Here is a 72,089-nt window from a genome sequence, read left to right as displayed (position 1 = left end):
GAAGTCAATGCTAAGGGAAACCGTGAGAATGGAGCCAAGAGTATAAAGGCATTCCTTGTACTTTCTGAACATTTTTTTCCTGAAAACCTAAAACTACTCTAAAAAAATTAAATCTATTAAAATTTCAAAATAAAAAATTATTTAGAGATCATTTTGGGGCAGCATAGGCCACAGATAGTTGAATTCTAAAATTTGGAGCATAAGTTTCAATATACTTCAGAATTTAGAAGGAATCTGGAGATTCTCTAGTCATGTCCAACTATTTGTGGCCCCAAGGGCTATAGCCTGCCAGGCTCCTCTGCCAATGGAATATTCCAGGCAAGAATACTGGAGTGGGGTGCCATTTCCTACTTCGGGGGATCTTCCTGACCCAGGGATAAAATCTATGTCTCATATCTCCTGCATTGACAGGCAGATTCTTTACCACTAGCTCCACTTGGGAAGCCCAGGTTTAAGTATGACTTTGTTAACTTCAGAACCTCAAACTCAGGAAGTTTAATACCTGTCCCCATGGCCACAAAACAGGCAAATGGGAGAACCTGGCTTTGGACTCAGTTTACTTGACGTGTAGCTCATAACACTCTTCAGTACACTGACTGTACTTGTAAAAGACTCAAGGATACAACTCAAAGGTTGAGGTCTTTTGAACAGCAGTGAAAATGTAAGTGTACATTTCCCATGTGATTTTTGGTTTGCCAGGAATGGTCCATAGTTTGAAAACATGCTCACAGACAACTACAAACACTGTCAGGGGCTTTTGATGTGCCTCCTATAAAGAAATACACTCAGAGAAAGGTAGAACCTACTTATTTGATTGATTCACTGAAGACTATCTGAGCTACAGTATTGCATTTTGAGGGGGATGAGAGAAGGAGTAGTTATGAACAGTTCCTAACTTGTTTTTCAAGATCTAGTATCTGTGTAGATTTTTGTAATTTGGCAGATCCTGTATCTGGACATGACAAATTTCAGCTGGAAAAATATGTTGTGAAAAATCTTTCAGATGTCACATCACAACTGGGGCCTCTGCTAAATCCAAAGTGCAGCTGGACCATATTATTACATAGTTATTTTATTTGCATTCCTGACCCCTAAGGAGTAAGTGGATTTCCATCTGGTATATTATATCATTCTTCTTCTGTGATGAGGGTAAGCATTTTTTAAAAGTTATACTAACAGCATAACTGAATTAAACACTATTAATCAATTATTTGAAATAATATTATTCATTATTAACTTAGCAAGGAACTGGGAAACCAACTGTATCTCAAAACAGAATTAATATTTGAATTTGATCACTGTTAAATAACTTTGTACAGTTAAAGTTCAGCATTAAAGACAAATTAAATATATTTTATTCAAGGGGCTTTTTAAAATAATATATCTTTAAAGTATCTATAATCTGTTTAGCATCATGTGACTTCTTCAGAGTCTCAAAGTTGGTCATTGTCTAACTCTTGAGCAAAACCCGAGGCTTTCCCTGAGTTAGAAGACAGCAGAGTTCATATTACCAGAAAAGAAAGAGAGAGAAAGGAACAGAGACAAAGAAAAGAGAAAAGAATGAATTTCTCACATAAATTATGATTTACATAAAGATTCTCATATCTGTTATGTAATTTCTACTCAAGAGCAGGGCAAATATTCATATACTAATATCACAGATAATAGCATGGCCACCCAGTAAGGTGAAGAGAGCTCTCTGAGCTGGTGGAGTCAGACTGATCTCAATCTTCTGCTTTAAATTATATCCAGCTACTTTAAAGCAAGAGAGGAAAGACATTCTGAAAATGTGCTTTCTGTTCAATCATACGCCATTCCAGAACCTTATTCCCCTGAGAGACTGTGATGGAACAGTGTGAAATCACCAACTATTTCCCATGAAAGAAGTTCCTAAATTAAATGTACTGGTAGAAAGGGCAACTACTGACAAGTATCTTATATTTGATAAATTGACCCTCTTCTATTTGGAAAAAGGTTAAAAACTACTTGTGTTCCAAAGTGTGTTTTGGGGAGAGAAAAACGTGGTGGTGGTCTGGGTGCTGATACCGGAAATGACTCAGTAGAATCACACAGCTATGCCTGCACCTTTTCTTCACATCAGAGCACTCTTGGCAATGATTTTCCACGATGAGGCCAGGTTGAGAAGGCTTCCAGTATAGGGAAGTTCTGTGGACTTCTGACCTCAAGACCTTGGATTTGAAAGAATTCCACATGGCTGAGGGAGAGAGAGGACTGCTCTGGCGTCCAGAGCAGCGGGGGCTCCAAGAAGGCCACAGCTGTATCCTGGATGGGATAGAGCAAGTGTTTGCTTGGCAAGCAGGCCCAAATTGTCACAATTCATGAGGAGACGTGGGACCTCAGGAGATGGTTAAATTTAATGTCATGCTGGCTATCCTCTTTTTACTATCTTTACCCTGTCCTAAGCCCCAGTGGGCTGTCCCCTATGGACCTCCTTATGGTGTTTCCTTCATCTCTGGCTTTCACTGGATCTGACAAATGAGAGTAATTTGCCAGGCAGAGGAAGAATTGAATCCCTTCACCTTTCTCCCCACTAACTGTGGCTGGTTCAGTGGCTGTGTGTCTCTGCCTCTACCGCCACGCTTATTCAGAGACCCTCCATCCCCAAGGCTACAGATTTCCCTGGACTCTGATGATACCAGTCCGTTCCCTCTTCCCTACAGGGCTGGTCATTGCTTGCGACTTGTTAGGGATAATCAATCATTCTCTCTACTTTAACTCCTGAACACACCTCTGTCCGTTCCTTCATTATGAAGTCTTTTCCAATTCAATACTTTGGATGTGTTGTTGCTGCTCAAAACTTAATATAAGGTAGTAATAATAGCTAATGAGTATGACTATATACCAAATATTATATTAGAAGTAAAAATGAGATAAAATTTTATAATAAATATCTGAGGCTGATACACATTATTCACAAATAAATACTAGAAAAGTTGATTGGTTTCACCAAGGTCATGCATCTCAAATGGATGAACCAGTATTCAAGCTCTGATTTTCTGACTCCAGAGTTTAGTTTCTTATTTATTATGTGATCTATATTGTAAATCATCACACCCTCTAGCAAATTATCAGAAGAATCTATGTGTAAAAGCTTTAGAAAATTTCGTAGTTGAAAAAATCAAATGAAGTCTGGTTTTCCAAATTATATTTCCAAAAGGGTAAAATTTCCACATTCTGCTTAACTATTACAGCATAAGATGATACAGCAAGTATTCATACTTGCTAAGCCAACAGTGTATATTTTCACATGTGGAAATTCTGGTTTTAACATTAGCTACGTGGTAGTAAGATGCCTATATAAATCTGTCCAACAACAAAGTGAATGATACAACATCTGTCACTGTTTTTCCTCAGAAACACCAATAGCTCTGCAGCCTAATCCCAAAGAGACAGACTGATCTCATCCTGCATTTGATGTCCTGAGAAATATCTACTGATCTATAAAACTTTTCGCCAGCTGCAACAGAGAAAATCTGTCAGTTGTTTAGTAAGTGTTGTAGTTGGCTTTGCAATGGGAGCCTAATAATACTGGAGAGTATCCTGTCCACAATTTTTTTTTTTAATCAAGCAAAATTTTGTCTTGCCGACTTACAGGGGTTATGATATTCAGACAGTCAGAGTTATGCCAAAGTATGTTACTGTCAAAAGCTACAAGGATGAATTCATGTTGGGGTTACAGAAGTAAAAGTTATGGCTCTACACCTGAGTTGGTATTATTTATTATAAGTTTCAGGCAGTTCATCTTTTTTGGTTACGTTATTCTATATCAGGGAAAAATAGAAATATTAGCTTTGAGAGTTACAGGGACACAGTTGAATTCCATTCTTCTATACTGCTGATTTAAAAACATGAATGCTCTTTTCAAAGCTAAATTTGGTCTTATTCATGTTACCTTATATTTCTCTCAAGAAAATAAAAGCTAATTGAATGTATAAATGAAGGGACCAATTAGTGAATGAAAAAATCAGACACCTCTTAGACTGAAAATTATTTGCTGAGGGCTGGTTAATATAAAATTACCTATACAATATTTTACAATTTCTAGTTTACTTGATTCTCCTCTTACTCATAAAACAGTAGGAGAGAATTTCACAATTATTGAACATCTTTTATGTGTGGGATGTAGCTAATGAAATTATTTAAACTTTAAAATAATTATAGTATGAGGAAAAGGTGACTTATGGTTAAGAGTAAGGAAGGCCTTATGGAGAAGGCAATGGCACCCCACTCCAGTACTCTTGCCTGGAAAATCCCATGGACAGAGGAGCCTGGTAGGCTGCAGTCCATGGGGTTGCGAAGAGTCAGACATGACTGAGCGACTTCACTTTCACTTTTCACTTTTATACATTGGAGAAGGAAATGGCAATCCACTCCAGTGATCTTGCCTGGAGAATCCCAGGCATAGGGTTGCACAGAGTTGGACACGACTGAAGTGACTTAGCAGTACCAAAGTATCAGATCTATGTTTGAGTCCCAGCTGGTGATTTGAGTAGATCCAGAACTTCTACAAAGAAGGGATATTAAATGTTTATGAGGGTCACAAATAAAACATCTTATATACATAGGAGATAAATTGATAGGATAGATATGCCAATTTTATTGCCAATAAAAACTGTATTGGAAGATGTGGCTTAGGATAATGACCAAATAGGTTTGGGAAAGTCTTTTGTTCTTTATATACACCCTCAAACTCTCTTGAGACATTAGCATAGTCCATCAAAAGAAAAATTGAGGTCTACTGAGGCAAACCCCGCAATAAACTGTGTGAAATTCTGAAAGAGATGGGAATACCAGGCCATCTGACCTGCCTCTTGAGAAACCTGTATGCAGGTCAGGAAGCAACAGTTAGAACTGGACATGGAACAACAGACTGGTTCCAAATAGGAAAAGAAGTACATCAAGGCTGTCTATTGTCACTCTGCTTATTTAACTTATATGCAGAGTACATCATTAGAAATGCTGGGCTGGAAGAAGCACAAGCTGGAATCAACATTGCCAGGAGAATTATCAATAACCTCAGAGATGCAGATGACACCAACCTTATGGCAGAAAGTGAAGAGGAACTAAGAAGCCTCTTGATGAAAGTGAAAGAGGAGAGTGAAAAAGTTGGCTTAAAACTCAACATTCAGAAAACTAAGATTATGGCACCCAGTCCCATCACTTCATGGCAAATAGATGGGGAAACAGTGGATGACTTAATTTTTCTGGGCTCCAAAATCACTGCAGATGGTGATTGCAGCCATGAAATTAAAAGACGCTTACTCCTTGGAAGGAAAGTTATGACCAACCTAGACAGCATATTAAAAAGCAGAGACATTACTTTGCCAACAAATGTCCATCTAGTCAAGGTATGGTTTTTCCAGTGGTCATGTATGGATGTGAGAGTTAGACTGTGAAGAAAGCTGAGTGCCAAAAAATTGATGCTTTTGAACTGTGGTGTTGGAGAAGACTCTTGAGAGTCCCTTGGACTGCAAGGAGATCCACCCAGTCCATCCTAAAGGAGATCAGTCCTTGGTGTTCATTGGAAGGACTGGTGCTAAAGCTGAAACTCCAATACTTTGGCCACCTCATGTGAAGTGTTGGCTCATTGGAAAAGACCCTGATGCTGGGAGGGACTCAGGACAGGAGAAGAAGGGGAACACAGAGGATGAAATGGCTGGATGACTTCACCGACTCAATGGACGTGAGTTTGAGTAGACTCCGGGAGTTGGTGATGGACAGGGAGGCCTGGCGTGCTGCGATTCATGGGGTTGCAAAGAGTTGGACACGACTGAGCGACTGAAATGAAGTGAACTGAAGTGAACTGAACTGAGGCAAACCCACTTATCAGTACTTGCTGCTGCTTGTGGGTCTGGAATAAGAGTGGAAGGAAACGGAATGAATAGAGCAGCACTCCCCATTGCCTATGAACTGAGAGTCATTTATCTCCATCTAGTTGAGCACAGTGGAGAAGGCAATGGCACCCCACACCAGTACTCTTGCCTGGACAATCCCATGGACAGAGGAGCCTGGTAGGCTGTGGCCTATGGGATCACTAAGAGTTGGACACGACTGAGTGACTTCACTTTCACTTTTCACTTTCATGCATTGGAGAAGGAAATGGCAACCTACTCCAGTGTTCTTGTCTGGAGAATCCCAGGGATGGGGGAACCTGATGGGCTGCCATCTATGGGATCGCACAGAGTTGGGCACGACTGAAGCGACTTAGCAGCAGCAGTAGTTGAGCACAGGGGCTTCCCTCGTGGCTCAGGGGTAAAGAATCTGCCTGTCAATGCAGGAGACATAGTTTCAGTCCTGGGGTTGGGAAGATTCCCTGGAGAAGAAAAATGGCAACTCACTCCAGTATTCTTGCCTGGGAAATTCTATGGACAGAGGAGCCTGGTGGGCTAGAGTCCATGGTGGTCACAAAAGGGTCAAACCTGACTTAGCAACAACAACATGCAATTGAGCACAATGCCAGACACAGCCTGTGGTGTTTAATAAGCAATAGCACTACTGAAAGGCACAAATGTTCTGATTTTTCCATTCTAACCTAGGGTCTTCAGAAAGGAATATGGCCCCACTGACATCTTCATTTTAGACCAATGAGACCATTTCAGATTTCTAACCTCCAGAATGGTAAGATAACAAATTTGTGTTGTTTCAAGCCATTTGATTCGTGGTCATTTGTTACAGCAGCGATAGAGCACTAATAGAGACGTGAAAGGCAAACCCTTTTTGCCCACACCACACTCTTCTGTAGCTAACTGAACAAGAACTGAATCAAAGGCTAGTATCTAAGGGCTGGATTAGAAGGGGACATGGCAAGAATTCCAGTTGTGCAGGAGTGGCAAGAAAGATACATCTTGATGAAAATGGGTTGCTTGCCACCAATATACTTTGAGAAATATTCTATAGGAGGCTTTGGTGAAAAGACAATGGAAGAGTCAACCTTTTTACCTCAGTGACATGCTGGCTTTCGGGGACTCTGAATAAAATGACAAAGGCAGAGAATTTCTATAACATTTTTTTCATGAATACATTGTGCTTCATAGGCAATTTTAAACCACACTGTCATTCTGTGGCTCTGTCAGTAAAAACTGGTTACCAAAATACAGATTGCTCCAACGCAAAAGAACTCCAAAGTAACGTATCATGTCCATTTAACTCTACCTTTTAATCTAGCACTAAACCAAAACCTTTTGTGAAGAAATCCAACAGTAAGACTAACTTATTCTATTTTAGAAACTAGTAAAAATGACTATTAATAGTTTAGGCTAATTATGGTCTTCAGGACATAAGCTGACCTTTTGAAGTAGAGCTGCCTTGTGTCTGTTCCCCTGAGTTGAAATTGTACTTTTTATTTGGGTTCTGCCTGGAAAGGAACCAGCACCAAGCAGAGAACATAAAGCATCATGGGCTTCGGGTGTGAGAGCTTTAAGAAACTGTAAATTACATGAATCAAACTTGGTCTCTTCAAAGCAATTTACAGTAATGCATTAGAACTTTATAGAAGTTTATCTGTATACAATTCTTTCCACTGCTTCTTTAAAACCAGTTTGTGGGAGATGTTTGGCTATACATTGATCCAGAATTCTGGATCCTCATGTTTTCTTTTGCTCACTCACCCTTCCCCAGCCACCGTTGCCTCTCCTTGCTGTCTGGAAGCTAAAATTTGGAAAGAATTTCAAAGGGCTTCTGCCCTCCAAGACCCCTACCTCTGTTCTCAGACAAAACATGGACTTCCAGGACGGCAATTTAAAGATCTGACTTATGAAACACATCTGGAACACACTCATCTATGAAATGGAAATTCCCTGAAGTGAGTGAGCACATGTGATTAGTGATAAATATTTTCTTATGTATTCATTCACAGACTAACTTGCAAAATTTTGAGCAATCATCCAGGAAAAACACAAGCAGGGTAAATAAAGGTGGTGTTAATAAATAGGAGACGTTGTTTTCACAAATTCACAGCTATTTTGGAAAAACTGAAATCTGAATATGGATGGTCCCCTGACTCCAGGAACATCTCACTCCAGATATTGCCCATGGGTATTTTTAGGTCTTTTAACATGAATTTCATGTTTTAAAAGGCTTACCTTACAAATTTTGTATGTGAAAAAAAAAAGAGCAGCTGAGTAAATTTACTGTTATCTTCTGCATTTAAATTTAAGTTCAAGTGAAAACATGAATTAATGCATCTGTCCAAATACCTAAGGGCTTCCCAGGTGGCTCAGTGGTAAAGAATCTTCTTGCCAGTGCAGGAGATACGAGTTCAATCCCTGGGTCCAGAAGATCCCCTGGAGGAGGAAATGGCAACCCACTCCAGTATCTTGCCTGAAGAATCCTATGGACGGAGGAGCCTGGTGGGTTACAGTCCACAGGGTCGCAAAAGAGTCGGACATCACTGAGTGACTGAGATACCCACACACACACCCCAGATACATAAATTATGTGTCTCCGTGATTAATAGGCTCACACAAACATCATGTTCAGCTCACACAAACATCATGGGGAAATGGATTTCTTTTAGAGAACAATCAGGTTTAGTTAATAATTATTTACAAAATTAAGCAATGAGGGAAAAAGACAACCAATTGGTAAGAAATACGGAAACCTCAAGTTAATAGCTTAAATAATATACAATATTATGCTCAAAACAGTATTATAAAAATTTTAACCCATCAGTTTTTGTGTTCCTTCAATGAAAACATAAAATTTCAAAAATAGAAATTTTACATATGCATGAATAAATATATTCCTTCTCTTTATGCTTTCTTATATAAAACGCAAAACTCATCATGGGGATAAGATGTATGGTAAGACTATTTGGTTATAGAGTTGACATTCACAACTTTTCAAATTTTGACTTTTTATACTATTTCCAAATGTAGTCATAGATATCATAGAACTACAGGGATGAAATTTAAAGGAAATCAAGGTCATATATCTTTGAAAACATAGCTGATTTCAAATCCTATTTTCATGTATCTTACTTTTTAAAATAGGGACTTCCCTCATTACTCAGCAGTAAAGAATCTGTCTGCAATGCAGGAGACACTGGAGGCACAGATTTGATCCCTGGGCTGGGCCGATCACCCAGAGGAGGAAATGGTAACCCAACTCCAGTAATCTTGCTGGGAAAATCCCATGGACAGAGAAGCCTGGTGGGCTATAGTCCATAGGGTCACAAAGAGTCAGACATGACTGAGCAACTGAACACACACACACTTGTTAAAATGTTATCCTTTAAAATGAAAGGGATATTGGTCTCTATTAAACAAAATAAGACAGTAAAGAAACATATTCTAGATGAAAGGATAAGATAAAACCCAAAAAACAACTAAGTGAAGTGAACATAGGGAGTTAGACTGTTGATTAGTTGAGGAGAAAGTTCTGTCATTTCCTGAGGTAAAAAATATACAGGGAACACTTGAGCAGGTGAATAATGATAAATTCAGTTTTCAGCATGCTGAGATTGAGGTACCTATGGACATCCCAGAAGGAATGTTCAGTAGAAAGAGGAATATAAAATTATAGAGTATACATCTGGATCAAATAGCTGGACTCCAGTGTAGGGTTAGCCAAGCCAGGGTACATGGCTCAAATCCAGCCCCCTTCTTAATTTTGTAATTGAAATTTCATTATCATGCAATGATGTTATTTATTTACACATGGCTATAGCTGCTTTTGCTCTACAATACCAGAGCTGAACAGTTAAAACAGAGATTTATGGCTCACAAAGCAAAAATATTTAACTTTACCTAGAAAAAATTTGCTAACTTCTGCTCTAGAGCAGAAATCTATAATAAATACACATTCCTCAACACAATGTGTGAATGAATGCATTCATTTGATCAATTAGAAAACATTATTTATTAAAAACTATCTATGTGCTAGACATTAGGGTAACAAATGAGATATGGAAATTCTTCAGTAAAAGTAATAATTCAGCATTTTAAAAAATACTTGCAAGTATAATTGTGATAAGAAAAAAGATAATATTAAAGACATTTTGCTTTTCTTCCAAGGTATTACAAGAAGAATATCTTACCAAGACAAATATTTGACTTTGGCCAGTTTTGACAGTTTTCAACAATTTTGTTTAGGTTCATGCAAATTTTCTACTGGAATGTCACATGATACTGTCTTCTCTGTCATTTCTCCCATCATTCAACATGAACACATAACTCCAGAAACAAGAAAATGCTTCCAGACTGACACCTATGAAACTCCAAAGGAGCTTCCAGCACAAGCAGACCAATGATGAGGTGGTTTGAAGAGAAGACTCTTCTCAGCATACCCATAACTGCAGTAAAGAAAGTAGCCATTCATTCATTCAGCCATTTAGTCATCTACCCATTCACTTAGAACATATTTTTGAGGCACCTATTATTTACCAAGCACTGTCTTGGCCCTGAATATATAAAAGTGAACAAAGTAATCATTCTAGGAACTAATGTACTTATTGATCTAACTGAGCAAACTATGTTTCACGGAGTTCTGAGGGGATATAATGGTAAAGTTGAAATAATTGGATGGGAAATTGAACAAATGTATTAACCTCTACTTTTCACCAAATCCCATAAAAATGTTAATAAAAATGTCAACATCAAAAAAGGACAATGAAAACAAGATCTAAGACTACAACAATAGAAATTTAGAAACTAGAAAGAAAGGCACGGTTCACTCACCTAAAAGAACTAAGACATTTCCAGTTTCACCAATAACATGTAAAAAGCTTAGAAATATCTGCTATTACAATTTTAAAAAAATATATTAATGACTTTTCTTGAACTCATCAGAAAATGCAGGTTTCAGGGAAAATACTACAATGGATTTGTTGTCATTTATTTTCTCTGTCATGTCTGACTCTTCGACCCCGTGGACTATAGCCTGCTGGGTTCCTCTGTCCATGGGATTTCACAAGCAAGAATACTGGAGTGGGTTGCCATTTCCTTAGACAGGTAAATTCAGGGATTTGCAGCTGGAATCTGCTAACTAGGGCAGAAGCAGAGGTAGCCATAAACTAATTGCTGTTTCTTGTTCAGTCACTAAGTCATGTCTGACTTTTTGCAGCTTCCCTGTCCTTCACTATCTCCCGGAGTTTGCTCATAGGTATGTCCATTGAGTTGGTGACGCCATTCAACCATCCCATCCTCTCTCACTCCCTTCTCCTCCTGCCCTCAATCTTTCCCAGCATCAGGGCCAACATCTAAGTAGTAATTTTGTGGTTTAGCATGAAAATGAGAAATGGTTAGGTTTTGAGGTCTTAGGGGATCTTTTGTGAGTTTTACCTCTAGAAACTCTACCAGGTTTCAGTTGAGGATCTGGTGAAGATCCCCTCAGGGCCCTGGAATGGGAAGGGGATGTGTAATCTTTGTTTAATATACCACAAAAAGCAAGAAAAAATAGTCTAAAGAGATAAAGGAAGCTTCAGAACTAGACTCAGATGTTAAAATCATCACAGGGGATTTTTAAAAACTCTTGACAAAATATTATGAGCTCTATTTTTAAAAATTAATGTGCAAGAACACTTGTAAAGTAAGCACACAGCTACAAATTCTGAGGAAGAATTCGAAGGAAATGCTAGAAATCCCCAACCCTATAATAGACATTAAGAATGTCTATGATAAGTTCATCAATAAACTAGATAAATCTGAGGAAAGAGTCAGTGAGCTTGAGGACAGATCAATATAAACTTCCCAAAATGAAATTCAAAAAGAAGGAAAAAAACCCAAAAAATCCCCAAAACCAGAACATCCAAAAACTGTGGAATAATGTCAAAAGATATAACATACTCAAAACTGGCATACCACAATAAGAAAGGAATATTTGAAGTAATAATGGCTGAGAAGCTCCCAAACTTTATGATAGACACCAAACCACACATCCAGGAAAGTCAGAACAAAAGTAAGTACCAAAACACTACTTCCACACTCATAATATTTAGAAACCCTAATCCTCCAAAATAAAGAGAGAAAGCTAGAAAAAAAAAAATCTTAAAAGAATCCAGAGAAGGGGAAATGCACCTTACCTGCAGAGGAACAAAGATACAATGGACATTTTGTCAGAAATTATGTAAGAAAGAAGGTAGGATAAATCTTCAGTATTGAAAGAAAAATGAAAAGAACCAGCCAAGAATTCTGTATCCAGAAAGATTACTCTCTAAAGTGAAAGAGAAATATAAAAGATTCCTAAGACAAAGAAAAAATGAATGAAATCATCATTAGCATAGTGTGAGTGAGTCGCTCATTCATGTCTGACTCTTTGCTACCCCATGGACTATACAATCTATGCAATTTTCCAGGCCAGAATACTGGAGTGGGTAGCTTTTCCCTTCTCCAGGGTATCTTCCCAACCCAGGAATCAAACCCAGGTCTCCTGCATTACAGGTGGATTTTTTACCAGCTAAGCCTCAAGGGAAGCCCAAGAATACTGGAGTGGGTAGCCTATCCCTTCTCCAGTGGATCTTCCTTACCCAGGGATCCAACCGGGGTCTCCTGCATTGCAGGTGGATTCTTTATTAACTGAGCTATGAGGGAAGCCCCATTAGTAGCATACCTGTATGCAAAAAATGTTAAAAAAAATTTTCTTTAATCAGAAGGAACATGATATATACAGCAAACTTGAATCTACTTAAAGGAAAAGAACATGTCGGAGAAAAATTAAAAAATAAAGATTAAAAAGTATTTTTCTTATTCTTATTTAATGTAAAAGATAACTGCATTTCAAGTAATAAAAGTAACAGTGTTCTGTGTGAGTATAGGGGATGTCACAATGTCACAGAGAGAAGAGAGAGGAATTGGAAATATTCTGTTGGTACAGTGAAGTGGTCTAGTATTTTAACAAAAATTACATTAATTAAAAATGTATATTGGGGGGCTTAGCAGAAGGAAGATGATATAGGCCACAAACTTGAATCTCTTAAAGGAAAAGAACATGTCAGAGAAAAAGAAAAAAGATTAAAAATATTTTATTTTTCTTATTCTTATTTAATATAAAAGATAACTGTATTTCAAGTAATAATAGTAACAATGTTCTGTGTGAGTATAGCCTTTGGATAGATAGTGAATGACAGCAATGTCACAGGGAGAAGAAAGAGGGATTGGAAATATTCTGTTGCTACAAGTGAAATGGTCTAGTATCATTTTAATAACAATTAGATTAATTAAAAATGTATATTGGGAGGCTTCCTTGATGGCTCAGTAGTAAAAAAAATCTACTTGCCAAGGCAGGAAACTTGGCAATCCATGATCCTGGAAGACCCCACATGCCATGGGGCAACTAAGCCCATGCATCACAACAACTGAGCCTATGCTCTAAGGCCCAGGAGCCCCGACTACTGAGCCCATGTGCTATAACTACTGAAGCCCACGTGACCTAGAGTCTGTGCTCAGAAGCAAGAGGAGCCATCACAAAGAGAAGCCCCATGAGTAGCCCCCGATCACCGGAACCAGAGAAAAGCCCAAGCAGCAAGAACCCCCCAAAAAATCACAGCCATAAGTAAATAAATAAATAAAATTGTACATATATATGCATATATATATATATATATAAAGACTATCAGACAGGGTAGTTAAAAAAATGTATATTGGAAAATCTAAGGCAAATGCAACATTTAAAAAACTAATTTATGTGCTAATATATGAAGTAAAAGGGAATCATATTGGATGTTCATTTATAGCAGACAAGGCAGAAAAGGGGGAAAAAGAACAAATTCAATGAATAGAACAAAGTTACAAACATGTTAGATATTAATCCAACTATATTAAGAATAACTCTCAACATGGATGGTCAGAGCACCGTTTAAAATTGAAAGATTATAAGAATGGGTAAAAAAGTAAGGACTCAATTTATGTTGTCTGATGGAAGCCAACTTTAAAAATAAAATCTCTGATTGGTTAGAAAGGATGGAGCAATGGATATTGTGCTAACAATAATCAAAAGAAAACTAAAGTAACTGTGTCGATTCCAAATAAAGCATACTTCAGAAGAAGGAAAGTTATCATGGATAAATGGGCATTACATAATGATAAAGAAGTCAACTTTAATTTTTCTTAAATGTGTATACCTAACAAGAGTGTGTCCAAAAAAAAAAAAAAAATGAAGCAAAAACAGATAAGATGAAAGGGAGAAATAGACAAATTCACTACTGTAGCTGAAGACTTCAACACTGTTCTTTCAGCAACTGATTGATCATCAGGTAGAAAATCAGGATATATTTTATCTGGAAAACACTCTCCATAATTTGAGCCAATTGATACTTATGGACTACTTCAGCCAACAACAGCAAGATACATATCCTTCACAAGCTCACATAGAACATTCATCAAGACTGACCGCACTCTGGGAGGACATAAAATATGTCTTAACAAATTTAAGAGAATAGAAAAACACAGAGTATGCTTTCAGACCCAAAGGGATTACAGTACAAATCACACAGAAAGATAGATGTTAAATCCCCATATATTTGAAGTTAGACAGCATACTTTTTAGTAACTTTGAGGTTAAAGAAGACAAATGTTTGAGTCAAAGAAGATAATTGTTTAAAGTTACTTGAAGTGAATGAAAATATAAAGACAACTTATCAAAATTTGTGGAATGCAGTAAAAAGCAGTGATGGGAAGAAATTTATAGCATTAAGGGCATGTCTTTCATCTTGAGAAACTAGACATAATATTTTTTTAATGTTTGTGAATCTTATAAGCAGCAATTTTTTAAAAAATGATATGACAATGTCTAATTTGTATATTCTTGTAATTGTCTTACTTTAGAGCTGTTTGTAAACATGAGAAATTATAATAAAGCCTGTTATAAGCTCAATGATTGTAGCCCTTCCAAACTCATATATTGAAATCTAATTCCCAAGATTAAGAGGTGATTAAGAGGTGGGGCCTTTGAGAGTGATTAGATCATGAGGGTGATTCCCTCATGATTGGAATTAGTGCTCTTATAAATCAGGTGCCAGAGAAGGTCCCTTGCCCCTTCTGCCATGTAGGTTACAGCAAAACCACAGTCATCCATGAACGAGGAAGCAAGTTCTCACCAAATACACAATCTCTGGAATCTTGATTTTGGACATCCCAGCCACCGGAAGAGTAAGAAATAAATGTCTGTGGTTTATAAGCCATCCAGTGTCTGACGTTTGTTAGAGCAGCCTTCACAGATTAAAGCACTGTGTTTTTTTCAGCACTTACATGAAATAATTATTGAGAACCATTAGCTTTTTATGGACTTTTTTTCAGTGAAGGGATGATGCGGACATAAAATTTAAGTATTGTTGCAGATGCAGAGGAGGATTAGGGGAGAATCAGCTACCTCTTTCCTTACCCCTCAAGTGTTAGCATGCTTGAAAATCCTTGGGTTAGATTACAGTTCATCACATTTGATAGCAAAATTTTATAATATATAAACAGTCATGTATAAGTCTTTTAACTAAATTTGTGATTTTTATATACAGTTGTCCCTTGAACAGAGTGCCAGACATCCTTGAGTGTGAACTCAAGCATCACTATGAACAAAGCTAGTGGAAGTGATCGAATTCCAGCTGAGCTCTTTCAAATCCTAGAAGATGATGCTGTGAAAGTGCTGCACTCAATATGCCAGCAAATTTGGAAAACTCAGCAGTGGCCCCAGGACTGGAAAAGGTCAGTTTTCATTCCAATCCTAAAGAAAGGCAATGCCAAAGAATGTTCAAACTACAGCACAACTGCACTCATCTCACATGCTAGCAAAGTAATACTCAAAATTCTCCAAGCCAGGCTTCAACAGTACATGAACTGTGAACTTCCAGATGTTCAAGCTGGGTTTAGAAAAGGCAGAGGAACCAGAGGTCAAACTGCCTACATCTGCTGGATCATCGAAAAAGCAAGAGAGTTCCAGAAAAACATCTATTTCTGCTTTATTGACTATGCCAAGGCCTTTTTGACTGTGTAGATCACAACAAACTGTGGAAAATTCTGAAAGGGATGGGAATACCAGACCACCTGACCTGCCTCTGGAGAAATCTGTATGCAGGTCAAAAGCAATAGTTGGAACTGGACGTAGAACAATGGTCTGGTTCCAAATTGGGAAATGAGTATGTCAAGACTGTATATGGTCACCCTGTTTTTTTCACCTATATGCAGAGTACATCATGCAAAATGCCAGGCTGGATGAAGCACAAGCTAGAATCTACATTGCCAGGAGAAATTTCAATAACCTCAGATATGCAGATGACACCACACTTATGGCAGAAAGCAAAGAGGAACTAAAGAGCCTCTTAATGAAAGTGAAAAAGGAGAGTGAAAAAGTTGACTTAAAACTCAACATTCAAAAAACAAAGATCATGGCATCTGGTCCCATCACTTCATGGCAAATAGGTGGGGAAACAACGGAAACAGTGACAGACTTTATTTTCTTGGGTTTCCAAATCACTGCAGATGGTGACTGCAGCCATGAAATTAAAATACACTTGCTTCTTGGAAGAAAAGCTATGACCGACCTAGACAGCATATTAAAAAGCAGAGACATTACTTTGCTGCCAAGATCCGTTTAGTCAAAGCTATGATTTCTCCAGTAGCCATATATGGATGTGAGAGTTGGACCATAAACAAAGCTGAGCGCCGAAGAATTGATACTTTTGAACTGCGGTGCTGAAGAAGACTCTTGAGAGTCCCCTGGACTGCAAGGAGAACAAACCAGTACATCCTAAAAGAAATCAGTCCTGAATATTCATTGGAAGGAGTGATGCTGAAGCTGAAGTTCCAATACTTTGGCCACCTGATGCAAAGAACTGACTCATTTGAAAAGACCCTGATGCTGGGAAAGATTGAAAGCAGGAGGCAAAGAGGATACAGAGGTTGAGATGGTAGAATGGCATCACCAATTCAATGGACATGAGTTTGAACAAGCTCCAGAACTTGGTGATGAACAGGGAAGTTTGGCGTGCTGCAGTCCATGGGGTTGCAAATAGCTGGACACGACTAAGCGACTGAACTGTGCTGAACTGTCCTGTAAACAATAAAGGTTTGAACTCCAAGGGTCTACTTATACACGAACTTTTTTTTCAATAAATTCATATTACTTAACCACACTATCTGTGATTCATTGAATCTGCAAATGTAAAGGAAATTTGGGTAGAGAGAAACCAAGTATATGGAGGCCCCAGTAACCCTAATGTTTGCTCAAAGGTCAATTGTATCATTAATCTTTTGTAATTTGCTTACTTATGGACTTGTGTCAAATGTCCAGGTTTTTAGTTTCAATATTTTAACAATTTTTGAACAACCATGAACCTACTATGCCAGATGTCAGAAATTAAAAGTGGAAAAGTCCTGTACCTGACCTTCAATCAACTCATGGTTTAGTGAGATAAACAACTACAAAGACACTTTCAAAATAATGGAAAATGTGAACTCGATTCATATAAAAATTGTTTGCATTTTCCTATATTGTAGGTTAGGAAGCTCTTGTGGTGGATGTTGTGGGTCATTGCTCAGGTCTCCTCTTTAGTACTGAGGCACTGATTTCAGTGCTGCCAGGACTTTTGTCATCGGATGGTTCATAAGGTGGTCCTATGGTGAAGGTAATTACGTTGCACAAGGTCAAGTCCCTTCTCAGAGACGACATACACACTATCTGGCTGCTATTGGGGTACTGGAGTTCAGCAGCTTTGCTGAATTGGAGTCAAGTCTAAAGTTCACTCAGCTCCAGAGCTTTCCATCGGATCTGCCAGTATTGCAGTTGTGACCTCAACACAGTTCAACTTTTTCTGTCTTCCCTCTCTCCCTTACAAGGGTGTCTTCCCTTTCTCCCTTACAAGTGTTGTTTCTGAGATATTTTTCCAATCGACCTCATGCAAGAAAGCTTTGTCTCAGGATCTACATTCTGATGAACCTGACCTAAGGAATTTCTAAGTATAGGGATAGATAAGAGTCTTAATTGTTAAAGAAAATATAGAGGGGCAACCTTGTAAATAAGATAAGGCAATATTAAGGGAATCTATTAGACAAGTCTAAAGTTGGATTTAAGGCTTATCTGGTGGCTCAGTTAGTAAAGAATCCGACTGTACTGCAGGTGACTCATGTTTGATCCCTGGATCAGGAAGATACTCTGGAGTTGGAAATGGCAATTCATTCCAGTATTCTTGCCTAGGAAATCCAATGGACAGAGGAACCTGGCAGACTACAGTCAATGGGGTAGCAAAGTCAGACATGACTTAGTGACTAACCAACCACCACTAATGCTGGATTTACAGGGTATTAGAAGATAACATTCCAGGTAACTTTATCCAATAAGAGCATTGTAGGTAACTAATCCAGGATCCATACAGAGTAGATTTAACACAAAGAAAGTAAGACTAGTCTAGTCTTTAGATTACTGTTATTAGGAATGTCTGTGACACTGAGAAAGAGATTTGAATGACTTCACAAACATGGAAAACTAGGTACATGTTTCTGACCTGGTCCCAACAAACTAAAGGGGCCTCAGGTAGGAAAACCTCAAATATCTATATGTCAGTTATCTGTTATGGATTAATCATTGCTAATGTTAATTTTAGTATAAAGTATTGAAATTTGGTTTTAAAAGCACTGGGTAAGAGATTACTAAGTATTTTCCAAAAGAGTAAAGTCTCTTTCATTGATAGTAAGCAATGTGAATTTAAGGAGTTAACTATACTGGTTATTCACTTAAACATATTGGTAAGTCGTGTCCTACTCTTTGTGACCCCATGGACTGCAGTATACTAGATTTCCCTGTCCTTCACAATCTCCCGGAGTTTGCTCAAATTCATGTCCACTGAGTCAATGGTACCATCCAAACATCTCATCCTTTGTCACACCCTTCTCTTCCTGTCCCAAATCTTTCCCAGAATCAGGATCTTTTCCAATGAGTCACTCTTAGCCATCAGGTGGCCAAAGTGTTGGAACTTCAGTTTTAGCATCAGTCCTTCCAGTGAATATTCAGGGTTGATTTCCTTTAGGGTTGACTAGCTTGATCTCCATGCTGTCCAAGTGTCCCTCAAGAGTCTTCTCCAGCATCACAGTTTGAAAGCATCAATTCTTTGGCCCTCAGCCTCTTTACAGTCCAACTCTCTCATCCATACATGACTACTGGAAAAACCATAGTTTTGACTATATGAACCTTTGTCAGCAAAATGATGTCTCTGTTTTTTAATATGCTGTCTAGGTTTCTTTAAATATATTTTAAAAAATAACTACCATGTGGTTTTTTTAGACTTTATTATTATTTGGAATAATAGTCATTAAGTGAATAATTACTAATCAAGTAAAATTAATAATCATTGACTAAAACAGAGAAGATAGAAAGCTATGATGTCAGTAATCAACTTCCTAAATTTTGAAAATCACTGAGTTATAGGGGAAATGACAGTCTTGAAAGAAAGGAGGCAAGGTGAAAAAAAAAACAACTTTGGATAGGGAAATGGAAATAAAGAGGAACATAAGAAAGTTTAAACAGAAGAGGTTTTGCAATTCTCTGTATGGGTATCTGGGGATCATTTGTAGGGCTTTGGAGAGCAACTAGGGATAGTGAAGTCTGAACTCTGGAACGTGGTAGGGAAAGATGAAAGGACTGACATCTCCAAAATTATCAGTCTGAAAGGAGCAACTTGAACTTGATCCTGTGCCAACTACGGGTCTTTACCAGTGAAGACAGATTCTTCTAGATATTTTAGGATGTAGCATGGAAGAATTGAATGTTGTATGTCCTGGAGCTGGGGAACCTTAGACCCTATGGGGCCAAAATTCAACAACTATTTACTTAGGTTTGCCATGGGCCATGCCTGTTTAAACACAAGAAATATTGCAGTGAAACAAAGGACAAATATCCCCTCTTTGATGGAATTTTCATTCTGGTACTCACAGCTAGGAGGCCTTAGTATAAATTAAATTTGGAAGGAACTGAGCTATGATTTTTAAACTGTGAATGACAGTAACTTCACATTTCCCAAGGTAGATTTTGTCTGGTACTGATATTTTTTTCCTAAAAATCTTTGCACAGTGCTTAAATGATTTCTGCCGTTTGGAATTAAATATTTAAGAGATTTATGTTTAATTGTAACATACTCAATGTTTTAAAAAGAGATTTTAAAAGCACTTCAAATAAATAGATGCTACTCTTTCAGGAAGATATTATCTTTAGTACTTTCATAAAAATAGCTAGTTTTTGCAGAAAGTATTTCTAGTAAGACCAAGATTAAAGGTTTTATTTGGCTAGGCTGCCATGTTAGTTTAAATGTATTTTATAGTCACAAAACATACCCTTTTGTTCCTCATTTCACAGAACTGCTATGACAAGACAGATATTTTGCTAAAGCTCAGTTGCCAGCATTGAGCAAAGAACTGGAAATAAATGCTTGCTAAGGAGTGTTAGTACCATCATTCTGAATGCATTAACTGGCCTGCAAACTACATTCTCGATGTTTATAAACAAACATTTGGTGATAAGAAAGCTTCCTTGGTGAATTATTTTCTACAGATAATTAATATACCTTAATTGTCATGTTCTTGTTTGTTGCTGATTTTAATTAAAGAATGTTAGATGCCCTCAAATTACATATTTGACATAAACATAGCAAGCTTCCAGGCCCATTTATCAGGCTTAATAACTGAGTCCGGGGATTTCTTCCTGGAAGAAACCCATCCCTTGAAGCAACATTGTTCCAGCTGTTTCAGTGGCCCTGATAGTTTCTTCCCATCCCACTCTCCCTCCATTTAAATAATTTAAAAAAAAAAAAAAAAGCAAATTAAAATTTAAAAAGCTGATTTTTTTCCCCTAAAGTAAAAATTTGTTGTGATTCCACTTTGTGAGGGATCTAAAATAGGCAAATTCATGGAGCCAGTAAAACAGAGATTACTGGGGACAGGAGGGTGAAGGAAATGTAGACTTATTATTAAATGGATACAGAGCTTCTATTTGAGATGAAAAAGTTCTGGAAATGGAAAGAAGTGATGGTTGCACAGCATTGTAAGTGTACTTAATGACATTAAACTGAACACTTAAACTGTAAATACGATAAAATTCATGTTATGTATATTTTTGCTACAGTAAAAACACACCAAAAAAAAAAAAAAAGCTCTTGACACCACAGATCTGCCATAGCATCACTAAGTACTTGTTAATATAAGATTGATGCCATTAGGTTTTAATTGCCAGCTGACAACCATCAAGGTTTGCAACTACATAGATTAAAAACAAACAAAAATCTTCCCAGTATTTCCCATTCTCTCCCAGCAGCTTTCACTATGGCTTTACTCTTCTCAGACAGGTACATAATGTTCTTATCATTTAGTAGGTAGGAAACCTTTAGGAGCTGGTTTGATAGAACCAATTTGTATGACTCTTGGCCTATGGGAAGAATTAAGTACCCTGTTTCTATTTAAATTTTGTATTGTCTCAGACCACTGACTAGTTATTGAAACTGGCCTCCAGGAAAGATGTTTCAGAAGAAGCCAACCTTTTGATACAGAAAGCTCTAAAGAGATTTAAACCTGAAGGACCAAATGTGATTATGCCTCCAATTTTCTGTTTTTTCTGCCTAGGCTCATAATCATTTTAAAGTAAGCTCACACATTGGTGATTTATTGCTTTTATCAATAATATGCTCAGACATCATTCTCAAAAAAATGGGCACATAAATTATTTCTAAACAATAATATTTCTTTAAGAAGTTAAAGTGGATTAATTAAAAATAAAAAAGAATTTGTTCCCAAAAAATAAAAGCTCATGAGACTTCAATGGGAGAGCATAGCTCACTTTGTTTTAATGCTAGTATCTATCTGCATCAAAGATTTCATCTCATGAATTACTTAAAAATAACCTAAATAAGACAAATTACAAGGGATGAATTATTGCTATTGAAAGGATAATTTGAATCAAGTCAAATAATTCTTAAGGGGCTATAATTATCCCAGAAAAAATTCCTAAGCAAAGCCATTATTTTACAGTACAGACATTAGAATCGGACTTCTCATTCATTTGCCTTCTTAAATTCTGGAGGACTGTATCCTGTGGCGAAGCATTTATTTTTCCTAGGATACAAGGTAAACTCAAAGTAGAATATTTACAGACCAAATAGGTGCCCTGCATTAAGTACACTGCACAGACCTGACTTGCATTTGAATGCTCCAAACTAAACAGGACAGAAATTTCAGGCAAGAGTATGAATAAACGGCAAGACGAAGGAGAAAATTTCTTAAATTCTCAGTTTGTTCTGAAATTTGCATCGCTCGACATAAACTCACAAAGCTTATCCTACAGGACAGGTCCTGTTCTAAACCCTTTGCAAACACAGACTCATTTTATCCTTCTGTGTAATAAAGTGCGATCATTACCCTCGTGTGATAACCTGTGGTCCTTAGGGGAAATAGCATGAGGTCACACAGATAATCAGTGAGATCACAGAGCCAAGAATCAAAACCTGCGCATTCTGGCCCCAGGGCCTGTGTGTTCAACTCACAATTCAGGCATTACACATTATTCTTGTCTGTCTCATCTTCTACTTGGTTTATTTTTGCCTATACTAAATGTTTTTCTTTGCTTGAAAAGAAAGTACAGCACAGCCAAACGTTGATGGGTTTGCAGTAGCAGGTCTCATTTCCAGCAGCAATAGTTAATTAATAAGTACACAGGCTGGAGCACAGCTAGAGGGTGGTCTTTCTTTTATCTCTTTCTTTGGGGGTGGTCTTTCTTTTATCTCTTTCTTTGGTAGCTCCCACTCACTTTTGATAGGTACATCTCCAAAGGTGGTCTCACCTGTAAAATGTCACCTTTCTGCCATCATTCTGTGGGAAATAAGACTGTGCAACCCAAGGGCATTTCCCATGTGAGAATTCACAGAGAAAGGTTAGGTGTAAATCCTCTTTTTTTTTTTTAATTCCATACTTCCGATTGCATGATTTCTCCATAATTACTCACACTAAAGTTCCTATCAAGACTACTGATTATCTTAATGCCTTAAAAGTTGTATTCACATAAAATGGTTAATTTCTCATGACCTTTGCAGACATCAAGAGCTTTAGTTAATCATCTCTGCTGGTCTTTTCCATTTAAACAGGGTTCTTCTTACAGATAAAGATACAAGCAAGGAAGCTAGCTATTTTCCTGCCATTGCTTACATGACAAAGGCCATGAACAGAGCTTCTTCAAGCCCTAGTTCCAAGTTTTTAAAACTGATTATGAAAATTAGTTATGATAGTGCTTAACTGATAAGGTTATAGAGTCTCAGTTGAGTTAATGACTTTTGAGAACATACCCAGTGCCTGGCACAAAACAGATGTCTAAACATTTATCTTTAATATATCATATCAGCTTTGTGACCAGTGGCCTAAGTTTTTGCCAGCTCATTTTCTTGTTGCTAAGGTATTATTAATAATACTTTAACACTAAAGGAATAACCATCTAACTAGTTTCTTGATTCCAGTTTCATCACACTGCATACACTTGCTAGATTTGATTTGTTAAAATAAAATTGTATCATGCTGTATCTCATTCAAGTACCTTTGATGATATCCAGCTGCTAGCACAGGAAACTGGCACATAGTAATCATCAAATGAATATTTGCTGAACAAATGAATGAATAAATAAGTGCCCCAAGGCAGACTTTCAAGTCCTGTCACAGTCAGACTCTGCCCTCATTTCTTTCCTTATCTGCCTTTAGTTATTACCATAAACATGGAACATTCATTTACTGTGTGACATCCACAAGTCAGATACCAGGGTGGTTGCTGAATATTCAAGGATGAGAAAAGAGCTCAGAGCTTCTCTGAATTTAAGCCAAATTGACTGATTTATTGTCTCTTGCTTTCCCATTGCCAAGGTTTTGATAGTGCTGTTCTGCCAGCCTAAAAAGCTGCCTCTCAACTTTCACACTCTTTTTATCCTTCAAGATTCAGCTTGAACTGTTCCTCATTCTGCATTAAACACTTACCTAAGCACCCATGTGTAAGGTGATCTCTCCCCCATTCCTCTTCTGACTTGCTAAGACAATTATTTTTAATTACATCATACTTTACTTTCACCAGGAGTTATAATTATATAGCCCATTATACTTTTTCTGATACTGCAATGCTAAAATGTCATTATATATATATACACATATATAACTCTGAAATGTTATTATATATATATGTCTGTGCTTAATCTCTCAGTTGTGACCAACTCTTTGTGACCCTATGGACTGTAGGCCTCCAGGCTCCTCTGTCTATAGGATTCTCCAGGCAAAAATATTGGAGTGGGTTGCCATGCTCTCTCCCACGCGATCTTCCCAACCCAGGGATTGAACCCTTGTCTCTTGCATTGCAGGCAAATTCTCTACCAGCTGAGCTACAAGGGAAATCCATATATGTGTATATATAACTCTAAAATGATATCATATATCTATATATGTATATGTATATAGGTATATCTAATATAATATAGCTTATACCCTACCTCCTTACTGCAGTGAAAGTCCTTTGAGGTCATGCCTTTCTGTTTATTAATATCCTCTACAGGTCCTAGGATCAAAATTTTCTCCCACAGCGGTTCCTCAGTCAGTATTCGCCGATTCATTGTTTATTTAGTAGGTTACTAGACATTCAGATATTTAATATGTTGGCTTGGTGTCCCAGTACAACTTATTGATCAATACTATGAAAATAATAAATCTCTTGACTGCAATTGATAAAAGAGATGTTCCTGAACATTCAGGAGTTGAAGAAGAAAGCAACTGAATGCTTCCTTGCCATGAAAGAGAGGCACATATCTCCGTAGCTTTATCTTAATTCATCTCTTGCCCAGTCCTTGTCTCTATTCCCATTTTGCCTTCATTGTTCAGAGTAGAGACTCTTTACCTGGAGTCTCTGGATCCTTATACAGTCCTACAAATGGATTTTGTCAATTTTTAGAAGCCAGCAAAATGTCATGCATTTTAGGATTAAAAGAAAACTAGACAGTTTTTTTTACAAGTAGCAGTTTAAACCCAAGCTTATCTAACAAAAGTCCCTGTTTTTCCAGCTATATCATTTATTGCATCATATCATTTATAGGATTTCTTGAGTTGCAAGGCAGATAACATTTGTGGGCTAGGACAGGGATGTGATCCAATCACCAAACTGGTATGTCCAGGGAAAGATTTGTAACAACCACGGCCCCAGGAGTGACCACAGCAGAAGCAATGAGGGACACATATATTATTTGAGATATGCCAGGGGCAGTTCTAAATGCTTGATGTATTAGTCCTTTTTTGTTTTTAAACCTCACAGCAAATCTATAAGGTAGGTAGTACTAAGGTTAGTTATATTTTATAGATTAAAAACCTAAAACACAGAGAGGTTAAGTTACTCATATGCAAATCACAAGAACACTAAACACAGTGGTGACAGGATGGGGGAGTGGCGTAATATGGGGAAGAAGAAGAAATGTTGTTCCAGTCCATCCCGCATGCTAGGCTGGGCTGACTTCCACCTTCGCCTTCTTTCTTGACTAAAGAAGAAAAACTGTCTAGGGTGGCTAATAAAGAGCCAGACACCCATTCTAGCTGCTGACCTTACTTTGAAGAGTCAGCCTAAGAATAAACCAGTCACAGATTTGTGAAGATAATCACTTACTTCCAGACCTCTTCGAAAATAAAGGGTGTCAGAAGGAGACCTTTCGAAGTTCTGGCATTCTTCACATCTTAGTATGCAGGTACAGTTTAGACCATTTGTGTTTGATGTCAGTGGGAAAGAGTGACTAGCCCTGAAATGAACTTTGACAACATGCAGAATATAGTCACCCACTTAACTAGTGAGTTGTCAGTAGAAATCACTGTTTAAGTGGTTTTTACAGCAGATGTGGTATCTGCTCTGAATCTGAATATTTCAAATATCTGTAACTGCAGCCAAGGCTTCAGTGAACCCTACCCCCAAACATTCCAAGCCAGGATAAGTTTCAGCCTTCTCCACACATGCATGGCTTCTTGCCTCAAAATTGTTTCGTTTCCCATTTGATTGCAAGAGACCTAGATTTTGACAGTGGTCCCTATGGCATCTTTATGACTTGCTATGTGTACTTTTTGTAACTTCATTTCTTCTATCTAAAAATAGGTATGATGACAGATGTAATTTAACATCTGATTAAAGGCACAAATTTGAAATAAACTAACATTCAGTAAAGTCCTTAGGATTTTGGAGGTGAGGTTCTTACTAAAACTTAAAAGATAGAAATATTTGTTCCTCCACAAAGATAAAGTTTAAAAAGAATTGTAAAACCTGGTCACAGTTTTTAAACAAGTCTACAAAGACATGTCACTCAAAATTTTTTATTACTAATCTTCTATAACTTAAGAGTTTGAGCTTTCCTAAAATGAAGTATAGTTACAGTAAAGTAGACTAGGTACTAAAATACTTGGGTATTCACTTCTGTTGTGCTTCTTACTAGCTCTGTGAGCTCGGGCAGGTCATTGGACTTCAGTAAAATGATTTCCCTTGCCCAACTTAAACAATTGCTATGATATATATCAGAAAAAATAAAAGCTAACATTTACAGGAAGCTTAATTTCCTGGGATAACAGCAATGCTCTGAATTACATACCTTAAACCTTTGCCTCATTCCATCCTTATTTCAACATTATGAATTAGGTAATACTTTTAACCTATTTTACAGATATGGGAACTCAGGTTGAGTGTGCTGAGTTCATACAGCTTACTATCAGAGGGAAGAAACTAGATGTGAAACTTAGCCAAAACAGTTCTGTTTTATAAAATTAAGATGGTTTGTATATCAAGATAACGTGTCTTTTCCGCCTCTTCTAATTCTTCTTCTTTTTCTTTAATACCCTCTTCCCGTTCTCTTTCTCCTTTTGTCTCTCTGGTAACAATTTCTGCTGTTATTCATCATCTACACTGTAGTACTATAGTAGATTGTTTTTCTGTTCTTTTCTTTAATTTTAATTTTTATTGATTTATTTATTTTGGGGCTGTGCTGGGTGTTCTTGCTGCTCGTGGGCGTTCTCTAGTTGCGGTGAGGGCCCGGGGGCTACTCTTTGTCCTCTTATGGGGGCTTCTCACTGTCGTAGCTTCTCTTGTTGCCCAGAAGAGGCTCCAGGGTACAGAGGCTTCAGCAGTCAGCACGCGGGGGCTCAGTCGTTCTGTTTCAGGGATCCAGAGCACAGGCTCAGTAGTCCTAACGTGGACGTAGATGCGCCCCAGCATGTGGGATCTTCCTGGACCAGGGATGCAATCTATTTCTTCTACAGTGTCAAGTGAATTCTTGACCCCTGAGCCACCAGGGAAGCCCAGATTGGGTTTTGATAAAGAGTGAAGCAGACCTGGACAAAACAATAATCATCCTTAGTCAATGATCTGTCTTCATTTATGGTCGTTCATGAAAAGTTTCTTGAGAATTTACTTTGTGCTGGTTGTGGGGACACAAGTATGAAGAGGATGTGTTTTATTCCTTGAGATGAGAGATGTACATAACTAATCCTAACATGAACAAATGATTGCATGTTATGAGAATGAGATAGATGTAAGAGGAGTTCAAGAGGAAAAAGTTCATTGATTCCAGGTAAGAGGTTCATATGGCTTCCCTTGCATCACAGTTAGTAAAGAATCTGCCTGCAATGCAGGAGACCTGAGTTCAATTCCTGGGTCAGGAAGATCCCTTGGAGAAGAAAATGGCAACCCACTCCAGTCTTCTTGACTGGAGAATCCCATGGACAGAGGAGCCTAGTGGGCTATAGTCCATGTGGTTGCAAGAGTCAGATACCACTTTAGTGACTAAACCACCACCATGGGGGTCATGGATTTTGCACCAACGTCCAGGGAAAATATTTGCCTTCTTCTAAATCATCAGACTAACCAGGCATGGGGTTATTAAATGCCAAGGAGAAGAGTAGGGTAAGGTGCTAACATTATGGAGACTGGGCTTGGAAAATAAGGCAAAGTATCATGGGATAACAGCCCTACAACTTCTTCTTTAGGTAACACACTTAAAAATTTAATCCCTTCAAATTTCATCAAGGCAAAGTATATTTACTGTAGAATTGTGTACTTAGATGGCTAGAGAAGGAAAGAAGGGAGGGTGGAGAATAGAAGGGTTATCCTCTCATGTTTCACAGATGTTGATTTCAAGTTTCCACCTGGTAACAGCCTAGGGGCCAGGGCATAAAGATACAAGTCAAAACATAGAGACACGCAGAGAACTGACAGCATCCAGCAAGGGAATTACAAAAACTCAAAAAAGCTTTCACTGGTTGAATAAATATCTTTCCTTGTATTTGCACTTTCTTTTTTCTATTTACTGAATTTGGAAAGAGCCATAGACTTTATTGCCTTTTCAAATTCTGGATTATATAAAAGTATAGCCTACAAAAATAAAAATTTTCATATACAGACTAAATTAAGTTGTGATCATCTTCTAGTATCTATGTGCTTTATTTAAAAAAACACACACAACTGGTAGACAACAAGAAAGGTTTTAAACTATAAGTAAGGAAAGTAATAAATGGTGTGCTTTTCATATAAAATCGTGGCTTTCTTCCAGGGAACTTTAGAAATATGTTCAAGATATATAGAAAACCTCCATAGCATAGTACTTGAATTTTTGAATTTGCACAAATAGCCCAAGGCAAGTAAGAATCTGAATGAGTACTCATTTATTTTCATAGCCCACACTTAAAATAATTTCATTCCATTTGCCAGACTTACACATCCTGAAAGCAAAAAAAAAAAAAAAAAAAACAGCAAAAACTGTCATTTCGGAAGTATGATAAATGTGACTCATAAAGAAGACTAGAAAGAGTGGATCAAGGAGTAGGGTTGGGGGTGGGGAAATAAACCCTTTAGTTACAATTTCAGGGAAATGAATCGACACAATGAAACAAATTCCAAGTCAAGTTGCTCCACTACTATATTACAGAAGCAGTTTAGAATTTTAAGCAGATGCAAAAGGAATAAAGCATTTAAATGGGGAGAAAAAAAGGCCGATAAAGTTTCTGGCTACAATACAAGAGACATATCATTACCATATGATCTAATGTGGGTGTCAGCCGGATTGTGTTCATTGAGGGAAACCTTATTTTTTAACTGTGCTATGGAGTAGAAGCAGGAGGTTTTCAACCTAGTGACGGTCACAGAGCAGCACCTTCCCCCTCCTCCTTTCCACACCTGCAAACTCTTTTGCTTGGGCTGAATATTTAGTGTAATTACATCTCAGCTTTGAGGGCTCCTGTGGCAAATCCCCGGATTAAAAGGTATGGTTTTCAATAATTGTCCTGAACTCTGCTACAGACTAATAAAACTTTGATCAAGTTGAGAAAAAAGGAGTTATTTGGTAAGAGAAAAAGAGGAAAAAAACGTGTACTGAACTTTTAGCAATCTTTATGCAGTGTTTTAAACAAGTATTGCTTGAAAAGAGAAACTAAGTATTTCCTAAAATGGTTGTAATGCATTGTTTTAGTTCTTTCTCTCTGTTCTTTGCAAAGATGTTTCTTAGAGAAACTATAACCTAACACTGTGACTCTCTTTATTGATATATTTTGTGTTTTTACTAGTTAAATGTTTAGGAAATGTTTATAGAAAAGTATTCTAGACTGGCATGCTATTCATAGTTGGATTGTATATTTAAGAATTTATTCTCCTTCTGAATTCTTGTATATTTTAAGAACTTTTAAACTTCAGAGAAGTGAACTTTGGTGATTAGTTATAGACATCTAGTGTATATTTCTACAACTTAGAAAATAATAGAAACTGTCATCAGAGAGGTGAAAACAAACACTGACTATATTTATGCTGATTATTAAGGACCTAACTAAGATGATCTCACAGTTAGCTACATAGTTACTAAAATGTAAAGAAGAGACTCTGCCAGAATTTTTGCTGCAAATGAAATTTGTGGGTTATTTTTCTTTCTAATTTCAAAACAGGGTAACATTATGACCACTGATTAAGTGGGCTCCCAGTGATATAAATACCTGTGGCTTTTTCTTCGAATTGCTATTTTGACCAGAAAAAGAATCAGATGCCTCCTATAGTACCCATTATTGATAGATGGATACTGCTTTTACTGTTTACTTTTAACTTATTTCTATTATTATTGAGGTTTTTAATTCACCCAGTGCTGGGGCCGGGGGAGGGGGGGAGGTGGTAATTTGCTCTGGATTTATAGCTTCACTTATCTCCTGAGGTTTAAATTTTGACTTTGAAATTCACACCAAAGGTATAAATGACATCATACAAATTGATCTGAATGGTATAATTTAATGGGATGTCGTTTAAGAAACCTAAAATTATTATTTTTGATAAACACATTAAATTATGGCAATGAACTTTAGTGAAGTAGTGACATTCTTAGCAATTAGCATTTAGGAAATAGGCATACATTTTGAGAATACTTAAAATGGTTGAAATGAAATTTTAATAGTATATCATCTCATAACAGTCTCTTTGATGTCTAAATGGGCTACTGATATAGGTTTGTTTGTTTTCCTGATTATTAAGAAAGGAAGGAAATGATAAAGAGACAATCACTATCAGTAGCCTACATTAATTATTTTAAGATGCTGTGTTTTAAGTATTATGATACTAATCTAAAAGAAGTTATTTCATGGAGGAATTTGTGCAAAATACCTGGCCATATTATTTTTCCCCAGGACATTCAGGGTTAAAATGCACACCCACCCACCCACCCACCCACACACACACAAGAAAATGATAAGTAATGGAAGCTAAAAGCTGTCTGTCTGAGTTCAGATTCAACCAAAAAGAATATTGTGTAGAGAATTGGCACCATTTTAACAAGAGTAAACAAATATAAATGATAATATTCCCCTGAGCTAATATTTAATATTCTGTTTTTAGGATTAGTGAACCAGGCATTTTTTTTCCTGAAGATCAGAAACAGACATCTGCATTAATTTCTCATTGCTATTTATTAAATCTGCAATTAGTTTTGCTTCATTTTTTTCAAAAATTGTAAGACATGAAATATGCAAGGCTAGCAAACTTGTGGTAAACCGTAAACATTGCATTTTAATGTGAAACAGACAGAAAACCACTCCCTGAGATCCAGTCCAAGGGAACCCTGCCAAAACAATAGGGTCTCCTTTAAAAGGCAATGCAGTAACTGAGTGGGAATGGGTTTCCAGAGAGAATCTGATACTGAATTTAAAGGGGCAGTGTGAATAATAATCTTCGTGGTATTATTTTAAAGTCACTAGCCTGTATTGCATACTGTTGCCTTTGCTGTGCTTCAGTAATAAATATAAACTAAGGATAAAAGTGTAAGAAATTTTAAAACATTTGTTTCCCCAAAGTGGATCTAGGCAAAGATTTTTAGAATATATATTAAGGTTAGCAGGTATGAAGACTTATCTTCTCTGTATTGCTATCATTTGGATAGTGACTGGAAATAACATAATTAAAGACGATGAGACTAAAGATAATATCTACAATGTGTTTTGGGAATATTTTGAGCAGTTTTCATGGAGTTTGAAAATATATATAACAACTCAGACTGTTCTGTCCATGATCAACTACTTTTCATTATTCAGATTTATTAAGATTTTGTTACTCAGATTTGTTTAATTCACTTCAGCCATCTAAACAACCAACTCAATAACAGAGATGTATATATATCTAGAAGGGCTTGTTAAATGAATGGATAAAAATGGTACAGATGTGTTGAAATCATATTTTTATTTGTCAGTTTGTATACAAAATAATCATATTGGTAAAATTAGATAACATATGTCATATAAAAATCAGATAGGATTTTCCACATGTGTTTACTGGTTTATACAGTCCTTAAAAAGGATTCATTTGAGAAACTATCCAGAAGATCTATGTTAAAAACTGAATCATGCTTGTACCAAGTTCAGGTTTTCAATTTGGTATCTTTCTTATGCTATAAATTTTATATTGAAACAAAGATAGCCGTATTTTTAAAAATCAAACTTGGTTTCTTAGAACAAATGGAATAACTTGTATTATTAATAAATTGACGATCAACTGAGTCATTTATGGGCAAAATATTGTGCAAGGCCCCGGTACAGAACAAAGGATAATAAGACACGCCCTAAAGGAGTACATCTTCGAGTGGGGGAGCAGACCAAGCACGCAAAACAAATTACAATATAATGTGATAAGTTCTTTAAAAGAGGTAAGCAACGTGCCTTGGGAGCACAGAAGAAGGAGAACGCAGCATCCTGCCTGGATGCGCCAGAGAATACACAAGGGAAGCCCATTATCTCATTTAGCCTTTGCAACTTTCTCACAAGGTAGGTATCTGAAATGGTGATTAGCTTGGAGTGTCAGGGTTGAGGTGGGGACTGGGAGTAGAGAGAAAATGGAGAGGAATATGGCTTATTATCAGTTGGTGTCAAATCGTGCATGGTCTTATATGCAACCAAGGGGATGGAGACCTTACTGGCAAGCTGTGAGAAGTCAGCAAAGGATTTGCAGTAGAAAATCGATACAATGAAATTGAATTTTTAGAAGATGACTTGGGCAGCAGAGTGGAAGATGGCCTGGAATGGAGGAAATACTCAAGGCTGAGACTATCTGAAAGCTCTTGTTTAGGGAGTGATGAGAAGGGTCTGGACTGGGATAAATGCAGTGGGATGGAGAAATCAGATTGGCTTCCAGAGATATTTCTGAGCAGGAATTGGAGAACGCTCATGTGTACAGACAAAACTTGTTTAACTGTGGCACGGCTTGTGGCCTTGAAAATTCCAACGTGATTTATCATCGCAACAGTTTTGCAGCTTGACTATATAATCTGTGGTCTTAATTCAGACCCCAAATTCAACGAAGCGATTCAAACGCTATTTAAATTTTTCTTCATAAGTAAATAGTGCAAGTTCATCTCTACTGAACCTTATTACCTTCCAAATATATTTCTAATGTTCTGCTCCTAACAGTACATAAAATATTACTTTTTTATGCTTTTTTCTATGTGCACTCCACTTACGTAACGCATACACTAGGCAAGCCTACTCTTCTAAACCTTCCGCTTATTTCCCAGGTTCCTTGGTTGTGAAAATATACCAGAGAAATCATGAAGGCAACTATCATCCTCCTCTTGGTTGCACAAGTTTCCTGGGCTGGACCGTTTCAACAGAAAGGCTTATTTGACTTTATGCTGGAAGATGAGGCTTCTGGGATAGGCCCGGACGACCGCTTCCATGAAGTTCCTGAATTAGAGCCTATGGGCCCAGTCTGCCCCTTCCGTTGCCAGTGTCATCTGCGAGTTGTCCAGTGTTCTGATCTGGGTGAGTGGGATGCAGGCGCTCTGTCTACCTCATCTGCTTTATTCATGGGAATGGCTTCCCTGGGAGTGCAGCATTTTCAATTTCTGCAATTCCAAATGTGAGGGACAGTGCCACCTAATGAGGAGTAAGGGAAGGAGAGTAGGAGTGAAAGAAGCAACTTTGAAGCTAGGGGACTTAATTATTTTCTTTAAGTCAGAGAAGCATCACTCTGCAATCTTGGACTAAATCACTACCAAAAAAAAAAAATGTTTTTCTGAGCTTCATGGCTCCCCTTATGTAAAATAAAATTTTGAACAAATAATATCTTGTGTTCTATGATTCCAAGGAGATAGATTATTTTAAGTCTGTGATTTGCTCCCATGAAATCTTAGATATTAAGAAAACCTGGGTGATCTCTCTACTCTTGGCTTAGCCCAGATAGCAGGGTTTGAACAAAACTGTAAAGTATGCAGTGTTATCAAAAGCAAACCCAGTAAAGTTTTAGAACAAAAATTTATCTTTCAAGTACCAAAATACTCTCATAATCCCTGGGTCTTAGTTTTGCCTCTGCCTTTGGAATTTTGTAATCTAGCTGTTTATATTCTTTAGAAAGTTTCAAAGAAAATCTTTATAACTAAGTCATGGTATAAATATTCAATATGATCACGAAGCCTATATCTTTAGCCTAACACTGCAAATGCATTTTGATTTATTATCTTTCAAGAAAAATTTGGCCTGGGAATTCCAAGAGTCATATACTCAGAAGATAAATCTCCAGAAAGTTTGGAGCCCCAGCAGATGAGCGAAAGGGGAATGAATTTAGCTTACATGGCAGCTGATTCACATTCCTCTTTTCTTTTGGTTCATTTTCTTACTGGAAAGAAAAAAAGAAGGAAAAAACCTCACAGGATGATTCTGCCATGGAGCATTTCCTTATAGAATAAACTCCATAGCGTTGTAGAGTACTTATTTTAGAAATCCAATAGCTATTCAGAATATGCTTTTTAGGGGTATTTTGCAGGAAAATGTGCCACTAACTCCTAGAGCTGGAATAAACACATATAGGAACCCAGGAACACATGAAGCATGTTAAATAGTAACAGCTGCTGAAATACAAACACTTTGAGCTAGATTCTTTGATGCTAACATGTACTGTACAGTCATTTAAACCCAAATAAAAAATGTAAAGAAAGATTTTTAAAAGGCTACAGGATAATACCATTAGATTATTTAATTACTCATTCATTCAGCAGATATTTTGAGATCTTATAATGTGTCAGATCTGTTCTGGGCCCTGGGGAAAAAGCAATGAGGAAGACAAATATGGTCCCAGTTCTTGTGGGTCTGTTATTCTACTGGTGACGATTTTCCTTTTCTGAATTGTTTATTCGAGACAAAGGGGATTAGATTATTACCAAATTCTACAGAAACTTTTTTTTAGCATCTAGAGATTGTCCCCATAACTGGTTTAGACAAGATATCTAAAGAAGAGAATAAACATGTGATGGATATACTGGTAGTAAAATTTTTCAAATGTTGCAAAAATGGCTGGGGTTCTTAAGAAGTGTGATGAAAATTGAATCTCACTTTTTCTGAGAACAAGTTTAAAATGATCCATAATTACCCCTCACTACATATATTATCAACAATAGACTTGATATTTTTAAGGAAGATGGTTCCAATCACTTCACTGAAGGGTTTTTTTTTTTCCCATAAATATAGTTTTACTTTGCTTTCTTGATAAATAACTCATAAAGCTTGACTCTGATGAAAGCATTGGGACAGTTAACTAATTGTCTATCATGAAAATTTCCCAAGCCTATTGTTCAAAACTAACCAGAAAAAATGTAACCTTAGGAAACATCAAGTCATTGATGTGGCTGTTTTGTGATAGAGTTTCTTGGTTGTCCTTGAGATTGTTTTGTTTATTTTGTGTTGTTTTCAAATGAGACAGTTTTCCAAGTTATCTTTTTCTCTAAGATCCCAGAGAATACATTATTCCTTTAGGCTTACTGATCTTATTTACAGAAGTAGCTAAGATTGAAATAATGATTCATTTTGGGGAACCATGTTTGAAGAGGAGCCCTGAGTTCTAGTGAGCAATGAATGGTCTACTATAAGTTACTTTTAGTGTTTTTTAATTTCACAGATGAGTAGTTAAATATATATTTTAAAAATTGCTCATGAATTTCAAAAACAGAAAATACAATTTTTTTTAAAAGGAAAAGCAATCCACTTGCCTTTAAAGAAAAACACTGTATTCACATTTTCAATAACAACATAGCCTCTGCTCCCTGTATGATCGTGGTAAGCTGTTCAGAGTCTTAACATTTCCATCTGCAAAGAAATCACAGTCCTAAAGATCCTATTATGTGTGTGAAATACCTGGCCCATAGTAGAGGTTCAATAGGTTTTGTGTAATCATCATGTGTGACGATTACATGGAGTAAAACATGAAAGAAGCATAGGAAAAAGCAAAGAAGAAGTGGACAATCTCATTCATAGTAAAAGCATGCTTGCTAAGTCACTTCAGTAGTGTTCAACTCTTTGAAACCCTATGGACTGTAGCCTGCAAGGCTCCTCTGTCCAAGGAATTCTCCAGGCAAGAATACTGGAATGGGTTGCCATGCCCTCCTCCAGGGGATGTTCCTGACCCAGGGATCTTGCATTGTTAAGTGGTTCTTTACCACTAGCGCCACCTGGGAAGCCTAAAATAAAGGCAATGCAGTTTATTTTTTAAGTTCTCTAGCGAGCTGAGCTACTCTTGCCTGGAAAATCCCATGGATGGAGGAGCCTGGTAGGCTGCAGTCAATGGGGTCGCTAAGAGCTGGACACGACTGAGCGACTTCACTTTCACTTTTCACTTTCATGCATTGGAGAAGGAAATGGCAACCCACTCCAGGGTTCTTGCCTGGAGGATCCCAGGGACGGGGGAGCCTGGTGGGCTGCCGTCTATGGGGTCGCACAGAGTCAGACACGACTGAAGCGACTTAGCAGCAGTGAGCTGAACATGAAGCTTGAATTATTATCACTTGTTGTTCTTCAGTTGGTAAGCAAAGAAAAAATGCAGTGCACTTTGGGATAAGAAATGTGAATGCTTATCATATAAACAATTAATGTTTTCTTAAGGATTATTTTTACCAGAGCTTTTAAGGAACAGGGAGGAGCTTCAGTACTGAAGGACACTAGGGCTTTGTCATCTTATTATCCAAACAGTGTTTAATGTAAGCAAACATTTCTTATTAAAATTATCTGATTATTTTGCAGTAAGAAGTATTTCTGACAAAGTTAAACAACATATCTTTAAACAGTTCTTTTCAAAGCTGAGATGTAAAAACTGTGAAATTAAAAATGAATAATCAGCCCATGGGAAGCTTGAAGTGTTCAAGAAGACTCATTGACTATTTTAGTTCCTAGTTCCAACTTATCTAAATAGTATTATCATATGTTTTATGATATGGTGGATTGAAAAAGTAAACATATATTTTAGCCTAAGAAAGTTATGAATTCCCCATTGATAGTGACCAAATTATTTGGTTGAACTTGTATTTAACTTGTGATTTGAACCATAATTTTATGAGACACATATATTATTTTCATTATCTATCCTTTTAAGGCATAAAAATTCACTCATAATTATAGCATTTATAAAAATATCAATATAAAAATAAATGTAGGATTAGCAAATTCAGAAACCTATGGATTTCCTTAAAATAATAAGCCCACAATGTAGCTCATTCTTGTCAGATCTTTTGAAAAGATGCTTTATTTTACTACCTAGTACCTTAAGGGAAGACAGTTCCTTCCTTCCTTACTCTTTGGCCCAGCCATTCATCTTTGGATCAAGTGTCACCAAGAATCATTATTTGGTACTTTCATCTCATTTATTAAAGACAGATCATCCCTAACTGGTGAAATAAGCAGAAGTATTATTTTTTTTGACTATTCTTCCAAATTAAAGCAAAGTTTATTAAGATTTTTATTATAAACAACTTTCAAAAGATTTGAAATACCCTTAAAAACACTTGATTCTGGAAAGATCTTGGGTCACGCAGTTCAGCATCACTGAACTCAAGTTCTGCTTTACTATTTATGGTGACTCAGACAGTAACGAATCTGCCTGCAATATAGGAGACCTGGGTTCGATCCCTGGATCGGGAAGATCCCTTGGAGAAGGAAATGGCAACCCACTCCAATATTCTTGCCTGGAGAATCCCATGGACAGAGGAGCCTGGTGGGCTACAGTCCATGGGGTTGCAAAGAGATGGACACAATTGAGTGACTAACATGGAGACTGAGACCTATAACTTTGAAACTTTCAAAGCCTGTCTCCTCACTGGATAAATGGGAATATCTCTTACTTCATTAGGTAAGAATAGAAAACATTTATACAAAATATTTTTCATAGTAAATGTTATGTTCAGTTTACTACTTAAGTAAGCTAATAGCATGAGGCTATTTCTCATAATGGTCTTTATTTTTATATGAAATTAAGAAACACTAAGTATATGACTTGCTAAGCTGGATACAAAATAGCACCTTTTCTCCGCTCTCCCCCAAGGAAAGCCATATCACATACAAATATAAATAGGCAAAATATAGAAAATTGTATAATTATCAAATTAATATAATTATCAAAATAGTATTCTCCAAAGACTATTCCTCTGAACTAAATTGGTTTGGTTGAGTAGAGAACAATAAAGGGTTTGACTATTTTATAATCATAAATGATTCACGACCTATATAGTTATAAAGGCATCTTCTCTAAAGAAGATGCCAGAAGGTGGAACATTTTATTTTTCCAGGCAAAAGCATTATGAATAACTAATGTTTTTAAAATGTACCTCATAATGCAAATAATATTTTACTTGTCTAAAATCTCAGGAGAATCTACAGCCCTTTAAATTGCATAGTTTTCTTCTTTTTAAAATCATTTTGCTTCAGTTAGGAAAATTTTGTCAGTGGTCACCACTTGAGACTTAGATGCCACAGCATCTAAGGGCAAGCTGGTTTTTTAGAAGCAAATCTTATGTATGAGGTAAATGAACCATTAGACTTCTTCCATGACATCATCTTGGAAGAATAAATTAGTCCTCTTTGTCAAGGGTCAGAGAGAATGCTGGAAGCTTAGTTGCTTTCATAGTTTACGTCTAGGTTCACATCAGTAGGGATGTGGGATGACCCTCATTCAGAGTTTCAGATGCATCAAAAGGGCATCTCTAAGTCGTGGTACAAGCAGGAGGCTGTGCACAGAGCATGCCCATTGCTTGCCTAAAGCAGTTTGGGGTAGGAGTGGAGTACGACAGATCTCAGATGCAGCGAGAGGAATGCTCAGGTATGACCCAGATAACCAGCGCCTCTGACTCAAGGGGTTAAAGAGAAGGAGGAGGAAGAGAGGAGTCAGTGAAGGCCAAAGGAAGCATCTGTCTCCTTGATCTGACTGACAACTAACATATCCCTGATTTCCTTCTTAGTCCCAGAGAGGAGAAGGAGGCAGCTGTGTGGGATCAAGGCATCTGGTTAGACTGCAGCTGTGATACATTCTCCTCTGGAAGATCATCCCTGGCTCCAGAGGACAGGATGGGAATAGGTTAGCCAGAATATCAATTTCCTGGATGAAAAAGGAAATGCAGAAGACCCTCTAATCTTAATTTTCTCCTTCAAAAGAGTTGCGAGAAAATGATATATTTCTTTGAAAATAGGCACAAAGGAGAATTAACTCAGTTTGCAATCCTGTCTTAATAAAAGGAAGAAACCCTGTAGCAGCTATACTGTAAGAGTATAGACTGTAAGAGTCAATTAACCCTTGACTTAGTCTGAAGATGGTTTTCAGGCAATTTCTACAGCTTGTCTACTTCTGTGTTTTCACTGTAATCTATATTTGCCTTGATGACTATAATAATCAATTAATTACATTTAAATAGATGATAATTACTCATTATCTTTAATTATCTATTTAAATATATACTTTCAGGGACTTCCCTGGTGGTCCAGTGGTTAAGACTGTGCTTCCAAGCAGGGGGCAAGAGTTCAAACCTTGGTCTGGGAACTAAGATCTCACATGCTACACAGCATGGCCAAAAAATAAAAACAAACAAACAAAATGTAATTAGGTTGTTATATAAAAGTAAATATCTACTTTCCCTACCAGAAGAAAAGCATGGTGATAATTTATCTTTTGACCCTCCACTCCAAAAAGTGCCTTATACTTGGTAGGTTCTCAAACATCAGTAAATGCTTGATATGAATAAATTAACATGACTTAGTGCTTGAATGAGTGCTTAATTCTATTTTCTTTACTCCATCGAGCTGGAAAGAGGGTAGAACATGACTGCCTAGAAATTAGGAGTCATGAAACTGTAGTGTATCCTTTCTTAATCTTTTTGAGGATGACTATAGAACCAGGAGTAGGCTTCCCAGGTGGCTCAGGGCATAAGAATCTGCCCACAATGTGGGAGACCTGGGTTCAATCCTTGGGTCAGGAAGATCCCCTGGGGAAGCGAATGGCAACCCCCTGCATATTCTTGCCTGGAGAATTCCCTGGACAGAGGAGCCTGGCAGGCTACAGTCCAAGGAGTTGCAAAGAGTAGAACATGTCTGAACGACTGACACACACATAGAACCAGGAGTGGTTTCCCAGGTGGCTCGGGGTAAAGAGTCTGCCTGCCAATGCAGGAAATGCAAGTTTGATCCCTGGGTCATGAATATCCCCTGGAGAAGGAAATGGCAACCTGTGCCAGTATTCTTGCCTTGAAAAATCTCATGGACAGAAGAGCCTGGCAGGATACAGTCCACAGGGTCCCACACAGTTGGACACAACTGAACATACACACACACACACACAAAGAATCAGGAAACTCAAACTTTCCTTAAGTTATTTGGAAAGAGAATTAAATGAAAGGGAAGCTTTCATATTTCTGAATCTAACTGCCATCAGTGTCAAATTGCCATTTTTAAGAGAAGAGGGAAATGTGCATGCCTTTAGCAGAAACTTTTTTGATGGACCTGGGACTCCATTATATTATACTGGTCATGTGTCAAAACTAAGTGTACCACAACTGTCTTGATTATTACCTTGGAGACAGAAATATTAAAAAAAATGTTGGAAGTCAATGAGAATAAATCTCGCAGTTTGGACTCCTGCCACAGGGCAGAAAACAACAAAAAAGGCATGGTATTTTAGGACATCCTGGCCTTTGTCCAACAAAATGTTTACCAGATTGCTGAAATTTACTAGCACAACAATACCATTCATCACTGAGACAACTAGGAAAAAAATATACTTCTTATTTGCCTTTATTTCAGAAATGATTTCCTGGTAATGTCTTAAATAGAGTTTTATTTACTTTAATTAATAACCCAATTTTAAAGAAGATAAAGTTTCCTTTACTGAATTTGGAAGAGCAACTAAATAATTCAGTCTAGGTTTGAAAACAATTGTGTTTTAACAAAAGATTTAGAATTCTATTAAAGAGTGCTCATTGAAACCACTTTGTTCCTGTTACTGTTTTGAATAAATATTACCTCAAAACTTAGTGACTTAAAAATAATTTTATTTGCTCATAATTTAAGCTACAGAAAATTTGAGCAGATCTTAGAAGGGCTGCTCTCCCTTGGGGTCTTTTAGGCATTTGCAGTCAGGTGGCCATGGTTTCCCAGATGGCGCTAGTGGTAAAGAATCCACCTGCCCTGTAGGAGATATGAGAGATGTGGTTCCATCCCTGGGGCGGGAAGATCACCTGGAGGAGAGCAGAGCAACCCACTCCAGTATTCTTGCCTGGAGAGCCCCATGGACAGAGGAGCCTGGCGGGCTGCGGTCCACAGGGTCGCAGAGTCAGATGTGATTTAGCACGCATGCGTGTTGGCTGAGGCCGTAACATGGTGAGGCTGACCCAGTGTGGGTCACCTCGAGGCAGCTCACTCTAGTGACTGGCAGTTGGTGCTGCCCTCGCCTGGGAGCTCAGCTCTTCTGTCGTCTGGAGGGTCTTCAGGTGGCCTCACCAGCACAGCGGTCTCTATGTAGACAGACTCAGCTTACATGACCCCATAGTGTCCCCAGAGCAAACATCCCAGAAGAACTGGGTAGAACAGCCTTTTCTGACCTAGTTCCAAAAGTCATGCCGTGTCACCTTCACCACAGCCCCTTAGTTCTGAGAGACATCATAATCTTAAGGCCATGCCAAATTTGAAGGGAGGAGAATTTGACTCCATCTTTCAATGGGGTTGGGCAAGTGTGTATTGAATAAGAATATGTAGGATCCCGAGTTTCACAACTAAGACCTGGAGCAGCCAAATAATTAGCTTTTTTAAAAAGAAGGTATATTTTAAATGGAGGCAGGAGCTAGCCTCACAAAGGTGTGTGTGCACATATATATGTATATCTGATAATTTATATTAAAACCAAATTTCCAAATAGGTTGCAAAAACCAAATAACCGAATTTCCCTATAGGTTTCTGATTTTGACACAGACTGATAAGAACATCATCATGGAGTCTACCTGAGCAGCATTTAGGAATCAAAGACTAACTGATATTTAATGGTCCTTCCCTTTGTGAGATTCTACAAATACATAGCTAGGATTATTTCCCCTTCATATTCTTCCTGTAATTTCTGAGTGAGCTTAGTTAGCTCTCTGATGCCTTATCTAGCCCTTTCAGTATGTTATTGAGTCTGATGTCAGAACAGTTCTTGTTAGGGATACAAATAGGGATGACAGGAAAAAAAAAATAATATCCTGTTGGATACCAAGAGAATAGTCTTTTCATCTGCGTTTTGTCACTCCATTACATGAGCTTGGTCATGTCACTAAACTTTTTCTAAAAACCTTCTGAAAAAATGAAATTATCATACTGCCTTACCTATTTCATTTGATTGTTGTGAGATTAATGAGGTAACATATTTTCATTTTTTATAAATTGTAAAGCTATGCAAATATAAAGTTTTAATAATAGAATACAAATCTGTTAAGTCCCTCAAGTGAATATGAGTTTTCTAGTAATTCAGAGCTTGTAGGGTTATGATTTTAATCATTAAGATGACTCTAAGAACTAAACTGCAAAAGCCACAAACCTGATTTTTTTATGGTAAATCATCAGGGGAACGATGTATATAATTCATCCCACGCAATTTTTGTTATTATAAAATTCTAGAATGACAACATAAATAATCAAAATGATCAGCCAGTCAGATATATCATTTTTTGTCCACATTTGAAATGAACCTGCACTTTGGCACTGAACAACTGTTAAGGCAATTCTGACACTAAACACTAGAATTCACATTCAACAATGTATAAAAGTAAGGAATTAAGACTTGGACAAAGAAGCCCATGAAGTAATAATAAAATGTAGGCAGTAACTTTTTTCCAAATGAAAGGAAACGTGTCTTTTCTTCGTTAAAGAACACTAATTATCAAAGATTTGGCAGAAGTCTGACACTCCTTAATTGCATGAAATTAGCAAACTGACATTTCTGAAAATGGCAATGATCATGAGTGTATAGCGCAGTTAAATATCCTCCTACAAGGTGGCTGTTCTGTGGTTTGCTGTTTGTCACTGAAAGCACTTCATTTCTGTTATTCCTCTGTGAACTATTTCCGTAGTTAGTTCTTAGAATATATTTATGCATGTGCAGAATCACCTGCATTTTGATGTTCGAATTTATAACCTTAGCTGACCACTGAATTGGAAACTATAGACCTTTTTCCACTATCATCAGATCAGCGATAATGTGAAAAATTCTTTGGAAAGAAAGTAGAAGTTGGTGATTTCAGATACATTTTCTGTAATTTCAAGGAAATATGAAAATAGAAATATGGTTACCTTGATAATCTACCTTCATAGGCTTATGTTTGATAAAAATCAAAAAGATATCTTCCCAACCTAGTTATTATATACCCTGTTGTAATTTTCCTTTTAATTGAAAACTGTAGATTGAATTCTTTTTTCCATGAGAATTTGGCAATTTCTATCTTGTGCCTGATATATCCTCAGGCAGGGCCTGCTTAATAAATTAATGATCTTTAAAAATATTCAATAAGCCTTTATTGAATGAATGAAAGAATAATCTTCAGCACTTCAAGTTTCAGATATAATGAAGAGGTTAAAAAGCACTTCTGATTTGTTATACAATCTTAAAATATTAATATGAAAATGTATATGAATTTGAGTTAATAAAATATCATCTTATATTAATATGGGACAAAGCCAATGGAAGAAAGCAAGGCAAAAGACCTCATAATTTAATATTATCTCCATTAACATTCATCATGATAATTTACTTTAAATGCCATGCCTTTCGAATAAAGGCAATTTATCCTTATACATCTAGTGGAATGACTATGAAAATGTCTTTTTAATGCCATAGAACATTTAGTTTTTCAATGTATTTGCATTCATAAACTAAATACTCAGTTATTTAGATCCAAATTTAAAGTCTAACAGTAACTCTTTGTATAATACATTTTAGGGAAGTTACAATCACAAATTTTATTCATTTTATTCTGATTAATAGTCATAAAATTGATAGCTTTGTGAATTAAAACTGAAAGAACCATTCTCCCAAAAGTTTGAATAAATTTTCAAGTGTTGACACAACAGCATGGTTACATACTCACATAATTTTAATTTTATATGTAGATCTGCGATAGTGCTAAGTTTATCAAAAGAATATTTGATGATTTGGTTAAAGTTCTCTACTGAAAGCATGCTTATGTAGAAAGGTATAGATTTACAAATCACTCCCATTTAACACTTATCAAAGAAATGACTCTCTAAAATAAGAACAATGAGGTGAACACACTGTATACTGAGACATTTGAACCATACCTGGCAAATGATTAATTTTTCTTTTATGCAAAGGAGTAATTTACATGGGTAAATAGTGTGCTCTGTTTATGATTTTTTTTTTTAAATAAATCCTTAGACTTTGTTAGAAAAGGTAAAGCAGACATTTTAAACAACAGTTGGTATAATTCCTAGAAGAAGACAAATGTGATAGTGGAGAACTATCACAGAAACACTACTATCTCTGTAAACACATTCTTTGTGACTCTGTGGTCATATGTCCCTTTTTAATGGCTGCATGTTGCTTTTCCTCCCCTGCTAGGTCTGGACGCAGTGCCAAAAGACCTTCCTCCTGATACTGCGCTGCTGGACCTGCAAAACAACAAAATAACTGAGATCAAAGATGGAGACTTTAAGAACCTGAAGAACCTTCATGTAAGAATTGCCATTTTCTTGAGTTATAACAAGATCTGACTCAAAGTATTTTTGAAAACAAAACTTAGGTAAGGTCAAGAGTGCTCTGTGGTAATAAATAAGCACAAAAGTGTTTATTAAATTCTCTTTTTAGGGAGTGATGGAGTAAAGCATGGTATTAACCCCTAAAAATCAGAGCCAATTTTCTCACATATACCCCTATATAGGCTTCCCAGGTGGCTCAGTGGTAAAGAACCTGCCTGCCAATGCAGGAGACTTGGGTTTGATCCCTGGGCCGGGAAGATCCTCTGGAGAAGGAAATGGGAACCCATTCCAGTATTCTTGCCTGAGAAATCCCATGGACAGAGGAGCCTGGGGAGCTACATTTCATAGGGTCACAAAAGAGTCAAACATGACTGAGAGACTGACCACCAGCAGCAACGCCTATGTAGCTTTAGATACATGTAGCTTTCTAAAAGATACATTATATCTTAATCTCACATTTCGCTGATAAAAATCTTTCTCTTTCCAATACCTTTCCAGAACTTATTTCAACAATGGAACAAAATGGACTGATCTTAGTTTATTTCATTGTTCTGTTTTCTTTAGGAGGCTCAAGAGACATGGGTTTGATCCCTGGGTTGGGAAAATCCCCTGGAGGAGGGCATGGCAACCCACTCCAGTATTCTTGCCTGGAGCATTCATGGACAAAGAAGCCTGGCAGGCTGATTCTGTCCATGGGGTCACTAAGAGTCGAACACAAGTGACTGAGTGAGCATGCACGTGCTGAATTCTTATCTGTATCTGTGTGTGTATTCTGATTTTTCACTTCCCTCTAATCTATTATAAGGTAACACAGTCTACCAGTCAGGATTCCAACAGAAAAGGGATGTCACGATCAAGATAGTATGTACTTAACAACCTTCAAACAGCCAAGATGAGAAAAGCAACATTTACCCAGTAGGAGAAAATTTACCAGATTTTAAAAAGGAAGCAAAGAATTTTTCCTTGACATTTTAAGATTGTTCATGAAACAGTTAATAAAAATAATAGCACATAATAAAATGATCTTCAAATTACTGAAGTAATGTAGGCATATTATGATATAAGTAGTGAATATTATGGGCACTAATGATGAGAAAAAAAAAGACATGTTCCTACATCAGGTTACCCAGATAGTGTTTTGAGATAATATGAGACAAAAGGGTCATAGAGGATTAGCAGAATTTTGAAAGGAAGAGAAGAGTTTTCTGTGCAAGAGGAAGGAAAGGCAGAAGAAAATGATCAAGAGACAAGAATAGAAGATGGCTAAAGTGAAAGATACAGACTCCAAAATAGTGGAAGCTGAGGCCTGAGCTGGAGATGAACCCTGGACCAGTGGGATCCTTCTCCACTGACAGGACACAGGACTTGGGACCCTACTCACCTCCTCTATTTCTATGTTCTGATTTCACTGGGAGTGAGCTGATGGAGATGCCAACAAAGTTTGTTAGTGATTATTTAAACTAATTATTGAACAAGTTAAAAGAAGCAATAATAAAACAATGAATATATTAGCTTCAATAAACAAAAATATAAAATGCTTCATTTTATTTGCATAAATTTACCCTCAAGCTACTTTTTAAGAAAGGAAAAGTCTCTTGATCTCAACTTCCTGTTTGTTTAAATATTATCTTAAAAGTTTGTTTAAACTCCTCATACCTTAAATAAGAGATACCTAGCTCTGTGACCTTCTCACTAAATCTGATGTTTGTAATAATGTGTTCTTTCTTTGCCTGATCCCCACCTAAGTATGTTTTTAGGCAATTTATCATCTTGGCAATCCCTTTCTTTCTAATTTAAAGTAAATACTGAAAGAAGAGAGAGAGTTTATTAGAGCTTCTAAACATTTAGAGGATGTTAAACAGCTATTTTTCTCTTACTCTTTCATTCATGATCATTTCTATCCTTGTTATTATGCAAATAAACATCATAATTTAGCAAGGAAAGCCACCCTTGAATGAGAAGGGAGAGAAATAAAAATTTACCAAGGATTAAAATGGAAAGGATTTAAGAGAAAAATGTTGCTTTATTTCCCTCAGTCAGTTCAGTTGCTCAGTCGTGTCCAACTTTGAATTTTTTCAGTTTACAATTGCGCCTCACTATGAGCGGTACGTACGGCTTGAGAGTAGTCATATTCTTATAAATAGCATAAATATAAGCAATTATTCTATAAAATAATGGAAAGTTAAACATTATAATCCAACATTCTATGTATTTCCTTTAAATTAAAGTTTAGTTGCATTCTTGCCCAGTTGTGTCTGACTCTGCAATCCCATGGGCTGTAGCCCACCAGACTCCTCTGTCCATGGGATTTTCCAGGCAAGAATAGAAGAGTGGGTTGCCATTTCCTCCTTCAGGGAATCTTCCCAACCCAGTGATCAAATCCGTGTCTCCTGTGTCTTATGTGTTGGCAGGCAGATTCTTTACCATTGAGTCACCTGGGAAATAAATCTAGTAAAAAAAATTTTGTTTTAATTAAAGATGAACAAACATTGCCAAGAATTGATAATAGCAAACATCTGTTCTTTTTTTGGATTTAATGGATAGGTTTTTTTTTTTTTTTTTTTGATTGATTGAACGAGTCTTTAAATTCTACAGTGCTTTAATTTTCAAAAAGCCAAGCCCTTGCTTAGTCATTACTATGGGACTTCCCTGGTGGCTAAGATGGTAAAGAATCCACCTGCAATGCAGGAGTCCTGAGTTCAATCCCTGGGTTGGGAAGATACCCTGGAGAAGGGGATCCCCTGGCTACCCACTCCAGTATTCTGGCCTGGAGAATTCTATGGACTGTATAGTCCATGGGGTCTGCAAAGAGTCAGACACAACTGAGCGACTTTCACACACACATACTAAGCACTGTTTCTAATATCTTATATTCATTAACTTATTTAATTATTATAATTGTTCTAATGCAGTAGAACACTCTAGATAACACCTTAATACAGATGAGGGCACACAGGCACAGTGCGGTTATGCTATTTGCTTATCATCACACAGCAAATAATAGCCAGAGCTTGAGCTCTAAACTCAGGAGCAGTCTGGTTCAAGTCTGTGCACTTATCATTGCCTGTAAATATGAGAGTAACAATAAAATTCTTTAAAACAACTCCTGGTACAGTATGAGCCCTACATTAGTGGCTGTGGGGAAAGTTGTACATACTATTAAGTTGGATTTCAACACTTTTTCTTTCAATTTTATTGAAATATAATTAATATATAGCACTATATATCTTCACCAGGGATACCCTGATGACTCAGCCAGTAAAGAATCTGCCTGCAATGCAGCAGACCTCGGTTCAATCCCTGGGTTGGGAGGATCCCCTGGAGAAGGAAATAGCAACCCACGTCACTATTCTTGCCTGAGAAATCCATGGACAGAGGAACCTGGTGGGCTGCAGTCCATAGGGTCGCAAAGAGTCATCTGAGCGACTGACACTTTCACTTTCAAACAGCTTCAAGGAGTACAGCCTGATAACTTGGCATACATATATTGTGAAGTGATTGCCATAGTATGTTTAATTAATATCTATCGTCTCATACAGATATTAGAAAAGAAGAAAAACAAATGTTTTCTTGGTGATGAGAACTTATAGGATTTACTGTTTTAGCAATGTTCAGGCATACCATACAGCAGTGCTCACTATTGTCATTTTGTACATTACATTCCCAGTACTTATTGGTCTTAAAACTGGAAGTCTGTACCTTTTGACTACTTTCTTTGATGAAGGTGGTGAAAATGCTTTTACTCCTCCTTCACCCTATTTCTATTGCCAGTCACTTTTTCATCACCTCTCCCCTACCTACCAGGCTACATCACTTTTTCTTTAGTTATAAAGAAGTAGGTAGTTCTGATTTTTTGAGCCTGTGCTTCACTTTTAGGTTAAATGGCACTCAGGGCATTTTCTGATCCTCAAGCAACAGTGCCCCTCCTAATTTGGCTTCTCTCAGCCTGTTATCTAAATAATGATAGTCCATTTCTGCTTGTCTTTCTTCTTTTCATCAGCTGATCTCCTGAACAATATACGTGGTTTACCTTTGACTCTTTCTCTGGTTTATCTGGGCTTTGTCATTAGTCAATGTAATTAGTCCATTTTTTGCCATATCAACATTTGCCATATAATTTTATAAATTATGCTTTCCTAAATACCTATACCTGTGTATAGAACTAATGTTAGCCATTCTCAGCAGTACTAAATATACATGAGTGACTTTTTTCACATATGGATCTGTTTTATATGAAACTCTAATTTATATAGGTGTTGGAAAAGAATCTGCCTAGAAGGCAAGAAACCTGGGTTCATTTCCTGGGTCGGGAAGATTCCCTGGATAAGGGAATGGCAGCCCACTCCAGTCTTGCCTGAAGAATCCCATGGATAGAAGAGCCTGGCGGGCTAAAGTCCATGGGGTCACCAAGAGTCAGACACAACTGAGCAACTAACACTTCACTTTATATCATGATGATCAAAGCTTGAAGTTTATTTATTTTTCAGTGGAGATTCTTTTTGCTGGACTAGACCTTTTCTACAATGCTATTTGAAAGTTACTTTGCAAGAAAGCAGTCTATATACATGATTGATATTTTTAGTCCTCACAACAAGCCCCTGTAGGTGTTATTATTATTTCTGCTTTACTGAAGAAATAACTGGGGACAAATGTCACACCACCTCCAAAATATAGCAGCAGTTATTACCATAGCATACTCACTAGTAGAGACATTATCTAGTTATTATCTAGTAAAAGAAGCAATATTTTATTACCTGAAATGGCAGGTTGACTCTTCATAATAGGTTTCAACATTCAACATAAAATAAGACATATTTTTCAGACCAGGTTTAATGCATTTAATTATATCAGGCTTTCAGAATTTCCTTCCATGGATGGCAGTTAAGGACGTCCTGTGTTTATAATTAAGCATCCACCATTTTGACTGTTTTTTAATGATGCAAGTCCTCTCTTCTCTCCTCTAGCTCTGGCTTTTACTGATTTTTCTGGACATTTTGCTTATTAATATCAATTTCCTAAGACTTTAACCTTCATGTTTTTCTTTTAACTTTCTGTAATAGTTACTGAAATTTCCTAGGATTTTATTTTAATCAAACAATTCACCTGTTAGGATTAGTTAAAAAGATTATTAACTTATTATTTATAATAAGTTTTAATCAAATAATGTGGACTACATGAGAAGATACATGGGTTATTAAACTAGCTATTACCTTCCAAAAATAGTCTTACATTTTTGAGATGGAAAGTTCCCACTCTTCTTTTCCTCTTGTTCCTTTCTTGATGCTTTACATTTTCACATGTGCCTAAAAACAAACCACAATTGAAAATAGAAGTTTCTTAGATCTTGATAAAATTATCCTAAATTACTTATGATAAGTCAACAAGTTGACATAATGCAGTGTGGTCTGTATACACATAGATCATTGGAAGATAATGGAGGTGGTCCAAAAGTAGGTGTAGCAGTATCTATAGTATAACAATAATGGATTACAAGTAATTTCCTACATTAGGAGAACTTAGAAACACACATTTTAAAATTACAAAAAATTAGCATATTTGATTACATAAAACCATTATGTGCAAAATGAGCAAAAGCAGAAGGAAAATATAATGTATCCATAAATCATTTTAAAAAATACATTAAACATAAAGAAAAATGAGAAGTTTTGTGACCAAGCAATCCTTTTCCTCCAAAAAATAAAGTAAATGGTAACAAAAGAAAAGGAAATTTCTTTAACCTCTCAAGAGACAAGGTAATGCAAAGTAAAGCAAGGAGCTACAACATAATGTGTTGATTTGCAAACTTTTGGAAAATGATTATATCACATTCTGTGAGGCTACGGGATAATTTTACTCTCTTGCATTGTTGGTGATGGTATAAATTAGTGCCACCATTTTGTAGTGGATTCCATGACAACAGCCAATGAAGATGGACTTATAGGTTGAAAAGCTGACTGGAGAATGGATGTCTATGGCACTAGATTCTTTCCAGGTGACTCTAGTAATTTCAATATTTTGGAGCATTTATTGTTTAAAAATTAAATATCTGTATCTCTGTATGTATAACCTGCATTTTATCAAATTTCTCTCCCCTTTTCTCCTGATGTTCAGATTCTCATGTGCTTTTCAAGTAATCAGATCAGTATAATTTTTTTTCAATTTCTTCTAACTTTGCAGATTTCTCTGCTAGTCCCACAAATGGAATGAAATTACACACTTGCTTGACATACATATTTATGTGTGAAAGGTTCTGGAATTAAGATGTTCCTTTTGTTCACTATCTACAGACACTGATTCTCATCAACAACAAAATTAGCAAAATCAGCCCTGGGGCATTTACCCCTTTGGTGAAATTGGAACGACTTTATCTGTCCAAGAATCAGCTGAAGGAATTGCCAGAGAAAATGCCCAAAACTCTTCAGGAGCTGCGTGTCCACGAGAACGAGATCACCAAAGTGCGAAAGTCTGTGTTCAATGGATTGAACCAGATGATCGTCGTAGGTACAGATATTCTTATAGCTCTAAAACCAGGATCCAAGGTTCACCTTAAGAGATTACAAGTAAGCTTTAGCTACAGGAAGGTAAATTAGCTAGAATTACAGCTCTTAAAGCATGTAGAAATAACAGTAACTAGGCCAGGAGAAATGGGTATTGAATCTGTGCCTTACAAAATTTTTATTCTTGAACTTGAGGATCTGAAAATGTAGGAAGAAGTCTCTAGGGCTGATGCTACACTACCTACTGCAGGCCTAAGATGCAGGATGGAATTAAGCTGTGCTTAATTAGAGATATTTGGAGAATACCTTTACATTATTGGAATTTATTCTAGTCTGAACATTTATAAATCATTTGCTTTAAATAATGTGTTCTAATGTTTTTCTCTATGTGTGGTAAAATATTTGTCATATTATAATTGGCTTACAAAATGTTATATTCATATTATTTAACAGTATTTTAATATATCTTAGTAATTGCCCTATAACAAGTGTGATTTATAAACACTCACTTTTTTTGATTTCTAGGCAAACCTGTGTATGGACCTTAAGTAATTTTGTTGTTATTGTTTTTTATATTATTACTTTTTCTTAAATCATTTTTGTTGATGTTCTTGTTTTTGGTTGTTTTAATAAGGGAAACTTTTACCACATTTTGCCATCCCTTTGAGACACAAGCCCTTTACTTTCTCTTTTGTATTTTCAGACAAGTTGTTACTGATCCAAATTTTTCTTGTTGAGCAGACACTACTCTGGCTTGCAATTTCCTCAGGTTGTCCTCTAAAAGTTTTGCACTTATTGCATTTGTAGAACTTGGCACCAACCCACTGAAGAGCTCAGGCATTGAAAATGGAGCCTTTCAGGGAATGAAGAAGCTCTCCTATATTCGCATTGCTGACACTAATATAACCACCATCCCTCAAGGTGATGAAAATTCTTTTTTTTTAAATATATTTTGTTCACTTGGTATTCTTTTTTTAAAAAAATCAATTTATTTATTTTGACTGGAAGCTAATTACTTTATAATATTGTAGTGGTTTTTGCCATACATTGACTTGAATCAGCCATGGGTCTTCAAAGCAATTTGAATATCTAAATCCAAAAGCTTTGGCACTAAAGAAAACAAATGGCTTTGAAAATTTGAATGGTGACTCAAGTGGCCAACATTATTTCTAGTAAATTCTCTATCCCTTGAAGTGTTCCAGTAAAACTAGCTGGCCACTGGGCCATCCAGGCTGATTGTAGAGATGGCTAGACTCTTTCAGTTATAAAGATACTTACATCTAATGTAAGATGCAAGTTAACACACAATGATTTTAAATTATAGAACTGTGATATCATAAAGAAAAGATTACTGTTATTTTAAAAAACAGACTGCTATTTTAGTACTTTGTTTTAAAAATGATACCACGGAAGAATGTCTTAAATTGAGCCAATTTTTACTTTGAGTCTCTAATCCCATAGTGATTTCCATTGCATTTTAGGACATTCTAGTCATTACTATCTTAATAACAGGATCTACAATGGTCACGCTCTTTTAAGAGTGGTGGTTATATGTGGTAAAGAGTGTGGATTTTGGAGTCTGCTTGAGTTCAGACTGTCACTATTTGGCTGTATGATCTTGGACAAGTTATTCACCATCTATGACACATTTGTAAAATCTGTAAAGTGGTAATAATATTAGTGTCCACTTTGTTGGATTGTTTTAAAATTAAATACATAGAAAAATATCTGGCCTGTAAATAAGTAGTGGGTAACTGTTACCTTCTATTATTCATTACAAGTATTTTAAACACTCATTTAGCTTAGGCAAAGTATAAGCATGGAGACAGGGCAGTGAATAGGATATAGGCCTGCCTTCAAGAAGCTTATTGCCTCGAGCAAAGCCAGGCAAGTAAACAGCAATCATCACACAGTCACAGGGATAAGTTCACCATTCTAAGGTTTAGTCCGGAGAGGCTTTTAAGCCAACAAATCAGCAAAAATAAGTTTCTCTAATTTTCACATTTTTTCTGGTCCCTGGTATTTCAGTCACACAAAACCACCTCTGTATTCTCAGATTTTCCCCTCAATCTGGCCTTTCCTCAGTTTAGATGTCTTGGTTCTTGAATTGATACAAAATACAGGTACTTGCCCACAGGAAACAATTATCCTTTATTGTGCTTCTACTGAAATTTCAGGTCTAGAGAGTACTTAGTCCCTAGGATGGTTCTTACTAGCCCTTGCCCTCTCTATAATATTTTTGCTACAAAGCGTTTTTGATGCCCATTGATAGCAAGTACTGGTATAGATGATAGATAGATGATAGATCAATTGACAGATGATAGACAGATAGATGAGAGGAGATTGATTTATAGTTCACATAGTACTTTCATATTGAATCTCTTATTTGTTACATGGTAATAGGTAATTTTTACATCACCAGTGCAGGGATTTTATGTTTGTAAATATATTTTAATTTACACTTAAAATAGTACATTTTATTATACACACACACACACACACACATATATTCTCTAAAGCCTTAGAGCTGTAGGAGGTAAAGTATAAAGTAGCTGGAATTAAAATTTTTTTATTACTTCATGCTACCCGATGACTTGCATTAAAGCACATTCTTTAATTTTGCTGTACTTCTAATTACATCTCCTAAATATATTTCAGTAACACATTTCATCACCTAGTGATCAGTTTTCCTTGATTTCTTATATCTATTTATTATTATGCTAGGTGCTTTTTTCTCATCTTCTCTACTTACTTTTATTTACTAAACTGTTAATAGAATTAAAATCATAATAACTCAGTTTTATTAAGCACTTGTGCCAAATGCTTTTCATGAATTCTGTTATATTATGCCAGATGCTTTTCTTGGCTTCTGTTATATGAATCTCAAAACGACCCTTTTAAGTAACATTATCACACCTGTCTTATAATTGAGGAAGATAAACTGAAAGAAATAAAGTGAATTGTGACCAAAGCCTCCAAGCTAGGCAGTGGCACAGCTGGGCTGTGCTGGGCTGATGCCGTAGCTCATGTGTTTGACCATTTCATTCTGCTGCCGTCTTAGGTCCTTCTGCCTGTGCATATCTATACCTATGTCATGTATGAGTCTACCTTTCCTAGACTGGTACCCTTATGCCTGAACGTAGACTCTTGCCAGGAGTCTTAATTTCCACGTGTTATCTCCGATCACTGAGTGATGTCAAAAGGCAGTGGGGTAGGGTAGAGAGATTTTAAGTTCACACTCTGAAGTTAGACCTACCTGGGAGAGAGGATTGACCCAGTCGTTTAGTTATCCCGTGACTTCAGGCTTATTACTCCACATTTCTAAAACCTCAGTTTTGCTACCTATAAAATGGTGGTATTAGTGACACCTCTTACAGAATATTTGTGAGGATTAATAGATATAAATAACACTTGGACATACACAGGATCTGGTCCAAAGTAAGTTCTCAATATATTTTATCTTAAAAATGGAAAAGGGAAAGAGAAAAACAGTAACAGGTGTAGAATCTTTGGCTAAATGCTACTGTGGCAGAGACTAATGATGTTCTTTATAAATTTGGATCTCTCTATCCTCCTATTGCAAACTTCTCTTTCACAGTGAAACTTACCATAACTTTCCCTTTGGGAAATTGATGTCCCCAAAGGGAAGACACTTAGAAATGAGGTAAGAATGAGGGATGTGATGATAATTGTTGTTCCAGAGATACTACATTTTTTAAAACACCTTTTCATAGTGACAGGGAAGAAAGGATGTACATTCGCTGTTTGCTATATACTCACTTGCTTTATTTATGTGAGTATTTTTAAAAATCCACATTTATATATTCTGAGACTAAAGTGATTGAAATCCCTTAGTCCTTATTGACTGTGATTTCCTGACATTTACCTGCAAGAATCATGCCATTGTTATTTCATTTTCTTCAGTGAAGAGCATATTATTCTCTTTGGTCATCTGGGAGCATACCACAGTCTCCACTTATTAGCTAGATAATCTACAAAATGGGTAACTGTGAATCTCTGTTTCTTCATCAATGAATCAGAATTAATGAAAAATAATTTATATATTGAAAAAACTTACATGAGCTAGGTTAGGAAAATGCTAATCTCAGTGTCCAGCACACAACAGACAGTTAGTAAACAGAAGTCCCTTTCTTTGGTATCTCCCACACAAATCATACTACTGTTGAGAAATTAATAGTCATTTTCAAATCAAATATGGAATAAACTTTTACATTAAATAAAATGTCTTGACTGAGTTCAGTGGGATGTAGTGAAAATTTCAAGCCAAACATAACCTGTGATTTTCTAATTTTATTCATTATAAACAACCAACCCTATCTGCTAAGCAGATGTTAGTTCTCCATGTAACCAATTTGCTGTTTTCTTTGTAGTTGTTGCTGTCCTTGTAAATGGAACAATATGCAGGTTTTTAAAAACTGTATAAAAACATAATAGATTCTCAGATGGCAAGAGGAAATGAAAATGTAGTATTTAAACTTTTATACTTACCTACTACATATTTAGAGGTCATAGACATTCAGGAGGTACTATCCAGAAGTTTAGTTGATGCATTGGATTTCAAATTATTTCCCCAGGTGCCCTACATATGGCAGATCACTTGATTATAGGACTCTGTACTCCTCTAAGTATAAAGAAACAGTCTTAATTTAAAAGGATCAGTAAGCTCTTTCTACACATCATGTTGCAGAAACATTTGATGTTTTTATGGAAAAATTGATTAAAACTAAAGCCAACACAGTATATAAGAGTTATTAATGAATCTCAGTAATGAAATACATGATTAAGTTTGTTTATATATAAGTTTGAACTTATCCATAATTACTTATTTATACTTCAAATGCCAAAAGCTTCATTTTGGAGTCATTATCCTTTGTCAATAGCAGTGTGAACCCGTTAACAAAGGTGTGAGAAACTAATGAGATTCAAAGTTTGACTTCACTTCTACAACTGTATCGGCAGTGCCTAGGACAAAAATCTACTTCATGGTAATCGACTACATAGCAAACACAGTTCGTTAAAATCAATTTAGGAGAAAAGTAGAAATGACTTGTACTACTTCTGAAAACATGTATTATTGTAAAAGGGAAGAAGGAAAAAGATGAAAAGCAAAACTGATGAGTAAGATGCAAAGCAAATCCTTTGAAACTGAATGTCTTTTGGAAAATTGATGACATGTGTTTGCATTAAGTCTTCATACATTCTCTAATTATATTTCTCTGCTAATTTAACTTCCTGTATTTCCATATTGCAGGTCTTCCTCCTTCCCTTACTGAATTACATCTCGATGGCAACAAAATCACCAAAGTTGATGCAGCTAGCCTGAAAGGACTGAATAATTTGGCTAAGTAATAATGTTATTTCATAATATTCCATCAGTGAAATGGATCAGTATATTAGTGCCTTTATGCTCAGAATTATGAACAAGATGATTGATTTTTTTGCCTGTACCACAATTTATGTTTTTGTTACTAATAACCACAAACTTCAGCTTTGCTGAATTATTAAAAAAAACACTAATGAAATAGTGTACTTATCATAAGTCCACTAATATCAGCCTTATATTTTATGAATACCATACTGTTTTTAGATTAAGATATATCATATGTACCAAGTATTTGATTAAATCAGTATTCTCATTCAATATGTTCTAACTTGATTGTATCAAACAGAAGTCTAAGTAATTATAACATAGTATTCAGAATTTGAAAATATATTAAAATGAAAGCTACCAGGACATGAAAATATTGGGCATCTTACAGCATGTATTAGAATACATATCATGTGATTTTTTAACTCCTGTTCCCTGAAGAGTTTAAAATGTCTCTCTGGACATTAAATATACTCTCAAAAATTTTTTTTTCTGATCCTTCTAAACTTTTTTTCTTTATAGATGATCATTAATGCCCATTCTTCTTTCTAATCTAATTTCATTTTTTTTTTTTAAATTTGTAATCTGGCAAAGCTGTAAAAAGAGAGTGTTGGCAGACCCTTTCAGCTGTCTTCATGAACAGCCTGCTCCTGACTCACATGTACTGCTGAATGTCCTTGCTGAGAAGCACAGTGTTACGCCAAATTGGCTCACTCCTTTTTTTGCACATAAATTTCACCGTGGACAAATAAATACAAAGCATATCACTTATCTTTGAGAAATACATAAAAGCAGATGCATATATAATGCAGTTTTCCCCTATTTCTGTGGGAAAGACCCAGGGGAGCATGAGGGATGAAGGTATTAAATGCATGTGACTGTGGCTGCAATATGTAACCCTGGTACCTCAAATGATAAGAAACCCATTATCTAAAGCAATTTTAATTAGTCTCTAATGGAGAAAATAATATTCAAAATAGTGTTGCCTACCTTTGCATGTTGATTAGGCCTCTCTAGCTAGAGAGAATTGTAGGTGATGAGTTGCATTTCTCACTGTGTAGAAGTGTCTTTAGGACAGCTATTATTACTGGATTATTATCAGTAGTATTAGGAGGAGTATAAGTAGCAGGGATTGGAAATAGTATAAAATTCTAAATGTGGTAAATCATTCATAATATTGTGCCATTTTAGAAAAGTTTATTTTGTACTGAAAGTGGTATGGAGACTTTAAGATTCCACACTTCAAAATTAACATCACATACTTTTTATCAAACAGAAGCACAAAGAACTAATAAAATTTAAGAAGGTCAATAGAAATGAAGATTTTTGTTTAAAAGGATGTGAATTCCAGTCATTAAATGAGAGAAAATTGCCTCACTGGCCAAGCAAACTTTCTCAGTTCTTGAATTAATTAAATACATTCCTCTTTGGAATCAAGTTCAGAAAAGTCTACCTTGTAAAGCATCAAATCCTTATGTTTTTGCTCCTCCCTGATTCTGGAATAAGAAGTACATTGGTGCTGAAAATCAAAACTGTGAAAAGGAGAAAAAAGCAGCTACTAATCTCAGAGCACTGTTGCAGGGCAAATATTCCAATTAGTTATTAAGATCAAGAGAAAATCCTGTGTGTCCCTCTGCAAGAACACAAAGTGGTTTTCAGGCAAACTTCCCTTTTCTTATTAAGCATGTATACCATATTCTCTCCTAATAGGTGGAATTTTCTTTGATGGAAAGAATCATGGTTTTTGAGCCATGTCTCCTCTGCCCTCACAAGCCTAGAACAAAAGTCTTTAACATAATAGGTCCTAGAAAACATTTGATGAGTAAATATAAATTAATCATTGAAAATGTAGTTTCCTTCAGTTAGATTATTAGGAATATTATATTCCAAGAAATGTATTAGTCCAAATTGGATATGAGACTTGGAGTGCTATAAGAACTAGGAGTCAAGCTTCTGAAATAGAAAAGGAAAGACTGGAAAGAAGAGATGATAGTTTAAGACTGAGGGAAAGACACGATATTATGAGACAAGGTGCCAGGCTGATAATCAACAAGTAAGGCGAGCCACCTGTGTTATTAAGAGTCTAAAATCAGTACACTTTAATCTCAGTTATTTCAAATACCAAGTCATGATGAAAATTGGAAGACTTTGGTTACCTAAAGTGAAAGTCGCTCAGTCATGTCCAACTCTTTGTGAATCCCATGGACTCTTCAGTCCATGGAATTCTTCAGGCCAGAATACTGGAGCGGATAGCAGTTCCTTTCTCCAGGGGATCTTCCCAACCCACGGATCAAACCCAGGTCTCCTGCATTGCAAACAGATTCTTTACCAGCTGAGCCACCAAGGAAGCCCTAAGCCAACATCTGAATCCCAAAAGGGCTCAAAAATCTTAACTCACTGAAGGCAAGCAGGAATCATTTTTCAAAAAGGGCCAAGTCCTTTTCACTAAATTTGAAGGAATTCAAGAGATTCTTCTGCTTTCTTTGCCTTAGAGCTTTCTGGTTCTCTTCCACCTGTTTGTTGCCTCATCTTTCTCTGCCCATTTGGATTGGGAGCACCCTGGTTATGACAGATACTTATTCCGAGAATATTGGGAACAGTAGTTCTGTCTTCAAGTCAGCTTCTTCTGAGTTTTAAATCTGATTTAGTGTGAGAGAGGGCTTCCATGGTGGCTTAGTGGTAAAGAATCTGCCTCCAATGCAGGAGCCACAGGTTCGAACCCTGGGTCTTGAAGATCCCCTGGAGAAGGGCATAGCAACCCACTCCAGTATTTTTGCCTGGATAGTCCCATAGACAGAAGAGCCTGGCAGGCTCCAGTCTATAGGGTTGCAGAGAGTCGAACATGACTGACGTGACCTAGGACGCACTGTGAGGAAACATCAAAGCTGCAGATTCTCACTTGTTAAACATTTAATGAAAAAAATGCAACCCAGAACCTTGAGTGGCATTGTATGAGAAATGGAAGAGGGGCAAGATCAGGGTCAGAGATCAGGGCTCTAGGGGTCATAGCTCAGAGATCAGTGTCAGAAGCCAGGAATATTGACACCAGGCATATTCTGACAGTAACAGATTGTCATTGATAGACTCTTTCAAACACGTCTTCTGTTAAGCTTTCTGGCAGGTAGAGTTATTGATATTACAAACTTTCACTTTTTATTTTCAACAAATAAATTTGTACAATAAATAGACAATTGCTTGATTTACAAAGTGACCAAGATAGTAATAGTGTCCCTTTCATTTCACCTCAGTTGAGTTAACTGCATTCATTATACAATCAACTCTTGATCACATCAAACTCTGTGTTAGTACTGGATATACAAGACAGTCACTTTTCTCAAAGCAAGACACACAAGTACACAGTCCCTTGAGTACAACAGGGTGACAACTGGATGCTATATGAGCATTCACTAGGGGAGACTGTATCTGAGATGGAACCTTAAGAACAATGGGCTCTATCCAAGGTCAGATAGTTTGGAAAAAATCACATTAGGCAGAGGTGACAGTAAGTACAAAAACAAAACAAAAAAAATGCCTTTCCTATTGTAAGAAGGCATCCACGTGCAGTGGATTCATTCATTTCTGTTTTCTGTTGCAGGTTGGGACTGAGTTTCAACAGCATCTCTGCTGTTGACAATGGCTCTTTGGCCAACACTCCACATTTGAGGGAACTTCATTTGAACAACAACAAGCTTATCAAAGTGCCTGGTGGGCTGGCCGATCATAAGTACATCCAGGTAATATAAAGTCACTAACTATTGTGAGAAATGTCTAGGGAGCAAATCATCCGTACTGGGATGCCTGGAGGCAGGAAGTTCTGCTTAGAAATGTTTTTGCAGAGAGATATTTTTAATGTTTTTACATGAATTTTCATTCTGGTTCTGTGAGACATATAGGCTTAAATTAGTATTAATTTTTTAAAAATTAGGACTACTACCTTGAACTTACTATAATACTTGCTTCCAGAATGTAATTTTTTTTTTTTTTTTTATGAAGCAGGGTAGTTTCAAGTCACAGATCAGTGTAACAAATACATAGTGGTTAGATATCATCTGTATTCTATAGATATGAAATAAAATAGTAATTTTAACTTTGAGTTTCAACAGACATCTTGTAGTTCAAAAGACAATGTTTACCTAGCAGTGTGACCAAATTAACTTCATATAAATTATCAGTTATCATGTATTCTTAAAGATAAGAAGATACAGTTCAGTGGTTCACTATGCTAATAGAGCTTTACAGTTCATAATCTATAAACGTAAGTCATGCTTATTACTTTAAGTAGTCATAGTGATTTCATATATAATAATAAAAGATTTACATTGTTACCCTGAGGAAATTAAACAAACATGTTATTTAAATTATGCATTTTAAAAAGATTATGCATACTAAAAGTTCAATATATTGTGTCTTACTGTGGTCACAGAGAAAAAATTATGAAACATGACATTTTGAAATCTTTGTTGAATATCAGCAAATTTCATGGACATTTACACAGGGCCCCACATTCAGAAGGACCTTACTCTTAGTTTCCCATTTCTAATTGGATTCCATGTACTCATATTACCTGCATTTCTAGAGGCTCTTAGGGGTTTTACCTACTCTACTTTTTTTTCTATATCCATATAGTCCAAATATTTTTAGTAAAATTATGTAATTATCCAACTATCACCACAATCTAGTTTTAGAATATTGTGATTACCTCCAAAATAGGCCTCTTACATATTTATTTCTAGTTGTTCTCAACCTCATCCCCAGGCACAGGGAATCATTCATCTGTTTTCTGTCTCTCTATATTTTTCTTTTCTAGACATTTCTAAATGTAATCATACAATGTGTGGCTTTTGTGGTTGGCTTCTTTCACTTATCAGAGTAATTTTAGGTCATCCATATCAAAATCACAGCATGTGTCAGTAATTCATTCATTTCTGTTGATGAATTACACTTCATTGTATGGATATACCACAGTTTGCTAGTACTACACCTTTTGATAACTCGAACTTCTGATTGTTTAGAAATTAGAAATGAATTTCCTCTAACCTTGTTCTTATTTTTCAAAATTTTACCTGTTCCTGTTTCTTTGCATTCCATTCAAGCTTTAGGACCAGCTTGTTCATTTCTTCTCAAAGAGATTGCTAGGGCTTCAATAGGAACTGTGTTGAATCTATAGATCGTTCAGGGAAGAATTTTTCTTGTAATAACTTTGAGTCTTCCAATACACAAACATGGAATATCTTTCTATTTTGTCTTTATTTTCTCAAATACAGCAATATTTTGGCATTTTAATATGCAAATTTTGCAATTTATTAAGTTCATTTCTAAATTTTGTGTTATTTTTGGTGCTGTTATGGATGGTTTCCCTTAATTTTATTTTTTTTTAATTTTATTTTTGAATTTTTTTGTTAGTTTATAGAAATTCAATTGATTTTTGTATATCTATCTTCTGTCCTAGTGCTAGTATCCTGTGCTAAAATTGTTTTTAGTTGTAGTACTTTTAATACGTTCCTTTGGATATTCTACATTCAGGATCTTATAATTTGTAAATAAAGAGAATTTTAATTATTCTTTCTTATATGAATTTTTAAAATTTCTTTTCTTACTTCATTGCATTGGCTAGAATCTATGATACAATGTTGGTAGAAGTGATGAAATCAGACATCTTTGAACACTGGGGTACATGTGACCTCCAATTTAAATAAAAAGAAATTAAACATCTTTGTTTGACCCTTGTTTTACAAGGGCAATCAACCTTTTGTCATTAGGCATGTTGCTAGCTACAAGTCTTTTGTAGATGCTCTTTATCAAGTTAAAAATGTTTCCTTTGATTTTTAGTTTAGTGAAAATTTTTGTCATGAATGTGTGTTTTTTTTTCCCAATGTTTTCTTTTTCTGTTGAGATGATCATGTGATTTTGTTTTTATTCCTTTAATATGTTGTATTAACTTGATTGATTTCCAGTTAAAAAAATTTTACATCCTTGAGAAAAATCATGTTTGGTTTTGACCATGGTGAACTGTCCTTTTATATGTTGTGATATACAATTTCCTAATATTTTGTTAATTTTTGTCTATATCCATATGTGATATTTTGACTATAGCTTTCTTTTTTGTAATGATTTTTGTCTAGCTATAAGAAAATATTGACTTCATCTAATGAGTTGGAATTTTAATTTCCTTACACAGACTAACACTTGCTTTATGTCTTGATATTTCCTTCTCTTATTTTAACTATTAGCCATAAACTCTCACCGAGCACCTCTCCTTTCTTCTTAATTATTGTTAAGCAATGGAGACTGTCAAATGACAACAAGAAATTTTCAAAGTCTGAGAATCACATACACACATACACACACATATAAACTTTACAGATATTGTTTTGATATTAATATCCCTTGTTTCTGTTTTTGTAAAACATCTATTGTTCTCTTTCTAAACCTTTTCTTAATCAAGAGTCTTCACCAGCATATGAGTACAAATATTCTCGTAGGTGGAACAGTATTTCAAGTCAGTTATTTTAAGGAAGGACCTCATAGATTTTATAGCTTGCTTTAGAAATTATTGCTTTACCATTATATTTTTGCCTTGGTTTTATGATCAATCACTTCTATTCTTCAGAATTCACATATAAATAATGGGACTGAAAGCTCATTTCCAAACTTCTTTTTAAGTCTGATATTTAGTTTTGCTAAAAAAAAAAAAATCTATGAACAAATTGCCATTGTCTTAAACATAACCATAAAATATATTTTGGAAAAAATTTCTAATGAACTATAATATTATATTCATTGAGTAGAACTTGTAACAGAATACATTTTTGTTAAAAATTTCTACGTCTGCTTATTCCAAATATAGTGACATTCAAGTATTTCTTAGAGTTTGTGATTTTTAATTCTGATTCTTATACTCTATACCCTCTTATACTTCACTATATTACTTCCTTATTTTAAGTAATTCTTTAAATAATCTATAATTTTATCTTTTTCCTGAAAACATAATATTCAATGTTGGCACAATTTATGAAATAATCATGAAATCATTCATTTATTCATTCAACAAATATTTATTGAACATCTACTCTGTTCTAGCAGACACCAGAGCTATAGTCACAAACAAAGCAGAACAGGTTTCCCGCTTCATAGAGCTTTTATTTTAGAGAAGCAAACCAGACAAAAAGCAAATATAGTGATCATTGCTCTGAATAAAAATAAATATAACCGGAACAGCAAATAGCAGAATGGGATGCAAGAAAGATTTCTTTGGTAAGGATAAATGAATTACATGAGTCAGAAGCCTAGCAGACATCTTGGAGTTTATGGCAAAAGAAGGATATGGTGTGTGTCAGCCTGAGGAGGGATAGTGCTCTAGTTGAAGAGAAGTGAGTAGGTCGGGGGGTTAGGCTGAACAGCGAAGAAAGATGAGCTCAGAGTAGAAGGATGGCCAGATCAAGTAGGATGTGGCAGCCACTGTGAGAACTTTAGATTTTACTCTGCAGGAGGTGGTAAGCTGCTGGGGTACTGAGCCAAGATGATACAACTTGCTTACTTTTTAAAATAATAGCTGGAAGGAAGGAAAGCAGGAAGGTAGAAAAGAGAAAGAAAGAAAGAACAGACTTCAAGAAAGCAAAAGAGGAAACAGGAAGAACAATCAGGGCAACTTCAATAATTTAGAAGGAGGTAATAGTGGTTTTGGGTAAGGTTGTAGGAGTAGATATGGGGAGAAGAAGTGGATTACACGTGTATTTTTAAGGTTACACTAGCAGGATTTGTTGATGGTAGGGCAGAAAGTATAAGGCAGGGAGAGTCAAGGATGATGACAATATTTTTAGCCTGAGTCACCTGGAAAGACTGAAATGCCATTACACCGAGATGAGGAAGACTAAGGAAAGGAAAAACAAGATTAAAAAGAGAGAGAAATCAAACATTTGGTTTGATGAGTATTTAGGTATTTAAACTGAAGGATGAGCATGCTAAAAAGAATTAAGCAGTGTTCACCTGTACGGTCTCTGTATTTTTAGAGAAAAATAACCACGTGCCATTATTTCGGGTTGCAGGTTGTCTACCTTCACAACAACAATATCTCTGTAATCGGCTCTAACGACTTCTGCCCACCCGGATACAACACCAAAAAGGCTTCTTATTCAGGAGTGAGCCTTTTCAGCAACCCAGTCCAGTACTGGGAGATCCAGCCATCCACCTTCCGATGTGTTTACGTGCGTGCTGCCGTTCAGCTTGGAAACTACAAGTAGCTCCCAAGAAAGCCCTCATTTTTATAACCTGGCAAAATCCCATTAATGTCATTGCTCGGAAAAAAAAAAAAACAAAAAAAAAAGAAAACTAGATACTGGAAATCTATCTGCAATGTGGATGTTTTTCCCACATGACTTATTATGCATAAAGCCAAATATGCAGTTTAAATAATTACCTACAATAAAAAATATTTTGCCTGGCATTTTCAGAATCCTTTTTTGAAGCTTATTATTGATGTTAACTGAGCTATTGCAGATATTCTTATTTCACTAAATGTAAAATTTGGAGTAAACAATTTTAGTAGAGCATTTAATTTCCAGAAAGAATCAAATAAAAATGGTATCAATCTTCTGTAACTCATAGGGGGGTTAGCTCCGTTGACATAGTCTAGCAATGTATTCATCCCCATTATTATTGATAAAGCCTCATTTGAGTGTGTGAATTCAATCCAGGCTATGTAAAATTTTTGCTAATGTCATTGTTTTGGAAAAAAATAAATTCACAAGTACATTTAAAATTACTATTGTATAAAGGTGTAATTTTAAATCTTCCCTAAACTCAATCTTCTGAAGAGAGTAGACATTGCTTTCTTGAAAAAAAACAGCACATCTTTTCAAGTTCTCAGGTTTGTATTCTACCCCTGTCCTTTGATGTTTGTGTATTATAACTTACTTTATCTATATTAAGTGTTAAGCTGATAAGGCACAAAACTGACTTTTTCTTATTGGTCTAAAAAAAGAATATTTTCAGTTACTGGATACTAATTCAGCTTTAAAACTATGTGTATAATCAATCTGCTTTCAAAAACATTTCTGTACTTACCAGCTGTATTAGAAATATTTCCTACATTTAGTTAAACCTTTGGTTTTATAAATTCTTTTGTGTAGAATTTAAAAATAGCTATCAAAGCAGATCATTCAACAAGCCTGGGGAATGGGCTGCTTTACCAAGAGTAAATATTTATCAAAAAGTATGTGTATGCTATCAACATCTAACAAGCAAACATATAAGAACACTTTATTTCTTCTATAATCTTGTATGTTTTCTGATTGTAAATACTGCAACCCAAACTGGTTTAACTATGAAGGGGAATACAAAACAGTCTTGCTAGTAGACTAACCTTTAGCAGAGTATCTCATCAATTCCTTCAGCTTTGCCTTCCTGCATTACGTTTTCAGGCTGGCCTCTCTTACGGCTGCGAAATATGAACTTCTTCCATCACTGCCCCCCAGACAAGAGCATATTAACACAAAATTCCAGGAAAAGTCAAGAGATTGTCTCTCACTATCACATACAAACTTCACAACCCTATAGAGTAAATACTATTGTTATCCCCATTTTGTAGAAAAGTCAACTAAAATTAGGAGAAATTTCGTGACTTTCCCATAGTCAAATACTTGGAAAATACCTGGCAACAGAGCTTTCTCTTTTAATCTTTGTACAAGTCAGGGTCTGGTAGAAAACAGAATTCACCCCAGAGAATTTAAATGAGAGCAATTTGATGATGGGTCTGTTCTAGAGGGTGCTCAGAGTTAACCACATGAAACAAGGGATGGTGAGGCAGCTAAGAATGAACAATGGAAGAAAGGCATTCCCACCCACATGGCTGATGGACAGGAGAAGGACTGAATTTCCAGAGCTAAGTGGGAGGACACGTCCAGGGAGCCATGCTCCTGGTGGGATGCAGTACCCACCAGAGGTGAAGAACTGAAGCAGGGTATCTAGCTTTCCTTCCTACTTCAGTTACTCCCACTGATCAAACCTAAAGGAAAGAGAACCCATCAAGAAAACCAGAGAGATTAAGCCTCCTCCTGGGCTGAGAGGTGAGGAGAGGGGAATGGATCTCTTCAGAACACTCAGAGAATAACTAGTCCAAACACTGTAATTGTATCAGTAGGGTCATTGAACACGTTCAACCAGCCTCAGCTAAGCGTAGGCTTCCTGGGTGGCCTTAGTGTTAAAAAATTCGCCTGCCAGTGCAGGAACATAAGAGATGAAGGTTTGATCTCTGGTTGGGAAGATCCCCTGGAGGCGGACACAGCAAACTACTCCAGTGTTCTTGCCTAGAGGTTTGCATGGACAGAGGAGCCTGGCGGGCTACAGTTCTTGGGTTGTAAACAGTGGGACATGACTGAAGCAACTTAGCACACACTCATCTAAGCACTACATTTGTGGGTCATCCCAGGCAGTTTTTCTGACCCTGTTTATTTTAGACTTTTCTGCATTGAGCAGAGATGCTAATGCAGAGGTGCTAATAAACACAAAAATATTTGATAAAACTTTGTCAAATGATTAGCTAAATCTTATTTTCTGTTGTGAAACACTAGACTGCTTTTATAATGGCTTTGACTGAAGCAGAGTTTACTTATTGAAAAAAATGTGGTTAGTGTCAAAAATCGAAGTGTAAACAGAAAACGCACACTGTCAATATTAATGGGCATTCAATTATGTATTGTACATAAATATAGCAGAAAACCAAAATAATATTTGCATACTCATGAGGGTCATAAGAATCAAAGCTTAAGCTCTAAGCTGTTTTGGTTTTTAAAATCATATTCTCCTCATATACAAAGGAGGGTATACAAAGCTGGGATATACAAAGCTCTGTAGGAGCAGTTTAATTATGTAGCAGACTCCCATAAAGTGATCATGCTAGTGATATTTATTCATAATCTGTTATCAGTCCATAACTGGAAGAAGCTATTTACTGCTTTAGCGTACTCTATTCATTCTGTTGTTCATTCATTTATTCAATAAACCTAGCAGTGAATGTATTGCAGACATGTGATAACTCTTGGTAGAAAGATAAGAACAACAAGAATAACAGTAGCAGAAATAGACTTTTATTTCAGGAATTTATTCAGTGCATACAACAAATTGCCAGCTTTTGTATTTGGCTCTTTTGGGGCCATGTCTACTTATCACAAAAACTCCATAAGACTGTGTTATTCCATTTCGCAGATAATGAAATTGAGATATTGGAAATGCAGAGTCAGAATCATAGTCCTGATCAGGTTAGAATCAGGTTTTGCTTTTGCAAAAATTTATATAGTTCATAGCATGTCAAGCCCAAAGGTGATAGTCTTAAAAACTAAGAAGGGAATCTATTTATGGTTCTCAGAAGTTCCTCTGTGTTAATGGGTTAGAGTATTGAGGTGCAGTTTCCATAATCACTGTAATTTATTGAATATTATTATTTAACTGTATATAAAGCATCCTATTTGGGGTTTCCTTGGTGGCTCAGTAGGTAAAGAATCTGCCTGCAATGCAGAAGACCCAGTTTCAATCCCTGGGTCGAGAAGATCCTCTGGAAAAGGGAACAGCAACCCACTCCAGTACTCTTGCCTGGGAAATCCCATGAGCAGAGGAGCCTGGCAGACCACAGCTCATAGGGTTGCAAAGAGTTGGACACAACTGAGCGACTAACATACACACACAAAGCATCTTATTTAATATTTACAACAGCTTTGTGGACTATCTATGGTTATTTAATATCCTTTTTACAGATGAGCAAATGGAGCCCTAGAGAAGCCAAGTAATTTTCCCACAGATACACAGTTTGTAAGTAAGAAAGGCAAATTTTCCAACACTTCAATGTCTTGTCTTCTGCTGCTTTAAAATAGATTGTACCCAACAATGAGGAATCACTGAACATCTCCCATGTAATTTAGGGATATAAAATAATGGACAATCTCACCAGTTCAAATTAGTGTCTTCACTTTTCAAAAAGGATACATACATCTGTTCATAAAACATTGAAAATATTCCTCAACCCTGTTCAATTTTGAAAGTGTTCTATATTAATACTGTTCAGGCCTGTATCCACCAACCAAACTTGACCGTGGAGCATGAGAAACGTGAAAGGATTCAAGAACTTACTTTTAAATTTTATGTAATTTTAATGAATTTTAAGTTAATAGTCATATGTTGATATCATAATGGAGATCATAGTCTTAATAACCACAATGATTTTAAATATGATTTTCATGGTACAGAGTGAATTTCTATTCATGGAAAAATATTTACCAGGTCCATGTCAGACACCAGAGATACAAGAAGTAATAAGACACCATCTTTGACTTTAAAGTGATTGGAGTTTAACAAAGGACACAATCATTTGACCAAACAATAGAAATTCAGAGGGATAAATTTTACCACAGGCATGTATGCAAGTTACAGCAGTCGCTCACAAGAGGGATGGTCCCCTCGTCTAAGATCAGGATAATAACAGAGGAGCCTCACAAACTTCACAGGTAGGGACTTTTGATGACTGTATGAGCCTTCCACAGGGAGATCTGGGGGCTACTCAAGGCAGAGAGTAAGTTCAACCACTGCTACTTCTTTACCTTCTTCCGAAGCAGAGGCAGTGGTTTATAGTTAATTATGGTATACACAGAGCTGAGGATAACATTAGGGAAAGAGGCTTTTTTTTTTCTCCCTTCCACAGTCTTGTCGGTCCACAAAATATCAGTTTTCCAGAACGTTCAATAGGAAGGAGGAAATGTCTTTCTTCTTCTTCTTTTCTCTCATATTTCTCAAGAGGTCCTACTCTCATGACTACAGTGAAAGGTAATTTCTACTGGAAGGCATTTGGTGTTCAAGGTCATCTCTAGGCATTTTTTTTCCGAGCGGGAATGCTATACTATCCTCTCAAGTACGGCCTCCTTCATGCTGCAACCTTCCTCCTGGAGGAAAAATATACGCAGCTACTCTGCTGCCTAACCTACAACTGGGGGAGGGATAGATAGAGAGAGAACCACGGGAAAGATCTTGGACTTTCCTCTGCAAGGCAAATACTAAAACTTACCTTTTCCAGTGGTAAAGCTATTTTCAATTTTTTTCCCAGTTCATGGGAAAGAGGCCTGACCCTTCAGAATCCCACTCTTAGGTATCAGCACAACTTCTTTCTTGAATTATCTTTTCTTTGAAATAAGGATAAATGCAGTTCATTCCCTTGATTTCAACATTTTCTGTTCACAGGACTTAGGAGAGTTACTTAATCTTCTTACTGAGGCAATATAACTCTAATCTCTGTCCCTGTCTCCAACATGGCCTCTTTCTCTTGTGTGTCTGTTTTTACAGTATTGGGTTAAGTCCCATTCCAACTCAGTATGGCTTTATCTTCAATGAATCTGCAGAGACTGTTTCCAAGAAGATTACAGTCACAGGTACTAGGGCCTAGATCTTGAAACTGTCTTTTGAGGGGATGTAATTAAACCATTAAAACTCACTTTCTTTTTATCTTTATAAAGTTTTTTATTTATTTTTCTTTCTATTAACACTTTTGTTTGACTGTGTGTGGTTTACATAAGAGGTTGGAAAGTATGAATTTGCTCCTGACCCTTTGTGGCTGGGTAAATCCCCTTCACGCATTCATGCTAGCCTAGGCTGTACACCTTTTTATCCTAAGGGCTGTCATCTCATCATATTCAACTGCCCCCATATTTCCAGAGCACAGTATTTATGTTCTTTTAATGCCCTCCTCATCAATGACCTTGACCAGGCAATGAAATGCCTATGTCATTCTCATCACATAAATCAGGCGTAACCTGGATGTCCACTTTTTTCCTGGTTCACTCATTTTACTGAGTCATTCCTACCCCTTCCTTCTCTTTTTTCCACCTCCCTCTCCATAATACAATTCCTCATTCCACATTTTCTTATAGCTGCAGCTGCAGGATCTCATTGCCTTATTTTCTAGGCAAAAAAAGAAACGCCCAATCCCTTAAGTAAACTAAAAACTAAAAACGTGTATACAACACTTTCTCACTCATCCAGAGTTCCAGCGAGGGCTGTTCCAAGATTGCTCCTCAATCCACACTGTTAACCCTTGACAAGACTTCATCGCTCTGCAGAGTCTCTTCTCCTGCGGCACACATGTTACAGGTTGTTGAGTTGATATTTCATTTCTGATTTTGCTGCTCATTTTTAAATTCCTACACTCATTGCTAAAAGAATTTTTTTTAGGGTATCTGTTCATGTATTCTAGTGTACCATCTGCATAGTTATTTCAAGTCACAGGTCTGTGATAGACTGTCAATTTCATACTACAAGATGTAACAGTGGAAAAAAAAGAAAAATCAAGAGAGGGAAAACACTAAACTTACTAAAAATAAAACATAAACATCCAGGAATGTAAAACAACCTTCAAATAGAGTTAACGTTGAATAGAAAGTCCATATGTCTGTCACTTCCGCCTCCACAATGGAAGATAACCAGAAAAGGACTGGATGAGTTGCTTACCAAGTACAAGACTCTCAACTATTGATTAACCATTGATGAACAGATGACTTGCTCCCTAGACACCTTATTCCAATAAGGACTAACAGAGCTAAGTTCATACTCCCAGGCCTTCACAGACAAGCGTAGGAACACAAATCAATTTTTAAATATACACAGACATCAAATAATCCAACCCTTCTGTCCAGGTCTGACATATCACCTTGTTTATTCAACGCATATTTATTAAAGACCTACTGTGTGTTTCACATTGCCCTAGTGGTTGACATAGAGCAATGAACAATGTCACTCTCAGACAGCAGACGTCACAGTGGGAGGAGAGCTTCTGGGTATGAATAACAAAACAGAGGAAAGTCAAGGACCAGGGAATAGGCAATGTGAGAAGGGGACTTGCTATTTTATATAGCAGGGTCAGAAGAAGACCTTAAGATAAAGTGACATTTGAGCAGAGCTATGAAAAATGGAAGGAAGCAAAACAAAAAAGGAGCCAGAAGTTAGGAAGATGTGTGGTAGGTTCTAGAAATAGCAGAGAGATCAAAGGTGAACAGATAAAATGAATAAAGAGAGGCAAGACATGGCATGAAGTCAGAGAGGCAATGAGAACCTAAATCTTACAGGACTTTAAGGTTATCTTTTCCTCTGAGCAAGACAGGAGGCTGTTGAAAGGTTTTCAGTAGAAAAATAACTTGATTCATCTGTATGTGAAAGGGTACCTCAAGTTGCATGAGGTGTAGAGAAACAGGGATGGACCTAGGAGGGATATTTACCAAGAAAGAAGTGACGATGATTTTGACCTGGTTAGTATCAGACAAGGAAGTGAGAATGGGGTCAAGATATGGAAATGTTTTGAAGTTACAGAGGACTGGATGGCTGAGAGATCAAATGGGGTGTGAGAGAGAAAGAAGAGAGACAGAAATGACTCCAAGAATTTTGGCCTGAGCCACGGGGAGGATGAAGTCACCCTTGACTGGGATGGAAAACACTGAGGAGGCTGGGGTGGATGAAATGAAAAGTCTGGTTTGGGATTTGTTCTTTCAAGATGCCTATTCAGTTCCGATGAGGTGGTATAAAAGAAGCTTTTGATCTAGGCATCTGGAGCTCCAGGGAGAGGGCTGAGTTTTAGACATAAATTTCGGAAACGTCAGAATATAGATTACCCTCTTTTATCAGCATAGAAATGACTTGACTTTACCCAAACTAAGCAGTCATACTGTACAGCTTAGCAACACATTTTATAAGGCCAGTTCTGGCCTCTCA

At 36.5% G+C, this 72,089-nt stretch overlaps 1 protein-coding gene across 2 annotated transcripts; it reads left to right on the top strand.

Moving 5' to 3' along the window:
• Positions 1-28,910: 28,910 nt before the first annotated feature.
• Positions 28,911-65,112, top strand: DCN (decorin). 2 transcript variants are annotated; one of them, XM_065934194.1, is made up of 8 exons: positions 28,911-29,225; positions 32,996-33,242; positions 44,329-44,441; positions 50,753-50,966; positions 51,770-51,883; positions 56,235-56,328; positions 59,947-60,085; positions 64,397-65,112. In XM_065934194.1, exons 2-8 carry the CDS (start codon positions 33,029-33,031, stop codon positions 64,589-64,591), a joined length of 1,083 nt encoding a protein of 360 aa, XP_065790266.1. In that variant the 5' UTR covers positions 28,911-29,225; positions 32,996-33,028; the 3' UTR covers positions 64,592-65,112. The 2 variants fall into 2 exon arrangements, with proteins under 2 accessions (XP_065790266.1, XP_065790265.1); XM_065934193.1 differs by lacking the exon at positions 28,911-29,225 and adding an exon at positions 32,080-32,249.
• The last annotated feature ends 6,977 nt before the right edge of the window (positions 65,113-72,089 follow it).

The sequence above is a fragment of the Muntiacus reevesi genome, chromosome 4, assembly GCF_963930625.1.
Source record: "Muntiacus reevesi chromosome 4, mMunRee1.1, whole genome shotgun sequence".
NCBI classification, from domain to species: domain Eukaryota; kingdom Metazoa; phylum Chordata; class Mammalia; order Artiodactyla; family Cervidae; genus Muntiacus; species Muntiacus reevesi.
This window is presented reverse-complemented; position numbering and strand designations above follow the sequence as displayed.

Coding starts and splice junctions, on each gene's coding strand:
- DCN (XM_065934194.1), top strand. CDS start 33,029: ATGAAGGCAACTATCATCCTCCTCTTGGTTGCACAAGTTTCCTGGGCT. Junction 44,442..50,752: donor AGAACCTGAAGAACCTTCAT/GTAAGAATTGCC, acceptor CACTATCTACAG/ACACTGATTCTCATCAACAA. Junction 50,967..51,769: donor GAACCAGATGATCGTCGTAG/GTACAGATATTC, acceptor TTGCATTTGTAG/AACTTGGCACCAACCCACTG.